The sequence below is a fragment of the Gobio gobio genome (assembly GCF_949357685.1).
Source record: "Gobio gobio genome assembly, chromosome: 14".
Classification (NCBI taxonomy): Eukaryota; Metazoa; Chordata; class Actinopteri; order Cypriniformes; family Gobionidae; genus Gobio; species Gobio gobio.
In genome coordinates this window covers 21,182,549-21,254,637 of record NC_137107.1, presented here as the reverse complement: position 1 = coordinate 21,254,637, position 72,089 = coordinate 21,182,549, and the positions used below count along the sequence as shown (strand labels likewise).

General features: G+C 45.4%; 4 protein-coding genes across 4 annotated transcripts; all 4 read right to left on the bottom strand.

The window, feature by feature from the left end:
- Window positions 1–35,789: 35,789 nt before the first annotated feature.
- LOC307137063 (olfactory receptor 52D1-like) lies at window positions 35,790–36,731 on the bottom strand (the record flags this gene model as incomplete). The annotated part of the gene is made up of 1 exon (XM_079834542.1): window positions 35,790–36,731. The coding sequence occupies one exon, from the start codon at window positions 36,729–36,731 to the stop codon at window positions 35,790–35,792; it is 942 nt and encodes a 313-aa protein (XP_079690668.1).
- Window positions 36,732–54,004: 17,273 nt separating this feature from the next.
- On the bottom strand, window positions 54,005–54,949 carry LOC307137722 (olfactory receptor 8U9-like; the record flags this gene model as incomplete). The annotated part of the gene is made up of 1 exon (XM_079835581.1): window positions 54,005–54,949. The coding sequence occupies one exon, from the start codon at window positions 54,947–54,949 to the stop codon at window positions 54,005–54,007; it is 945 nt and encodes a 314-aa protein (XP_079691707.1).
- Window positions 54,950–56,698: 1,749 nt separating this feature from the next.
- On the bottom strand, window positions 56,699–57,640 carry LOC307137723 (olfactory receptor 8G17-like; the record flags this gene model as incomplete). The annotated part of the gene is made up of 1 exon (XM_079835582.1): window positions 56,699–57,640. One exon carries the CDS (start codon window positions 57,638–57,640, stop codon window positions 56,699–56,701), a length of 942 nt encoding a protein of 313 aa, XP_079691708.1.
- A 12,609-nt stretch (window positions 57,641–70,249) lies between these two features.
- Window positions 70,250–71,191, bottom strand: LOC307137222 (olfactory receptor 52N5-like; the record flags this gene model as incomplete). The annotated part of the gene is made up of 1 exon (XM_079834737.1): window positions 70,250–71,191. One exon carries the CDS (start codon window positions 71,189–71,191, stop codon window positions 70,250–70,252), a length of 942 nt encoding a protein of 313 aa, XP_079690863.1.
- Between the last annotated feature and the right edge of the window lie 898 nt (window positions 71,192–72,089).

Here is a 72,089-nt window from a genome sequence, read left to right as displayed (position 1 = left end):
CGCTATCAGAATAGCGAGACAGATTTTTCCCTGGGCTCAGAACAAGTTCCTGTCACTCGAGCAGTGTACATTCAAGGGCGGTTGAATGTGGGAGCAGATTTACTGTCCAGACAGAGTTACAGATGGGGGGGTGGAAACTCCACCCAGAAGTCGTCAAGCAGATCTGGATCAGATTTTACAGAGCTGACCACAGGGATTGGACCTCTTCGCCTCTTCTCAGACAGCGCAATGTCCCTGCTTCTCTCTGTCACCCAGCCCCGCTGGGTCTGGATGTGATGGTTCATACATGGCCCAAAATGCGTCTGTATGCCCTCTTTCCAGTCGCTCTGCTCCTGGGAGTTCTAGCCGGGGTTCGCCAACAAGGGTCTTGCTTCTTATCGATAGCGCTGCGTTGGTCGAACAGGGTTTGGTTCTCGGAGATAGTGTCTCTCCTCAACGGCTCGCCTTTGGCGATTCCGGCGAAGAGAGGTACCTTCTGTCTCAGGCAGAGGGCATGATATTCCATTCCAGGCCCGACCTGTGGAACCTTCATGTTTGGCCCCTGAAGGGCACCAACTGAGGGACACGGAGCTTTCGCCTGCAGTTATTGAGACCATCCTAAGTGCTAGAGCTTCCTCCACTCGGAAAGTTTATGCTAATAAATGGGGTGTCTTTGAAAGGTGGTGTACGACACAATGTAGATTCAGTCAACTGCCAGGTTACTTCAGTTCTGGATTTTCTGCAAGAAAAGTTGTCATCAGGCACCTGCCCCTCCACTCTCAGGGTTCATGTGGCCGCTCTTTCGGCTTGCCACGGCTTGGTGGATGGGGTGCAGCTCGGGAGACATCCTCTACTCGCTCGCTTCATTCGTGGGGTAGGCGGTTGAGGCCACCTGTTAGAACCAAGATCCCTTCATGGGACTTAGCTTTAGTCCTCGAGGGTCTGGTTGAGACCCCCTTTGAAACATTAGCTTGCCCCTCCACTCAGGGTTTATGTGGCCGCTCTTTTGGCTTGCCATGCCCTGGTGGATGGGGTGCCGCTTGGGAGGCATCTTCTGCCTGCTCACTTTGTTGTGCCAGGCAGTTGGGCCTCCATTAAGAGCCAAGATCCCTTCATGGGACTTAGTTTTAGCCCTCGAGGGTCTGGTTGAGACCCCCTTTGAACCTCTAGAATCAGCGTCTGACAAACTTCTGACTCTAAAGATGGTTTTTCTTATGGCTATAACTTCTCTGTAAAGAATTGGGGACATGCAGGCTCTGTCAATATCACCATTCTGCTTAGATTTTGGCCCAGGTTTGGTGAAAGTGATTTTGCATCCCCACCCTGACTACCTGCCTATGGTTCCTTTGTCGACTGTACATTCTGTCACTCTTGAAACCTTCTGCCCTCTGCCGTTCACAACGCCGGATCAGGAGAAACTTCATAGACTGTGTCCAGTCCATGCTCTTCAGGCCTACGTCCACCGCACTAGCCAGTGGCGTAAGTCAGAGCAACTGTTTGTTTGCCATGGGGGCCGTAACAGAGGTTCTGCCTCCACCAAACAATGTCACATTGGGTCAGGGATGCTACTGCTCTTGCCTATGAGGCGCGCGGTCAAGCTTCGCCTATAGGATTAAGGGCTCACTCCACCAGGGGAGTCGCCTCTTCTACTGTGTTAGCAAGGGGTGCTCCCTTACAAAGTGTTTGTGATGCGGCAGGTTGGTCCTCTCCGCACACATTCATAAGACTTTATAGCTTGGATGCTCATGCCACTCCGGGCTCTCATGTCCTTGAGTCGATATCACAGGCTAATGCCGAGGCTTCTTGCGTTCTTGTGCACATCTACACAACCGTAAGGGGTCCAGGCACCATCAAGCACGGCGGCGTGGGTATTCTCGTTCCCATTTGCATAAGCTTATGCAGCATTGAGTGTAGCTTTTGAAAGGGAACACTTGGGGTTACTTGACTGTAACCCTGTTCCCTGATAAAGCGGAACGAGATGCTGCATTGCTAGGCCGTGCTGATGATGCTTCAGGACTGGTCTTCAAACAAAGAAGATCTGGTTTGCTCCAGCTGAAGCTCATCTATTTATAGCCTCGTGCAGCAGGTGCGCCTATGACGTCACCAGCCGAGGCTATAAATACCTCCCGGGTCAATTTCATTGACGTGTTTTCACACTATTTTCACAGCTGGTTATGTCAAAGACATCCCCATTTGCATAAGCTTATGCAGCATCTCGTTCCGCTTTATCAGGGAACAGGGTTACAGTCAAGTAACCCCAAGTGTTTTAAGTTCACTTAAATTAAAAGTTGTTTTTTTTAAAGCCTAATAAATGTTGAAATTGGGAGCTTTCAGTTATACTGTAATGTAACGTCATTAATGTTTCATAGACACTTTAGTATCAGTGATAGCTACTGGCCTTCATTCATAAAAATATGACAATACAACACATATTTAAAATATGCTGTCTTTAAATTGTTTATACATTAATTTGGAGAGTAACTGAAATTATTACAATATCAAAATATTAAAAACGTAAAATATTAAAAACTTATTATTATTAATTACAGAAAAAAGTGTGATTAATTAGTTAATTTTTTTTAATCGATGCCCACCACTAATATATATATATATATATATATGCCTATAGTTGCGGAACGAATATAGTTAATGTGGGCGTGTACGCATTAATTTATACCAGGGTGGTCCAATGCGACTCCATAATGCTATAATGACGCCGCAAAATTCAAAGCACCTTCTCTTAAGTGTTGAGCATCCCCGTAGCACCTGCAACAGAAAATCTCTGGAGCCGCTACTGGTTAACTATTTAGGTAAAAAGGTAGGTCAGGGTTAAGTAAAGCCTGTGGAGGCAAAGGTAGAAGCTATCTTGGAGTTTCCTATACCCCGTAATAAACGAGAGCTTTTCCTTGGAATGGTGGGGTATTATAAGAGCTTCAGTAGAAATTTTTCTACAGTTGTCACCCCTTTGACTGACTTGCTCAGTACTGCCCGAAAGTTTGTATGGTCCTCTGAGTGTGACTCTGCCTTTAATGCTGCCATGGATCTCTTAAGTAGTGCTCCTGTACTCTCTGCTCCTTCTTTCACTCTCCCGTTCAAACTGCAGGTTGATGCCAGTTCCTCAGGTGCCAGAGCGGTGTTGCTGCAGGAAGATGCCAGTGGCGTAGAACATCCTGTATGCTACTTTTCTAAGAAGTTTACCAACGCTCAGCAAAAGTATAGTACTATTGAGAAAGAGACCCTAGCCTTGGTGTTAGCTTTACAGCACTTTGAAGTTTACCTTGGAGGTAGTAGTTGTCATCACTGTCTATACAGACCATAATCCCCACGTTTTTTTTTACATAGAATGCGAAATTCAAATCAATGTCTGATGAGATGGTCCCTCATTATTCGAGAATACAACTTGAATATGCAGTACTGTAAAGGGTCTGAAAATACTGTGGCTGATGCCCTTTCGAGAGTACATTGTGCTGTAGAATGAAAGAAAAGTGAGTATTTGGTTTGTATAGTTTGTATTTTGGACATTGGATGATGCTTGAAAACTTATGGGTGGGGGTGTTACGTTCTGCTTTATTTTCATGGCATTGTTGGATGCTGTGGTGTGCTTCTCTCTCTTTCTGTGTGTGCTACCTGTTTCTCAACCAGGTGTGGTGGAGAGGGAGCTGATTGCTTGCACCTGCTGCTCATTACTGTGCCGGGGCAGCAAACTCAAAAGCGCTCAACATGCCTGCCACAGTGAAGCTCACCTTCCAGAGTGCTGTTCCTCTCTCCTGCCCCATGTTGCTGTGTTTATTGTACCACAGATATTGCACTGTTGTGAAACTTATCAGATACGGCTTATTGTAGCCAAGCTGGTTAATGAAGTGTCTAGTGTTGTTGTTGCGCTACGTATTAGGGATGTGGAAATGCAGCCTCATGAAGCAGTGAGGCTTTACCCTGACTGTTTCGGGAAAAGATTCAAAGCTTCGAGAGTGTCAAAAACAGCCCATCTGGTGCTTATTTAAAATAAAGCAGGCAGAAGTCTGTGGAAGAAGCTCTGTCAGATGAAGCAACCACAACACACTCCATCGTTTCAATGCTATGTGTACAAATAAAAGCTTTATATGTTTGTGTTTAATGTGTCCAGTAAATAAATTAATTTACCCATTAAAGTGTGTCAATAAAATATAATATGAGCTTATATGATTCAATAAGATGTAACGTAGGCCTACTCTCTCTCTCCACACACAAACACACACAAAATAAGGACATTGTGTGATAGGATCATCTGTAATTAAATGTGCTTATGACACTTGGCAGTGATAGCCTAGTGCTTGTGTAACAGTAGGAATGACAGTAAGGCAAATATTTTACCAAAATACAAAGACACAACTCCAACAAACAAAAAATAATAAATAGTGACAAATAAATGTTTATCTAAATGTAATATATTGTTTAACTTTCAAAGTACAGTACTCTCCTCACAAAACCATCAACCAGACTGAGGCAACAAGGACTTGTTAAGTAAGATCTGGGGGTTCGCAGCTTCTGCTTCTGACACGCAAAGCGAAACGCGCACGTGATTGGACAGAAAGTGAGGCTTCATTTGTCATCGATCACGTGACTCTAGGAAACCAATACACACCCCGATATGGAGCTTAACTACAAAATGTGTCGCATGCGCGATACGCACATCGACGCTTCAGTGTCATACGTAACATCACTACTACGTATCCCTGTGAGTTGGAAGCTGTAGGGAGGTGGGTGCCATTTTGTTTCTGTAAATCCTTTTTTCCTGTTTTTGCTTAGTTAGGGAGTTAGTGTACATTTCTGTTGTTAATTTGTATTTATTTTGTGAAGTTTAGACAGTTGTACTCCCTAAATATATAGAGGGTCCTTTTGTTTGTTGTTTTGGCCTTTCCCCCTCCTGAAGTCTATTTTTGCATCCCATTTTTACTTTTTTCATTTGTACATTTGTCAATAAAACACTTCTAAATTTGGAAAATTACATGTCTGTCGTGCGGGGCAGGGGACTGGTACGCACTCACCCCAACCAATCTTATTCAAACTTTTCTCTGTTACTCCCTTGCCCTAGACTTTTTACATCTGGGACATAACACCACACACACAAACAACTAATGGTAAGGATTGTAGGTTAAACCAATAATTTCATGAAAACACAAAGCATAAAATAAAAATAATAACCTTTCCCTACAGATACTTGCATGTACTTCAATAAAGTCTTCAGAACACACAGGACAAGATACCTTACAAACAAATGCAGAAAAACACTTAAAACACAGAAGAACCTCACACAAAATTATACTAGGGGGATTACAATTACAGATGCCACAATACGTAAAAAAGGCGCAAATTACAACAATAATAACAACATGGTATGGTAACATTTTAAAATAAGGTTCATTAGTTAACTGTGTTAGTTAATATGAACTAAGCATGAACAATACTAGTAAAGCATTTATTAATTTTAGTTAATGTTAATTTCAGCATTTACTTATACATTAAAACAAATGTATTAAATGTATTGCTCATTGTTAGTTCATGTCAGTTAATACATTAACTAATGTGAACAAATGACACCTTATTGTAGCATTTTATCATATACATAAAGAAGAAACCAAACCAGTGTATAGTTGACGTTTGAAGCTTTTCAACAAGAATATGGCATGCTGTTGCTTTAAAGTTTAAACTATGGTATAAAGCTGTTCAAAACATAATTAAATGTAAATTGTAAAAATCATAAATAAAAATCTCCATTACAATTTCAAAGGAATAATCAACAATTATGATTTGGCATAATCGTGCAGCTCTATATTATACCATTAGCAAGTAAAATGAATTACATTTATTAAATTAATTATTTAATTAATCTGAAATGAATCTGTGTGAATAAATAAAATGCAATATAATTTTTTAAATTATAAAATTTCCTTCTATAAAATATACTAAGTAGTTCTGCATTGGTCTTACCATGGCATCCATAACTGCTGAAGGTGAATCCAACTCATTCCCTAACTGTGGATAAAAACAAATATAAAAAAAATCTAATTTGAGAAATCATTTCATAGTTTACATAATTATCTACTATTTAAATTACTACTTACATTGCCACTACCGATTCATTTCTGTTGAAGTAGATGCCTAGCCTGGCGTGGCCATGTCTGGTACCGCTCCATTGAGCTTTGATTATGGGGCGTGTTTCAACCGAGCCAGGAAAGACCTCAATTGGATAGACCCACAACCAATCAGAGAAACGGAGCGACGCGTAACGTTAGTTGTCAAATGTCAACAGAACTCAACTGCACTGTGTTGCCAAGTCCGTGTTTTTCTCCATGTCCGCGGGATGAAGCGACCCCAATTATGTGATTATATAAACCCAGGAATGCGAATTTTAGCAGGCAACCTTGCCAAAATAACATATTTTGCCAACCAAACGCCATTTTTTTCCGGAGAACCCCCCGGAAAGTTATTGTTTTGGGCTATAGTTTTGAGTAGCAATTGTGCGCGACATTGCAAAAACACTTGGAAACCCTGTCTGCACGCACGCTGGATTAAATAACGTTACAAGAAAAAGATGAGTGTAAACGATCTTTGCCAGTAATAAAATAATTTAAGGATACACAGAGTACTTACCAACACGATCATCGTTTCTGAGAGAAATAGTGAAGGTGAATGTATATACGAACAAGTTCTCCGTTTAGGATAAGAGCAAATTCAACCCAAGAGCCTTCGATGACGTGGATGATTACGTTACTGTTGATCATCTGTCCATCATCGTCTAAAGCCCGCCCTGACAATTTCATTGGTCCGAACAGTTTCTGTTCGGGCATAATTACTCCTCTATGGAGCGAGTCCAGACCGAATTGCCAGAGCAAAAACATTTGTGGGCGGGGCTAAATTTGGCTGGCATCCAGGCTAGTAGATGCCACTTCTTCATCTGTAGTAGGCATGTGCCGGTATCACATTTTCATGTTGCGATTAATTGCTGAAGCTTTTATCACAGTATACGGTATTATCACAATATTGAAATAAGTTGCAAAAAATATGTTGTTGTACTATAACAGGTTTAATAACTTTCTTATAACAAAAAGAACCGAACATTTAAATACAATAAAGCAATACACAATTAAATATTAAAACAGATTAAAGTGCAAAAGAATGATAAAGAACAATAGGAGACACTTTACAATAAGGTCTCACTAGTTAATGCATTAACATCAACAAAGAGCAAATAGCTAAATTTATACAGAAGTTATTCTTCTTTGATAACGTTAGTTAAAAAAAAATGCAACTGTTAGTGTTATCTCAGGTCCATTAAATAATACAGTTACAACTTTTGTTATTATTTTGCTGAAATTTACATTTAACTAAGATAAATATGCTTTAGAAGTATTTGTAATTGTCAGTTCCCCTTCGAGGGAACTCGAACTGCGTCATCGTGACGACACTTTGGGGAACGCCCCTCGCGTAAAGCGTCTGAAGAAACTGTAGAATCAGCCCAATCCGATTGGTGTTGCGTGATGACGTCGTATGTGACGGCATACCCGGAAGATACAAGAGACGTCTGAACGAAACAGAGATAGCTTTTTTGCTCTTCAGCGTGAGTGCTCTGTTTGTTAGAATAGAATAGAATAGAATAGAATAGAATAGAATAGAATAGAATAGAATAGAAAACTTTATTGTCATTGTACAGCTGTACAACGAAATTGTCTCATTTTGAAAGTGCATACACATAAGAAAACTATACAATTAAACAAAAGTAACCCGTGCAAATATGACAGATATGTGCAGTAAAGTGCAGATATGTGCAGACATTTGATTGCATACCTGTGTATACATTGGTAATGTAACATTTGTTAGGTGGAATTTAGAGCTTGCACTGCTATTGGATAAAAACTGTTTTTGAGGCGGTTCGTCCTGGTTCTAATTGATCTGTACCGTCTGCCTGATGGTAGCAGATTGAAAAGAGAGTGACCTGGATGAGATGTGTCCTTTATGATGCTGTAAGCTCTCTTGAGGCAGCGGGAGCTGTGTAGGTCCTCCAAGGTTGGGAGAGGGCACCCGATGATTTCCTCTGCAGTCCTGATGACCCTCTGGAGCTGTTTTTTATATGCTACAGTGCAGCTAGAAAACCACACGCAAAGGCAGTAAGTGAGAATGCTCTCTATGGTGGAGTGGTAGAACGATACCAGCAGACTCTGGGCGATGTTGTTCTTCCTAAGGACCCTCAGAAAGTAGAGTCTCTGCTGTGCCTTCTTCACCAATTCTGCGGTGTTCATGGCCCAGGTCAGGTCCTTCTCAATATGAACTCCCAGAAAACGGAAATCTGTGACCCTCTCCACACTGTCCTCGCCAATGAATATGGATTGAATGTCTGTTTTTTTCCTCCTGAAATCAATGACTAACTCCTTTGTCTTTGTCATTGATTTCAGGAGGAAAAAAACAGACATTCAATCCATATTCATTGGCGAGGACAGTGTGGAGAGGGTCACAGATTTCCGTTCATCCGTTTGTTCATTCTGAAGGTGTTGTTGCAACGTGAAAGCAAATATATATTATATACTATGGCGAGCGAGCGTTTCAGGCTGTGTGTGCACCCGTGTCCGCGCTACATTACGGGCACGGACACACATCTGCTTTGTGTGCAGTGTCTCGGCGTGCAGCACGCCCAAGCCGCTCTCGAGGGGGCGGCTTGCGGTGATTGTGAACTGCTGCCGCTGAGGGTGCTGCGCTCGCGGCTGGCCGTCTTTGAGGAGACCGGTCAGCCTCGTGAGCCCCGCGGTTCTGGGCCTGCGTCTGTTGAGGCAGCGCGGCGCCGTAGATCGTGGGGCTCACAGCGGGATCTGTCAAGAGGATATGGGACTGCTGAGGCATCCTCCCTATCCTCCTCTGACGATTCTGATATCCTCCCGCCCCGTGTGGAAGCCCGCGATGCGGCTTCTTCCCGCGGGGCGGAGGATCCGGTTCTCAGGCTGTCTGATTCTGAGGAATCAGACAATTTGAGGATCGAGGTGGATGATGTGGGGCTTTCGCCACCCCACACATCCGCTGTTGAGGAGCTGGTGGAGGTTTTAACCCGCGCTGTGGCCAAACTGAGTTTAGATTGGCCACAAGAAGTAGTGGACATCCAGCCACCATCTAAGCTGGATGAACGCTTTTTCAGGCGTCGGGTTCAACCTCCACGGCGGGGTCTTCCTTTTTTCCCCGATCTGCATAAGGAGTTGTGTAGATCGTGGGAAAAACCCTTCTCAGCCCGTTTAGCTAATCCCCCAGTACTCGATTTTGCTAATGTGCTGGGGTATGCAGCGTTGCCACAGGTGGAAGAGGCGCTTGCGGGCCACCTCTCACCCGGGGCCGCTGCATCATTGAAGGCTCCGTCGCTGCCCACTAAACCTTGCCGCGACACGTCCAGGTTAGTCGGCAGGGCTTTTAGTGCGGCAGGTCGAGCTGCTGGTTGTCTGCACACCATGGCGGTCCTGCAGGCATACCAAGCCGACCTCCTCAAAGAGCTGGATGAGGGCGAGGGACCATCTCCGGATGATTTCACCGAGCTCAGGAAGGCAACGGATTTGTCTCTCCGCATTACCAAAGAGACGGCTCGCGCTGTGGGCCGCTCTATGGCTGGAATGGTATGCGTTGAGAGGCATCTCTGGCTGACGCTGTCGGGAATCAAGGAGAGCGGAAAACATTTTCTCCTTGATGCTCCGATCTCGCCTTCTGGCCTCTTCGGCGGGGCAGTGGATACTGTCGTCGAGAGGTTTCAGGAGGCGAGGAAGCAGTCAGCCGCCTTCCAGAAGTTCTTCCCTCGCCGCTCGGGCTCTGCAGTTAGAGCAGGCTCGGGTGGGCAGCCCGGACCCTCATCCAGCTCATCGCACCGCGATGTGCAGAAGCAGAGTGTCGCCTCCCGCGCCCCTCCCGAGGGAGCTTGGCAAAGGAGGCGGCGCTCTCGCAGGAAGCCTTCTCAGCCTAAGAGCGACCTGAGGGACGTCATCAAGGCTAAGAAGGCTCCCAAGCGGTCCTAGCTTCGGCAGAACCGCTGAGAGTCGTCCCCCACAGGGTGGAGCGATCGAGGTCGTTTCCACTCTGGGACTCTCGGGGAATCGTTGCTGCGCTCCCGCCGTCCAAGACGTTTCGGGCCGCATCGGTTCCCTGCGCGCGCGCACTGAACCAGTCGCCTCCATTAGGACTTGCGACAGTTCAGCAGCCGCGTGCGCCTCACGGACCTCTTCCCCGACGACACCCTGCCGGTCAGCCGCTTCAGGGCGTTGGGGTAGAGGCTCGAATAACACCCGAGGCTGGCCTCGAGAGGCTAGTTCCCTTAGTAGATTATCTCGGCGCATGGTCATGCCTTCCGGGTATATCTGCGTGGGCCCTGCGTACTGTGGAACGGGGTTACAGACTGCAGTTCGGTTTCCCTCCCCCGAAATTCAACGGGGTGGTTCGAACTGTGGTCGGTCCCGAGCAGGTGCGGGTGATGGAGCAAGAAGTACGCTCTCTGCTGGTCAAGGAGGCTATAGAATATATTCCTCCACCAGACAGGGAGTCCGGGTTCTACAGCCGGTACTTCATAGTTCCCAAGAAGGATGGGGGGTTGCGTCCAATTTTAGATCTCAGGCACCTGAACCGGTCTCTGAGGAGATACAGGTTCAGGATGCTCACAATTCCAGCCATCGTGACTCAGATCCAGTTCGAGGACTGGTTCGTCACGATAGATCTGAAGGACGCATACTTCCATATCTCCATCCTTCCAGCTCACAGGAAGTTCCTGCGGTTCGCTTTCGGGGGCGAAGCGTTCCAGTATCGGGTTCTTCCGTTCGGCCTAGCTCTCTCCCCTCGCACCTTCACGAAGTGTATGGATGCAGCACTGGCTCCGTTGAGACTCCAGGGCATCCGTATACTCAATTATATCGACGACTGGCTGATTTTGGCTCAGTCGTACGATATGGCGGTTCGACATCGAGATGTCGTTCTAGCCCACATAAGGTGCTTGGGTCTCAGACTCAACACGAAGAAGAGCGTGTTGACGCCCTCCCAGAGGACTACGTTCCTGGGGGTTGTATGGGATTCGACGCTGATGCGGGCACAATTGTCCCCCGCACGCGTGGAGTCCATACTGGCGATGGTCTCGAGAGTGAAGCTGGGCCGCAGCCTCACTGTGAAGCAGTTTCAGAGACTGCTGGGTCTCATGGCAGCAGCAGCCAACGTGATTCCGTTCGGTCTGCTCTACATGAGACCCCTCCAGTGGTGGCTGAGAACCAAGGGGTTTTCCCCCAGGGGGAATCCTTTCCGCATGATCAGGGTAACGCGCAGATGCCTTCGTTCCCTCGTCATGTGGAAGAAACCTTGGTTCCTGTCCCAGGGGCCAGTGTTGGGAGCGTCGTGTTGCCGGAAGTCCGTTTCAACAGACGCTTCCCTCACTGGTTGGGGCGCGGTCATGGAAGCCGCTTTTCCAGGGGTCTGTGGGGGACCCGGCATTCTTCCTGGCATATCAATTGCCTGGAAATGCTGGCGGTCTACAAGGCTCTGAGGAGCTTTCTCCCGGACCTCCGCGGCCACCATGTCCTGATACGATCCGACAACATGTCGGCAGTATCGTATCTGAACCACCAGGGGGGCCTGAGGTCGCGCCCTCTTTGCAGACTGGCGCATCAGGTCCTTCTGTGGTCCCAGGGGAAGTTGTCATCCCTCAAGGCGATGTACATTCCCGGGGACCAAAATCAGGGAGCAGACATCCTGTCAAGGCAGGGGCTGAGGCCCGGGGAATGGCGGCTCCACCCCGAGGTGGTGGAGGCTATGTGCGAGCGGCTGGGCCCGGTGGAAGTGGATCTTTTTGCGTCTCGAGAGACGTCCCACTGCCCGCTGTGGTTCTCCCTCACTCATCCGGCCCCTCTGGGGCTGGATGCCATGGCACAGACGTGGCCGAGGCTGCGTCTGTACGCTTTTCCCCCGATTGCTCTGCTCCCGGGAGTTCTGGAACGTGTCCGCCGGGAGGGCGTCAGCCTTCTCTTAGTAGCACCCCGGTGGCCCACTCGGGTATGGTTCTCCGACATCATCGACCTGCTGGACGGTCCCCCATGGCAGGTCCCTCTGAGGAGGGATCTGCTGTCTCAGGCCGGGGGTACGATTTTCTACCCCCGGCCAGAGGTATGGGATCTCTGGGTCTGGCCCCTGAGGGGGCTCAGTTCCTAGCAGAAGGCCTGTCGGCAGGTGTCGTGGAGACCCTACTCAGTTCCAGAGCTCCATCCACCAGGAGGTTGTACAGCCTAAAGTGGAATGTATTTTCCACTTGGTGTAGAGAGCGGGAGGTGAACCCAGTTAACTGCCCAGTGGCTTCAGTGCTGGAGTTCCTTCAAGACCGCTTCTCCGCCGGTCTTTCCCCGTCCACACTTAAGGTGTATGTGGCTGCCATTGGGGCTTTCCATGCACCTTTAGGTGATGTGACGTTGGGAAGGCACCATCTGGTTGTACGTTTCCTCCGTGGGGCTCGGAGGATGAGGCCTGCGGCTCATTCCAGGGTCCCAACCTGGGACCTGGCAGTGGTGCTCGAGGGGTTGGCTGAGGCCCCCTTTGAGCCGCTGGAGTCGGCTGAGGCGAGAATACTGACCTTCAAGGTGGCTTTTCTCCTTGCCATCACTTCTCTGAGGAGAGTGGGGGACCTCCAGGCCTTGGCGGTCACGCCGACTTGCCTGGAGTTTGCCCCTGGCATGGTTAAAGCCATCTTGCATCCCAGCCAGGGCTACGTGCCCAAGGTGCCATCTAACAGGGCAAGGTCAGTGGTTCTTCAGGCATTCCATCCTCCACCTCACGTGACGGCGGAAGAGAGCAGACTTCACCTCCTCTGCCCCGTGCGGGCATTGAGGATTTATCTGGAGAAGTCTGCTCAGTGGAGAAAGTCAGACCAGCTGTTGGTGTGTTTTGGTTCACCCAAGAAAGGGCTGCCTGCGTCAAAGCAGATGATTAGTAACTGGATTGTCCAGGCTATAGCCATGGCTTATCGGGTGCGCAACCTGCCTTCACCCTTAGCCGTGAGGGCCCATTCTACCAGGAGCATGGCCTCCTCGGTAGCCCTCCTTTCTGGGGCCTCTATGCTAGACATCTGCGAGGCAGCTGGGTGGGCCACTCCTCACACCTTCATTCGTTTTTATAGTCTGCATCTCCCTGAGACGCCTGGCGCGAGAGTGCTCGCCCCCTAGTTGTGCCTGGTTCCAGCTTCACACTGGGGTGGGTATGATTGGTGCGGGATAGTTGGTACTCGTTCCCCAAAGTGTCGTCACGATGACGCAGTTCGAGTTCCCTCGAAGGGGAACGTCTCGGGTTATGACTATAACCCTTGTTCCCCGAGAAGGTGAACGAGACACTGCGTCTTGTGTCCACCCAATCATCAGAGCGCTAGCTTCATCGCAAAGAACGCTATCTCTGTTTCGTTCAGACGTCTCTTGTATCTTCCGGGTATGCCGTCACATACGACGTCATCACGCAACACCAATCGGATTGGGCTGATTCTACAGTTTCTTCAGACGCTTTACGCGAGGGGCGTTCCCCAAAGTGTCGTCACGATGACGCAGTGTCTCGTTCCCCTTCTCGGGGAACAAGGGTTATAGTCATAACCCGAGACGTTTGTTAATGAATGAACTAATGTTAAATAATGGATCCTTATTGTAAAGTGTGTGACTGAAAAACAAAGAATCAGAACATATTCAAACAATATCTTTTGTATACGTATTTTGTGATGTGATGAGCACCGAATACAGAACTCTGACTCTGGCTGTGTGTTTAGTAGCGAATGTTTGTTTGTTTTGTAGTGTTACCGGGGAAACGGCTGCGTTTCTGCTGTTCCGTCAGCGCCCTCTGCTGTCAGTAGGCATTTCTCAATGTCAAGGAAGGAATTCCCAGAATTCAAGCCAGAATTCCTAGGATGCTACGTCATCGACATCTGTCGAAGGACTGTTCCAATGTCGAGGAAAATAAATTTGTTCGTAAAATATGGCATATACAGGAAAGGATGCATACGAGTAGCCTTCGCGCTCTCAAGTCACCCACAATCCTATGTGCGCAGCTTTGCTGTCTTGTTCAAAAAATACAAAATATCGGACGTTGGCGGAGTCGGAGCGTTAACGGGGCAATATGCTTTCAAATGTAAGCATTTACGTTACCAAACATTTGTTATAACCGTAGTAAATATAATTAAAGTTTAACGTTTAAATGCCAGTACAAATTACTACCGTATTGATATTATACAAATTACGTTATTGATGGCTAACGGACCTTTTCACTGACGTAATGATGCAATGACGTGCACTTGCTAGCCTGTTTCATTTACCTGTTCTCCGAATGCTAAAGAGGAGCCTCGCCTAGACTCTGAAGGAAGTGACTTGGAAGGACCAGTCCTGCAGAGGAAGTATCCTTGACATTGAGAAACACCTAGTGAGTGTGAATGTGCACTTTTCAGCGCATTTCCTTCACTCGTTCTACCATGTGCTGCTCATGCACGTTGGTTTTGATTACATCAGTGCGTGTTCCTCTTTGACGTGTTGTTCATTTTAAACGGTTGATGGGCAAAGTATTCTTAAAATGCATTCTAAAAATCGGAATAATTCGTAATAAATAATTATTCACAGTATTTTGAAGTGGCCATGATGATAATATTGTGCATATTCATTATTGCGGTATATCGTATTACCGTATACCGGCACATGTCTAATCTGTTGGGTCTCCAGGATCCTTTTACGTAAAAAAAAAAAAAAAAAAGAGTTGTCAGTTGTGGTTGTATTAGTAAGGGTAACACAAAATAATTGTCTTCTACCAATTAAAATAGTAGCAGATTTACAGTCACTGATGTGTTGACGTAAATAAATAATTAAATGGGAAGTACTTTTCAGAAGTTAAACTGGTATATGCATTATGACATTTAACAACCTATGTTGGCATTATCCTCATCCACTTTTGTAGAAATGGTATCAGATGACAGCAAGAAATCTTTAGGCTCGTGACAAATTAAAAGCTGATTGTCAATTCTGACAATTGTAAATTTTACTTATTATGAACACAATGAAACAATTAAATGGACTTTACTGATTCACTATCATTGCTGTTAATCCATATGTCTGTCTCACACTTCTGGACGTGCACAGCCAACAGTTGAACAGGCATGTCTGTGTGACATTTGACACATCGAGCTTTCGGCATTTTTACAAATTCTTTGGATGTGGAAAGCATTATTAGGCCTGACTGATAGACAGGCCTACTGTCTACTAAAAATCCTGGCAACAGGACATTTTATCATAGTTTATAAGCTTTAAAATAAAGAATATATGCACTAAATTAAAAAATATTTCACATATATTTATTTTTACGTATAGAAAGCATAGAAAAAGGTTATAGTTGTGGGGTTAGCTTCAAGCTAGTTAAACAGCTACAAAGAATGCTGAATAGAAAATCGTGTAGTATAATGTAAAGTAAGCATATAAAACCTAACATGTTAAAATTAAATAATAAAATTAGCAATCACAAACTAACTGACCTCTCTTTGATTGTCGATCTTGATAAATCTTTCTGCTTCAACTCTTGATTACTAATCGCAGGCGTCCAATCACAACTGACATCCGGAAAAACTGAATTATCCAATGACATTTCAGGTTACAATGAAAGAAGTAAAGTCCCGCCCGACGACTGACAAAAATAAAAAGTTTTCGTGCAAGCAAAATAGAAGCTTGAGCGCGAGTGTGGGGAATGATGACGCGCGTGGTGCGAGCCCTATTCTAGCAGGCAAGGGCTTGATTTGCGCGCAGAGGAGATGTCATGTGCGCGAGGGTTTGAAAGGTGCTCGCAGGCTGCCGTTTCCTCGTGTGTAGATCTGTTATTCTCTCGCGGGAGTGATTTACTGCGCGCGAATGCATAAGCTTTGCGCTCGGTTATTAATGGCATTATAATGCCGTCATAGTTTGCGGCATGTATATTTTGCACTCACGGCACGCAGTATGTGGCAATGTCCGCGTGACTTCTTATACCCCTTTTATGTTTTTCAAAAACGTTTATCGAAGCGGGTATGCTTACGATTTCAGCCAAAACACAGCACTTGGTATAATTATGTAACTTATCTTTTGTGCTCACGGCACGCAATATGTGGCAATGCCCGAGTGACTTCTTATACCCTTTATGTTTTTCAAAAACTGTTATCGAAGCGGGTACGCTCACGATTTCAGCCAAAACACAACACTTGGTATAATAATGTAACTCTTGCGCGCACGGCATGCAGTATGTGGCAATGCCCGAGTGACTTCTTATATCCCTTTATGTTTTTCAAAAACTGTTATCAAAGCGGGTACGCTTACAATTTCCGCCAAAACACAACACTTGGTATAATTATGTAATGTACCTGTACCCACTCCATACCCAATCTTTTCCAGTCAGACAGCCCTAACCAAATACATTTGTAAAGATAATTAAAAAGAATAAAATTATGATATATAGATGAAATAACAATAACCAAAGATAAAAACAAAGGTAAACTAAAATAGTTATAAAAAGAATAAAAAGATGATACATAGATAAGATAAGGTGCAATCAGCCAGACGTACAGTGGCACAGTGCTCATTCAGTAAATACACAGCTAAACAGAGGTTTTTTGAGTCTGGATTTGAATGTGGCTACTGTTGGAGCACATCTGATCTGTTCAGGAAGCTGGTTCCAGATGTGGCTGGCATAATAGTTAAACGCAGTGTAAACACCACAGTAAAGCATCAAAATATTTATAATTACATAGAATAAGTAACAAGTAATAAGATCCTGGTCGATGAGTGATGATTTTCCAGCGCTGTTTCAGCATGCTCACCTATTCTATGGCGCACAGTAAATCCAGACCTGTCAAATCAGGGCGATCAACCCAATCCAAGTGGGCTCCAGCTGTAAGAGAGTGTCTGATTGCTCTCTACACATTACCCACTTTACCGACCCATCTCTCCCGAGATCCAGTTTCCATTGGTTGAACTTTCAGATGACGTTGTGTCATGATTGCAATCGCGGAAGTAAGCATGTCTCACCAAATAAGCATGTCAAGGCTGGATTTCAAATGGCACTCTAAACCCTCACGATCTCCCTCTGAGTCCGCTCTCTTGTGACTTTCACACTTTTTCTTGACTGCCGGGTAAAGTCCTCTGTGTAGCTTGCAAACTTGCGGGCTCAGCTGAAGTGTGCAAGACCGAAAGTGCATAAAAGTGTACCATTTGGGATTTAGCGTTTTCTTTTTCTACTTTTTCTTGACTGCCAGGTAAAGTCCTCTGTGCAAAAAAACCCCTGCATAAAATTTTCGTGACTATCACACTTTTACTTGACTGCCGGGTAAAGTCCTCTACTTAGCTTGCAAACTTGCGGGCTCAGCTGAAGTGCATAACAGGTCGCTTAACAGCCGCACAGCTTGCGAGCACCCTTCTGAAACCTAAAATGATGAATGGGAAACTATTCATTTAACACAACATACCTGATACGGCACCTCAAAAACAAACACCCGACACAATACAGCGAGTTTACCCAGGCAACCCAGCCGAAGACGAGTCAGCTCACGCTGCAGGAGAGTTTGAAGAGGAGAGAAAAAATGCCCCGTGACAGCGCGAAGGCGCAGGACATCACAGCCAAGATAGAACAAATGATTGCAATGAGTGACTGCAATGATTGCAAATTATTATTTCCCATACACTTGATTTAGTAAGCCACTAATACATTACATGCTCTGCACCTAATTTGCACAAAAATAAAGTGAATCATGTTCTCTTATGTGCAGACACGATGGAACAGCAGCCTCTACATGCTGCAGAGCCTACTCCAACAAAAACTTAGTGTCTTTGCAGCTGAGCGCACTCTACCAGCAACACTGACAGCTCACCAGTGGGAGCTGATGAATAAGACTGCTGATGTGCTATCCCCCTTTGAAGAGCTGACCAGGGATGTGAGCAGGGAGACTGCAACTGCAGCTGATGTGATCCCTGCCATAACAGGTAATTTGTATTTTTATTTATTACTTTATACTTTTAACATTTATTGATGTTGTTTGAAACAAACTATAATCCCATGCATTCATTAAGTCATTCATTCACTCATTAGTCATCAGACGTGTTCTATCTCGGGAGGATGATGATGACCAGGGAATAAAAACAATGAAGAGGACTCTGCTGGAGGCAGTGGAGAAGCGCTTTGCTGATGTTGAAACTGAGCCACTCTTCTACATAGCCACTCTTCTAGATCCCAGATACAAAGATGGGCAAGTATAGTAAAATTAAAATGCACATTTTGTACTTCATGTTTATATAAAGCCATCCCCAGACACCAGTATTCAGCCAATTTAATTTTTACTTCCTTTTTAATTTAACTTTGGGTAATTTAGTTCTAAGATTAGATTTTTTTTTTATTGTTTATTAACTGAGTACACGTGTATGCAGTTGCTTAACTGAAGAGCTGTGCTATGTGGAGTCTCTTCTTGTCTTATTGTTTTGAATTGTGTGTTACTTTTATCTGTTTCTAGCTTTTTCACAAAGTCAGCCAACCTGTTGCTTGCAAAGGAACACCTTATCTAGGAGGTGGCAAAGACAGAGGGGAGGAGGGCTGTCAGTGCAGTGCCAGAGGAAAATGAGGCTGCAGCAGAGCCTGTGAGCAAGGCACCACATCATGAAGCATGTAGCAGCATGGACATCGCCTTTGAGGAAATCTTACAAGAGAGGCAGTCACAGGGATGGTCGGTGAGTACCACATCAGCAGAAACTCAAGTACAGACCTACCTCTCAGAAAAAAAACACCCCTAAGAAAAGCGACCAACTTCAGTACTGGAAAGAACATGCTAATCAGTTCCCTTTCAGTCGGTCACGTTCGACGTACGTCGGAACTGACCGACGAATTGGGATCTGATCTCAGAGACCAATCTACTTTGAGTGTATTAAAAACGAGCCAATGGAGATTGGCATGCGATCCACGCATTCCACGCACCGCCCCGCAGCGCGGGTATAAATAAGGAAGTGGAATGCTTGATCATTGCCTTTTTTTTCGGAGCCGAACAGTGTCATTGCTGTGTCTACGAAGAGTGTTATTCGAGTCTCGTGAGAAGGATTGCTGTTTCAGTGCGGGTGTGACGGCGCTTTTCAGTGGGTGGCCGCTTCAGAGGAGATAAAGAGCTGGTTTTGTTGGTTGGCTGGGCATTTCCATTTCTGAGTGCTCACGCAGGCTTGCACTATCTGAACTGCGTGAGCCGCGGTCATCTCCCTGAGTGCTTCAGCACTGAAAGAGCGGTTTTCCTTTTCTAAAAGAGCAACACGGTTTGACCCTGTGTCTTTTTCAAGATGTCATTCAAACCGTGTATTTCTGGATGCGGTTGTTTCCTGTCCTCATTTGACGCCCACAATCTCTCTCACATATGAACATGTGAGATTGCGTTCGTGGGTGATCCATGCTCTCTCAGGAGAGCATGATCACGTCGGTGCGTTGTTCATCTCACCTTTCTCGCAAGGGCTTGAGCGTTCAGCGCGCCGTGTGCCGTCGAGCGCCGGCTGACAGCGGGGGTTGCCACGGCAACCCAGCGCGTCACTCGGCACTCTCTAGATGCGCGGCCCAGACTATGAAACCTCAAATGGGGTTGAGTCCCTTTCCTTATTCCCTGATCTAGTTTCTTTTCTGGTGCATCAGAAAAAGACTACTTTAGCTAATAAGCCTTGGTGGACCTGAGGATTACAGTGGGGCATCCCCGCCGGGTACATCTCTTCGGGCCCCCACTCCTCTATCGCATCATGAGCATGCCGAGACTTTGTTCGTGGGTGGTTCATGTTCTCTCATGAGAACATGACCACGTCGGTGTGGTGTTCGTCTTGCCTTTTCATAGGGCTTGAGCGTTCAGCGCACCATGTGCCGTCGAGTTTGACGGCCACGTTCACTGTTTCACATGCCTGCTGGTAGCTTACAGATGGGATTGCTGGTCCTTTTAAAACAAGGAGTCCTAGTGTTTCATTTGGGGCTCTGGCAGAGGACAGATGTCAATTGCTGCATCGGAGAGAGGGCTGTTATGCACTGGAAATGATGATGCTGAGTTTCCCACTATAATGGTGTGTGATCTTGCTGAATCAGATTCAGAGTTGACAGCCATGCTTTCCCGGGTGGCTGAGGCGTAGTGCAACGCTTAAATCGCCTTGCCTACCCCCGTGCCTTTTTTCCCGGATGGGCATTGGAAAAATTAGCAGTATGGAACTATTTGGTGTCAAAATATGGAACACCAAAAGGGCCGAAACCTGTATAAATGTTTCCCTCTCTCACTACCCTCTGTCCTGCATGTACGAGGGTAGTCCCGACCCAGGGGTTATGCAGGAACTGCGTGCGGCGGTGGACCTCGCTCCCTGGGCGACGGAAGTCACTGCACGCTCCCTGGGTCAGGCGATGTCCACACTAGTGGTCCAGGAACCTGGGGTTAAACCTGGCAGATATGCGTGAGTCCGACTAAGTTCGGTTCCTTAACGCCCCTGTCTGTCAGGCTGACCTCTTCGGCGACGCCGTCGAGTACTTTGCCCAGCAGTTCTTGATGGCCTAGAAGCAGGCAGAGGTGGTTTAAAAAAATAAAAATAAAAAATCCTAATTCGCAGCGCCTCCGCCTGCTTGTCGCCAAGGGCGCCCCCCCCCTGCATTCGCCTCCGCCCCTGCGAAACCCAGGCAGCAGCCTCCATCTGGGAAGCAGGGTGCCGGACGTAAGGGAGGCGCCCAACCCACTCAGGGCTTGCTAGTCTACAAGCAAGTGTAAGGGCAAGCGGCCCTGAGATGGGCAGCCCAGGGAGAACAGGAGCTGCTCCGAGGGTGTTGGTGTCCGCACCCCTCCCTCACCCCCCCGGAGGAGGACCGGGGGCCCTGACTGGTGTCAATACTCTGCCGCTGGCTCTCCGGAGTCCAGCGGTACCCACATTTTCAGAGCAGTTTCCTCTCTCCCTGGGCCCCAAGAGGTCACTTCTTTCCTCCCCTCCGTTCGCCAGGGGGCAGCAGTGTGGGCACCGAGAACGCCCCCGGGCCTTCTCACCCACACTCTGCCCCACCCTGGAATACTCAGACAACATTCCGGGGCCGCCTCTGGGCCTCCCGAGTCGGGTCTGTCTATTCTGCCTCGCTGCCCCACCCCGGGTACGTCTGTGGTGCCGTTGGTCCCGCTTGTGCGGTCTCTGGGCTTCAGCCCCCAGGCCATCTCGCTGGCTCATCCATACCATCAGACTCGGCTACGCGATTCAGTTTGCTCACCGGCCTCCCAAGTACAAGGGCATCCTCTTCACCTCCGTGCGAAGCAGCGATGCTCAGGTCTTGCGGTCAGAGATCGATGTCCTACTGGCGAAGGACGTGGTCGAGCCGGTTCCTCCAGCCGATATGAAGGCGGGGTTCTACAGCCCCTACTTCATTGTACCCAAAAAAGGGGGTGGGTTACAGCCAATCTTGGACCTGCGTATCCTGAATCGGGCCCTGCACAAGCTCCCGTTCCGGATGCTAACGCAGAAACGCATCTTCGAATGCATCCGTCCCCAAGATTGGTTCACAGCGATCGACCTGAAGGATGCGTACTTTCATGTCTCTATCCTTCCTCGACACAGACCGTTCCTACGTTTTGCGTTCGAGGGGAAGGCATATCAGTACAAAGTCCTGCCCTTCGGGCTGTCCCTGTCGCCTCGCGTCTACACGAAAGTCGCAGAGGCAGCTATTGTTCCGCTCAGAGAACGCGGCGTTCGTATCCTCAACTACCTCGACGACTGGCTCATACTCGCCCAGTCTCGGGAGCAGTTGTACGAGTACAGGGACATGGTGCTCAGTCACCTCAGCCTGTTGGGCCTTCGGGTCAACCGAGAGAAGAGCAAACTGTCCCACACAGAGGATCTCTTATCTCGGTATGGAGCTGGATTCGGTCAGCCAGACTGCGCGCCTCACGGAAGAGCGGGTCCGGTCGGTGTTGAACTGCTTGAATTCGTTCAAGAGCAGGACAGCGGTCCCACTGAATTTTTTTCAGAGGCTCCTGGGGCATATGGCATCTGCAGCCACGGTAACGCAGCTCGGATTACTTCATATGAGACCGCTTCAACACTGGCTCCATGGCCGAGTCCCGAGGTGGGCGTGGCCGAGCGGCCAGTACCGGGTCCCAGTGACTCCTTACTGCCGCCAAACTTTCAGCCCATGGTCCGACGCTTCGTTTCTCCGGGCCGGGGTGCCCTTAGAACAAGTGTCCAGGCATGCTGTGATCTTCACGGATGCCTCCTCCATGGGCTGGGGGGCCACGTACAACGGGGATGCAGTTTCAGATCTGTTGACGGGACCTCAATTGCATTGGCATATCAATTGCCTCGAGTTGTTAGCGGTACACTTGGCACTGCGCCGCCTCAAGGGGCCGCTACGTGGCAAGCATGTACTGGTCCGTACGGACAGCACTGCGGCTGTTGCGTACATCAACCGTCAGGGTGGTCTACGCTCCCGTTGCATGTTCCAACTCGCCCGCCACCTCCTCCTTTGGAGTCAGAAGCATCTGAGGTCGCTTCGTGCCATTCACATCCCAGGCGCGCTGAACCAGACAGCCGACGAACTCTCTCGCCAGTCGACACCTCCGGGGGAGTGGCGACTCCATCCCCAGGCGGTCCAGCTGATATGGGACCTCTTCGGAGCCGCACAGGTAGACCTTTTTGCCTCTCCGGAATCGACCCATTGCCAGTGGTACTATTCCCTGACCGGGGGCACCCTCGGCACGGATGCACTGGCGCACAGCTGGCCCCGGGACCTGCGCAAATATGCGTTTCCCCCAGTGAGCCTTCTTGCACAGACCCTGTGAAAGGTCAGGGAAGACGAGGAGCAGGTCTTGTTAGTTGCGCCCTACTGGCCCAACCGGACCTGGTTCCCAGAACTAACTCTCCTCGCGACAGCCCCTCCTTGGCCGATTCCCCTGAGGAGGGACCTTCTTTCTCAGGGACGGGGCACTCTATGGCACCCGCGTCCAGACCTCTGGAAACTCCATGTCTGGTCCCTGGACGGGACGCGGAGGTTCTAGGTGGTCTACCACAGGCAGTGGTGGACACCATCTCTTCTGCTAGAGCCCCCTCTACGAGGCGCCTCTACGCTTTGAAGTGGAACCTGTTCGTTGAATGGTGCTCTTCCCACCGGGAAGACCCCCGAAGGTGTTCGGTTAGTGTCGTGCTTTCTTTCCTGCAAGACGGGCTGGAGCGAAGGCTGTCTCCCTCCACCCTCAATGTGTACGTCGCAGCAATAGGGGCGTATCACGACGCAGTCGAAGGTAACTCCTTGGGAAAGCACGACCTAATCGTCAGGTTCCTCAGAGGTGCGAGGAGGCTAAATCCTCCTCGTCCAAACTCGTTACCCTCTTGGGACTTGGCTCTAGTGCTCAGAGCACTTCAGAGCCCTCCCTTTGAGCCTTTGCAGTCTGTGTAGCTTAAAATCCTGTCAATGAAGACAGTGCTTCTGACGGCATTGGCCTCCATCAAGAGGGTGGGGGACCTGCATGCACTTTCGGTCAATGAATCGTGCCTAGAATTCGGGCCGGCCAACTCTCACGTTGTCCTGAGACCCCGGCCTGGATACGTGCCCAAGGTTCCTACCACTCCCTTCCGGGACCAGGTAGTGAACCTGCAAGCGCTGCCTTCGGAGGAGGCAGACCCAGCCCAGGCTTTGTTATGTCCCGTCCGCGCTCTTCGCGCTTACGTCGACCGGACTCAAAGCTTTCGGACCTCAGAGCAACTCTTCGTCTGTTACGGAGTCCAGCAGAAGGGAAAGACTGTCTCCAAGCAGAGGTTAGCCCACTGGATAGTGGATGCTATCGTCTTGGCTTACCAGTCCCAAGACGTGCCTTGCCCGTTCGGGTTGCGAGCACACTCAACAAGGAGTGTTGCTTCTTCCTGGGTGCTGGCTCAAGGCGCCTCGCTGACAGATATGTGTAAAGCTGCGGGCTGGGTGACACCTAACACGTTCGCTAGATTCTTTAGCCTCCGTGTAGAGCCGGTATCTTCCCGCATCCTCGCCCCCAGTGGCCAGTAGCGCTAAGTGCCTGTTCTAAGTGTCGGCTTGCAACGCCACTCCCGCCCTCTGGGCCGGATACGTGCGTCTATTTCTCCAGTTGTGTTCCCCGGAAACAGCTAACCCTGTTGAGCTCCTCCGTCACCCCTGCGGTGCCAGACGTTGCGGCCGTCTGACGCCAGGCCTGCACCCGTATGCTTGTGAAACGTGTGTGTAGGCTGGGTTCCATATGTAGCGGTCCCCTCACGGCTACCCCATATGTGTATTCTTCCACGGTACCAGCTACCCTACTCGGCTAGCCCCGTGTCTTTCCCTTGACAGAGCCCGCTCTGTCGTCTCTGGGCGTGTTCTTTCCCCCCTGGAACCAGGTTGGAACCACCCCAGAGACTGCCATATGTTGCACTACTCTGCCAGGTTAGTCCTTATGCGTATTCTCCCACCAATCCTTCCACTGAAGGACGTGGCTCCGCAGCGTACCATCTCCCGAGACGGGCACGCTTTCCCAGCGTTATCCAATAGTCACACTGGGTGGGTCTTGCAGAAACAGCAGTGACTGACCTCCCTGCTTGGAGCCCTGGCTTCCGTACCATCTAAGACGGTCCAGTGCGCTCAAGCAGGACGCTGGAAGGGCCAGCGCCCTAGCGTTTTGGTAGGGATCCCAATTCGTCGGTCAGTTCCGACGTACGTTGAACGTGACCGACTGAAAGGGAACGTCTCGGTTACATATGTAACCCTCGTTCCCTGAAGGAGGGAACGGAGACGTACGTCCCCTTGCCAGGTGCTGTGCTTCCGCTAGGGGGCCGAGTCACTAGTTCGGCTCCTCAGCAGAAAAAAGCAATGATCAAGCATTCCACTTCCTTATTTATACCCGCGCTGCGGGGCGGTGCATGGAATGCGTGGATCGCATGCCAATCTCCATTGGCTCGTTTTTAATACACTCGTAGTAGATTGGTCTCTGAGATCAGATCCCAATTCGTCGGTCAGTTCCGACATACGTCTCCGTTCCCTCCTTCAGGGAACGAGGGTTACATACGTAACCGAGACGTTTCCCTCTATGGCTGCTGTTGCAACCCAGTATCTCAGTGCCCCCTGCAGCTCTGTGGACAGTGAGATACTTTTTAGTGCCGTTGCAAACGCCCTTGATGAGAACAGAAACAGGTTCAAACCTGACAAGGTAGAGATGTTAGTTTTCATTAAGAAAAACATACATTTCCTTCTGTGAAACTTACTACTGTGATGACAGTAAGAGTTAGGAGTGCAGTTCCCAAAAGCACATTACTGGCTTTGCAAACACTGTGGCACTTTTATTTTTTTTATTTGTTTACATGTCTGCCGGGTATTTTAAGTTGAGGTGCTATTTGTTTTTTATATTAGACTTTTTTTATATTTACTGTTGCACTAAAGTCGAAAAGTGAAGAATTTATGTTATTTATTACTTGATTGTTCAAGCTACCTCACAGAAGTGCTCTGTTTGTTAACAGAGTTGTTGAATGTTAAAAAAAGGTGAATTAATGAATTTTTGTCAATGGGAGTTTTTTGTCAATCCATTGAAAGTCGTTTCACTCAAAACATTCATAATGGGATTGTAAAATAAATCCAAAGCGGTTTAAAGAGTCAAATAAAGAGATACGATAGCTTTATATGATGAACAGATTTTATTTAGGCTTTTATTCACACTCAAATATGGTAAGTGGAAACTCATGTATGCTTGCTTGACGTGCGAAAACAAACCTCATTGGTTCTTGTGGAAGCTCAATTGGGCTGGCGGTACACTCAAGAATGAACCTCATTGGTTTTTACGCATCAAGCAAGAAGTACTTTTTATGTTTTAAAATAGATATATCAAAATATCCATAAAAACAAAATTTTATAAAATACTTCTCAGATATTTTTTTTCGATAAAGTTTATTCATTCATTACCATGGGCCAAATGTTATTTTAATTCAAAATATTTTGTTAATTTTAAACCCTTCAACTGAAATTTTTGCTGATAATGTAAACATATAGGATATTTAGGCTATTTTAATTTAAACAGATAGGCTTACTTATTTATTGCAGCATAAATACATTCATCTGACTCAGAGCGTCACTGACAAAGTATTTTAAAAAAGGAAACGTGCAAATCTTAATTTTTTCATTTTTATTTTTAAAGTTGTATCCTTCAAATACAGTGGTATTTTTCATAATTTTGTGAAGATGTCTCTACACTCCGTGTCGGGCAGCTATAGTTGTACAGTAATCTGTTATCATTGGACCTATTCCAACCGGATAAAGGACCGTTCGACCACTGAATCCTGCAGTGTCTGTGATATCGAAGTAAGTGTGCATCACTGATCATCGTTCTCGCTAAAACATATTTTGTCATAACATGAGATCTGCAGTTTAGTTTAAAGAGGAATTATTGGAATTAGCCTATGTTTAATCCTTGCTGTCATTAAAACAGCGTGTCACAGGAAAAGTGATCAAAAGTCACACATCCACATGTCTATCTAAATTCATTTAATGATTTAGAGTAATGACAAAGTAATTTCAGTGAATATTGCCATTAATGAAACATTAATGTATATGTGTTTATCGAAATGAAAACAGAGTTTTAAATTGTTCTTACTTCATTACTTGTCTCACTCTAGTAAAAGAGTTTGTACGCATGGGTTACAGTTTGCGTGCAGGTGCGCAAATTTTTATAAATCACAACTCTTTCAGGGCCTGTTTTGTGCTTACGCACCGGTTATAAATGAGGCCCCTGGAACCTATACCATGAAGCCGGTTTAGGTGGCTAGCCAGGTATGTTTCGTTTAGTTTGTTTGTGCCAACCCTGGGTTTTAGGCACCATGAAAGTGGCACGGCATTTTGTGGTGTTCATCACCACAGTAACTTGCGCTCCACGGCTAACCTGCTATGTTATGTTCTGTGTAAGAGATCTCAAACTGAAATTGGACCAATCAGCTGTGAGCAAAGTGACACATGTCTGACACAATAAAATAAATCCCACCCAGTTTCTCTTGCTCTAAAATAAAGGTCAACTACATAGTAACAGATTTTAAAGACAAAATAGTCTGGCTATAGCGATTATTATTTATTATGTAAGAATGGATTTCTCCTAAGACTGAACTCAAGAAATCTAACCTGCAATAAAAGAGGAGCTACAGCACAGGACCCCACCTGGCCCAATCTTATCTCTTCTTGACTCAATCTTCCTGTTAAAAATTGCATTCAGAACCGTTCGGTACACACGCGCACCGTACCGAAAGCCCTGTACTGAAACGGTTCGGTACAAATACGTCTATCATTACACCCCTAATATTTGGCGTGCTGTCCAAGGAGAGGGCTCCGAGCTCGGTATTTGGCCCGAACCTAGAGTACTCCCCCTGTATCTCTGGTTAAGAAAGTAACCAGGTGAGTGTGTGGAGACATGCTGAAAAAACTGTCCAGGAACATTGGTGAGTTGACTGGGTATTTATGTGATCCTCCACTTGTGCCGAAGAATAAGAGCTATAGAGACTGGGAACGGGATGAGTAATAATGTGAGAATGTGAGGCCGTGACACCACCACCAGTATTTGCATGAGGATTACTTAAAATATGGACATTGAATATGCAATAGATATGGATATTGTCAGAGGTGTTAAATCTATAAACAGAAGGAATTGTTAGGCTACTGCAAAAGCCGCGTAGGCTGTATGGACTGCCATGTTCCTGCCAGAGTTCCCACAGTGTGACATCAGGATCATGTTTGCACAGACTGAAAAGCAACGAATCACAATGATTATAAAACGCACAATGTGTGCCAGCTTTAGTGAAGAGAAATAGCTCACTGTGGGAGAGCTCTTGTCCTTTGCAGTGTGGCCAGGAATCAATACGCGTGCAAGCTGTGTCAAATAGTCAACGCTATATGTGACCCGTCACAGAAACCAGTAACACAAGTCGGCAGCACAACTTTCGAGCAAAATGAGAAAGAAGCTTTTTTCTTTCAAAATTGGTAATTTTCGCTTTTTTGCAGTATCTGCTGAGCCATATCGCATTAATTATCATGGACGTATCGCCTGCGATAATTAATGCGATATGGCTCAGCTTGTCAGTGAACTACGGCTCTGTGTAGTAAATGCCACTCTATCTGAAAGCAGGTGATGGCGATTTACTACTAATCAAGGAACCGGCTTTACTGACGAGATGCGCCTAACAATGTCATGCGATATATCGCCCAGCCCTAACAAGTACACGTTATCTCATGTTTAGTCCTTGTTTAGACCTTCCCATACCTACCTATTGTTATTAGTGTGACGGAGCGGTACAGATTTCAGACACAAAGGAATTTTGACTACGCCACCCTGGGAATTTCACCCAGGGAAATATGAATGACACCTAACAAAGTGATCACCAAGCTAGTAATCCAAAAGCACACGTTTCACACACACACCACCGTGCACTCAGATCACACAATACTTCAAAAAGTGTCACACGGCACACATTGGAGGAGACCTTTCACCCGTGGGACCCCAGCTCCTGAAAGAAAATCAAAGATAAATAAAACAAACTTCAAAACAAATCAATTAAACCACAATTTGATGGTGGCACAGAACAGCAAATAACAACAACAACATAAAATCAACTCACAAAAAATATACAAAATAATTCAAACAATAGAAATAAAGAAGACACATCAACTCAATTCGAAGGACAGGGGAGACAGGCTCGAATGGAGCAAACATGTTTGTGCTCCTGTTCCAGAGACCAGTGAGCGTCAACCCCCAAATAAATATAAACATAAACTATAACAATGAAACCAGACAGCAACAATCCCCTCGATTAGTTGAAAGATACGATGTTCACTCTGTATGGGTGTGGAGAAACGACAGGGCTGTAACTACGGCGACAGCAGAGAAAAATGATCGTCACAGAATCCTGAACTAAATACAAACAGAAAACAAAACAATTACTAAAAACATATGCATCACTTGCTGGAAATTTCCAGCTCATAGCTACATGCACGACACTCACCGGGAAAGGACTATGTGCACTATTATCCCTTCACAGGCATGGGTACAGAGCATTCGTATAAATCGCCGTTCAACTGGTATACAGGGAACTGCACACACTCAAAACGTCAGCCAATCCCTAAGCCCCAGCAAAGCAGAACAATCTGCGTTACACCGAACAGTTCACACATACCTGAGAGGTGAGCAGTTTAGAATCCACTAATGTAGCAAGCCGAAGGAACCGGAGATAAAAAGACAGGCTAGGATGCAACAATGATTAATTAATACCACCGCACAGCAACTAACATGTAAACCAAGCAAAATGCTACCTGCTAACGGTACATACCTGCAGATACTGTTGACAACAGAAAGGGGAGGGGCCGGGCATGACGGGCATGAAGCATCACAAGCTACAGTCAACCAGCTCTTAAATAGGAGACACTCCTCACTGATAGCTGCTCACAGCTGTCAATCACCACCACTTCCCATTTATTCGGTTACATTAGCTAGCTCAGGACTGTCGGTTTAATTGTAATCGTTAGCATCGTATCACTTGCCAAAAAAAACGTCTCGGGTTATGACTATAACCCTTGTTCCCCGAGAAGGGAACGAGACACTGCGTCGTCGAGTGACAACACTCTGGGAACGCCCACAGCGTTGCGCGTCTGAAGTATGAATTAAATCAAGCCAATCTGATTGGTGGTGCGTCGTGACGCAGTAGATGACGGCATACCCGGAAGATACAAAAGGGAAGCTGATGCACACACATACCAGCACTTGCGATGAAGCGAGCGCTCTAGCCGTGATAGGTGTGGCGACGAGACGCAGTGTCTCGTTCCCTTCTCGGGGAACAAGGGTTATAGTCATAACCCGAGACGTTCCCCTTCGAGGGACCTCGCACTGCGTCGTCGAGTGACAACACTCTGGGAACGTTAATACCCACTAGGCCACACCGAAATCACCCCATGTCCCAGTGTGAAGCTGGAACCCCAGGCACACTCAGGACGCAAGCACTCGAGCACCAGGCGTCACCGGGAGGTGCAGACTGTAAAATCTTATGAAGGTGTGCAGGGTGGCCCATTCGGCCGCCTCGCATACCAACGATTGGTCTGACCTTCTCCACTGGGAAGACTTCTCCAAATAAAAACTTAAGGCTCTGACAGGGCAGAGCAGGTGAAGTCTCCCCTCTTCCGCCGTCAGGTGGGGAGGGGGATGGAAAGCCTGAAGAACCAGAGACCGTGCTCCCTGAGATGGAACCCTGGGTATATAGCCCGGTTTAGGGTGCAAGATGACCCTAACTCTGCCAGGGGCAAACTCCAGGCAAGTTGGCGTGACCGCCAAGGCCTGGAGATCTCCCACTCTCCTGAGAGAGGTAATGGCGAGGAGAAAGGCCACCTTCAGGGTCAGGTTCTTCGGCTCAGCCGACTCCAGTGGCTTGAAGGGGGCCTCAGCCAACCCTTCAAGTACCACCGGCAGGTCCCAGGTTGGGACTCTGGAGCGAGCCGCAGGCCTCATCCTCCTTCCCACACCCACACGAACCTGTTCACAGGCGTCAACACGCTCTTCTTCGTGTTGAGTCTCAGCCCCAAGCATCTGATGTGGGCCAGAACGACATCTCGATGCCGAACCGCCACTGTAATGTTAGCATCTGCTATTAAATTGAATAATGCTTCAATTGCTTGAATTGACTGGTGTGAATGACCTGCCTGTTAACATTCTTGAATTGAATGTGATGCTAATAATTTTAGCCAGTGGTGAAGGAAGTGCTACTTAATATTCTTAACAATGATTTACTAACGTAATAGTAAATGTATCAGATTAAATTCCTACTTAATTAAAAGTATAAAGTATCCGTAGCCGTAAAATGTGCCTTAAGTCAAAAGTAAAAGTATTTATGAAGAGCTTCACAGGGGGGAGCTTTACAGGGGGTATGGCTTATCTAAATGAGATGTAAATGAGTCCTAGTGTCACTCCCAGCAGGTGAGAACAGGTGAGAACTGCACAATCTTAAGAGGCCGATTCTCCCTTTTGACCTTTTTTGAGTTCCTACATTCAAATGGCCACAACTTCTCCAAATATTATCAGGTTTCCATGTGTTACACGTCGTTGAAAGCTTGGAGATTACACTTCCAGAATCTGTGAATAACTCAAAACGCCCCAGAACCGACTTGTGTCCCTACTTTCCGTGATTGGACACATATTTACTCCCCTGCATATTGTGTTGACAGACTGTCAAATGTTGACATTTACGATGCAAGTTGCAGTGTTGAGCATAGCCAATCACAGACATGTCTGTTGAGCGCTTGAATGCAATGACCAATTGGAGGAGTTAACAGAATACACACAATCAAGATTGAGTGGTTCAGCGCTTGTTCACTGGCTAATTCTGCCTGCTATTGAATACGTTCAACCAATGAAGAGTAGAACATGCAATAGATTCATGATTCGGTGTAGTCAGATTGACCACAACAGTTTCCGTTAGTGTAGGAGTGTACATTTTGCTCACTTACTGTATTCATAAAAGATTTGAATAATTATGTTCCCGTGCTGTGATTTACAGTAGTTGTTATACAGGATGCAATATTTATGTAAAACTGGTCGGATTGAGTATGTAATTAAATTAGTGCTGCTATGGAATATCAAGTCGAACCTTGTTTTGTATGTAAACCTTAACCGAAATATGGTGCTGTGAAAGCGAGAATACACATTTATGTTTTATTCATAATTGTAGCCATGGCGTCCTAGTACAGAAGGACCAAGTGAGACGTAACACTATATTCTAAAGTTCCTAAAAATGGACAGAGGCATCCAGATATCAGTAGCTGAATAAAACACAGATAGAGTCAAATTAACTGTAATGAAATGACAAAGAAGAATTCAATTGCAAGTAGAAGTCTTTATTAAAGACAGCAGATAGCAGGGAACACAACTGGATCAGGCGGGAACACACACGGAACATCCAACAACGTTCTGACAAAGACAAGGGAGAACACAGAGAGACTAAATAGGGTGTGCTGATAATATGCAGCTGGTGAACTGATCAGCTGTGGTAGGTGGGTCGATCAGCAGCAAATCAGACACACACAAAACCCCATCCACACACACGCGAGATATGAGACAGCAAATTCATGAACCCTGACATTAACTAGAGTAAAGCAAAGACAAAAGCACACAATTACTATGGCGTGTTTGTTTTTATTAATTAACTAATTTATTTATTTAATATTAATAGATAGTGCATATTTATAATGGAATATGCAACGACACCTTAATAGGAGCACAGAACGCTAGGGTTCTTCCTCATAAGAAAGGAAGCCATGTCAAATCACAAAAGGAAGTTATTTCGACACTGTGTGCCCCGTAAGTTTGAGCAAAACATGGATGACTGGATGACAGGCCAAAAACACTTCTAAGTTTGAAACTATGTTAAGTACTGTTAGTTTCAATTACATGTTGCATGTGACAAACGCTTGCAAAGATTAATCTAGCAGCATTTAATGAGAACAGATCAATGCACTGATGTCGGTTCTGTACTTTAAAAAGTACACTGAGCATATTAGGATATTTAATTCACTTTAGCGATCTCAAAACACAGAGCCACTTTGCGATTTCGGCTTAACTTCAGTTAATCATGAGGCCCTGATTAACTGGGTGCGTGTTGCTTTAAAACCCATGTTTAAGGTTTCCTTGCATTCGTGGGGAGAATGATAGAGGTTAATATGCTGTGCCATCTATTCTGTTCAGCTTTTCTAAAACAACATACTATCATTAACTGTAACCGGTGTCATGCGAATCATTTACGATGCACTAGGTTACAACACAAACAAGCAACAACATCGAGCGATCACATTGCACAAGCAGGTGCTACGTCTCATACAATGTCTCTCATACTGCGTCTCATTCTCATACAAATGCTTGCAACAAAATTGAGAGAGTAAAATACTACACCCAATTGCCATCAGAAATATAATCAAATATGTATCTCTGCGATGAATACTGATGTAGTGATGACGCCGGAATGGTGATAAAGATCGCAGCCGTGTCTTTGATAACATGCCCAGATAGTCCTCCATGAAAGTGATTTGAATCTGAACGCAAGATTTAGCTCTCGCTAGTGAAGGAACTCGCATCTGCTGCTGCGACAGCCCAATGAATGGAATGCTAGGCTGACATGGATTTAAAACACCATTGTAGCATTACATATTTTTAACTTTATAGTAAATAGATCCATCAATCAACCGCTAAGGAACATCAGGATCGTCAACTGTAAATGTTGGTGTCAGCATCTGAGAACTCAGACATGTGTAAGTACCAATCTTTTATACTCTGAGAATTAGAACATGATTGGTTAGGTCTGGATGTAATGAGTGACGTAACATTGAATCTTCCTGGCAGAACTTGCGCTAGAGCTTCATATCATACCGAGGACCCAATGAATGGAGCATGGAGCACATCATTCAGGGCAATCTGATTTCTGACTATCACTGTATTAGCAGGCCTTGACTATTACAAAATTACACTGTTTTTTTGTGTGACACAAATGACAAAATTCACCCTGCATCCTCTGTCTAATATCAGAACTGGCTACTCTGTGTCCGTGAGCTCACGATTCGCAACATGTAGTTTCTGTGCGATCCCTTGATGAACAAATATTTGAGAAGTATGAGATACTGAAAAAAAATCAATGATCTAAATTACTAATCTTATGATCAGCTGTTGGGTCAAAACACAACACATTTAACAAAGTCACATAAAATTGAAATCAGATTAAATTATTCATGGAGTCAGAGTTAAAATTAGATACCAACATTTTAATAAATTAAAGGGATTTTTCAAGAAGCGTCAGAAAAGACATACACGCAGAATACCTTCAACCACGCCATTGGATTCTGCCTTTGGGCCAGTGGATGGAGTTTACGATTATAATTATTTTATATGATATCATTATTATACCTCTAATCCTTTACATATGAGCAATTTTAGTTTAACAATTATTATTAAGCAGTTATGAATATAAATGTAATATAAATAAGATTTGGAATCAGTAGATCAAGCTTTAAAAATTACTAAGTGAGCTTACATGTGTGTGTTATAATCTATATAAACTAACTTCACAACTTTCACTTGCTCATATAGCAAGATATTTTCTGTGTAAATGCATTTATGTACTTCGTATTCTTTTAATCTCTTAAACTTCGGCAGAAGAGAAATATTAATATCACTTATTTGCTTGCGAGAAGTGAATTGTAGGCATGCGATTGGCTGTTTGCTACTGATATCACACTTTCCTGTGCACACGCTCCATGAACTCAGGATCAAAGCCTGAGTTGACAGAAAAAGTTGAAGATCAGTGTTATGGTACAAACAAAGCCTGATTGAATTGGTTTGGTTTTGTCAACTTAATCCCGTAACCCTGAGTTTTTTCAACTCCCACCATGATATAGGCCCCTTCTTCTGTCTGTTTGCAATCCTGTAGCTCTCAGTAACTGACTGACTGAAAAATGTCAAATTAAAGTATCACAGTTAAATTTGTAATACCTATTTTGTTAAAGGCTCGTGCTTTTGTTTTATTCACTATATTTACTTCTTTACATTGACTACATGTCCTGTGGTAAAAGGTCCTGATCAGATAGAAATAGTTAATAAAGGTAACTACTTCAGTTTCACTTCTCATCCCAACAGGGAAAACTAATTCCATAGCATTCTGTGCATTGCTTGGTGACACAACACAAAACAGAAGTCTTGGACTTCTTTTGAAACTATATTTGCATTGGTAGGGGAGAAATATACAAGCTAACTGTCTTTTTTTCCTGAAATGTACACTCTCAATACGAAACTATTGATTACATAATGGTTGTATAAAAGCAGTTTTACTCTCTCACATCTGCCTGCCACTGGTAATCATGCTACAGGTGTTGCACTCTTGCTTAAGAGATATAGCTTAATATTACAAAGTCCACAATGTTGTTAGATCAATGTGGTTACATGACATTTATAAGTTTGAACTAAATTTAATTAAAAATGATTATGGAAAGTAGAATTAAAAGCTGAGCATTGTTTTTTTTTTGCAGTATTAGTTTTGTCATAGGGAAATTATGATTATTAAATTATGATTTTGTGTGATTTTCTGAATGTTTTCTTTTTTTATTTGGCATGTTGTTCCTTAATTGCTAATTACTTCATATTTTATTTATGTTTTCTTCACCTCTGACCTGAAGAAGGGTGTGTTATTTTCACTTACGAAAAAAGAGTGGTGTAATTTACAGGTGACACATTGAATCTTTTGACACTACATTCTTTTATTATACAGACTGATTTTTTTCACTTTATATTATAGTTAAATGTATATTGTAGTCATATGCTATATGGTATATTTACGTGTATATAGTATATCATATTTACTTGCTGTTAGAATTACCTTCATCTTTCTAATGTGGAGATATGATTATATATAACAAAGCACTCTTGTACATTATTATGAACATTATCATAAAAAAACGTATAACATTATTTTGAATTCCACATTTTTGATTATTAGATTAAACTACAAAGTTTAGAAGTTGTGGTCAGTAGGTGTTTTAGGTACAGTGTTTACCTGGGACATAAAAGTTATTATTAGTACATATTTTATAGTTCCACTGTCCACATTTATCACAAGGTTGTTAGCTGATGTCTCCAATGCATATACTGTTATATAGGCTATTCACACAAAGTAATGTTTGGAATGAAACAGAAATGTAGGCCAATGCATATTTGCCATTTAAACTTTATGATTAGCACTCAAAGAAATATTGGAATATAACAACATTTTTGTAAAGTAACAAAACAATCACATTGAGTTAACTTTACTTTTAAAAATAAGTTTAAACAGTCTCTGTCTTATTTCCTTGGCTTGTAAACCATATATTATGGGATTCAAGCTTGGTGGAATAACATGGCGAATTATAGTAGATGCATTTTTACTTTCATAGTATACAGGGAAACGATGTATTAAAATGGTGGCGAATCCAGAAACCATCATGATCATATAAACAGCCAAGTGAGTGCTGCATGTTTTTATTGCTTTGCTATTGGTTGCTTTGTTTTTGCTTTGAAAGCATACCCTCGCTATTCTGAGATATGTCAATAACACCCACCCCAATGAAGATGTTAGTAAAACCACAGTAAAAGTTAATCCATATACATTATTAATAACTGTATTTTCACAGGACAGTTTAAATAGTGAAGCATTGTCACAAAACAGGTTTTGAATCACAGATCTGCAGTGAGACAGACGGACACTGAGGCCGATCAAAATTCCCACCAGCACTACTGCAGAACCCCAGGCTCCTGCCGACAGATTAACCATCATTTTATTGCTCATTATAGTCGGATATTGCAATGGATTGCATATGGCCACATATCTGTCAAAGGCCATGATCATTAGTATAGTGTGAGATGCTGCTCCATATAAATGTGCAAAAAAAGCTTGCATAGCACACTCCACATATGTGATGTAGCGCTCAGAGGGGTCTGTTAAGATATGACCCATCATGCGTGGCAAAATAACAGTTGTCCCTAATAAATCATTCAGTGGCAAGTTGCAGAAAAGAATGTGCATTGGCTGATGTAACCCTTTTTCCATTGAGATTAGAATCAAAATCCCAATGTTAGATACTGTAATAAATATGTAAGGAAGCAAAAAAAGGATGAATACAAGATGACTGGACAGATTTGTAACTTGTAGTCCCTCCACCAAGAGTATGTTGTATCTGAACGTCAGGTTGTCCATCTGTGACCTAAAGAATAGATAAAGGACCCATACAGTATAGGGCTCTGTTTTTCCAAAAGCATTGTATAAGCCTAAATAGATCATAGAGACAGTAGATTGTGGTTTCTACAAACAATTTAGGCTTATGATGCTTTTGTGAAACACAGAAGTAGAAAACATTGTCAGGAAGAAGCAAAAAAAATCTTCACATTGTAGTAAACAAGAACAATGTTTGCCCATGCCACTACTTCTCATACACTTTCATCCACAGCAGCAGGTATGAAATATTTGATAGTTGATCAGGAAAAATAAATTCTCCCCTGAACTGTTTACCCCAGTTGTTTTCAAACCTGGTCCTGGAGACCCACCACTCTGCACATTTTGGATTTCTCTCTTTTCTGACACATCAGCTGAGTTCATTAAGCGCTCACCTAATGAGCTGATTCTATGAATCAGGTGTGTTAAATAAGAGAGTGGTTAGAGCAGGGTTGTGAGTCCCAGGACTGAAAACCACCCCACTCATATATGTATACTTACATATGGTAGATGAGTAATAGATAAATAGTTGTCTCTTCAGTTTAATATATAGTGGCACACAGCTGTTGCATTCCTTTTAGCTTGGTAATCATGAGATTCAATAGCAAAAAGTGTTTCAGAAGAGTTGGCTTTACCATTATATATGAGTGTCACACAAAAAAGTTTTGTCGTCATTCCCCAAGAGTGTAAAACAATTATTTTGCTGTGATTGGTGGACTACTGATCATGTTTGCTTGTACTGTAATGTTCTGTAAAAATGTGGAGCGAATGGGTGGAGGCAGCAGCGGTCCGCTGGGGAAGGATGTGACGAATAGCCTCTGTCTGCTTCTGGAGAGCTGAGAACTGCTGCACTGTAAAAAATGTATAATCTTCCCAACTCAAAATTTTCTAGCGACTGGTCACATCTAAAATTTTCATTTGGCCCAAGTGAAATTCTGTAAATGTAATTTTATCAATTGTGGCAACAGCCTGTTAACATGGGCTCAATTAGAAATAATATGTTAAGCCAATGGAAAAATTTAATTTACCAACACTGTAAAAAATGTCAGGCCTCTCCAATTTAACATTTTCTAGTGACCGATCACATCTAAATTTTTCAATTTGGCCAACTAAAACATTTAGATGTGATCGCTCACTAGAAAATTTTGAATTGGAGAAATGTTTTACAGTGAAACTGTGAGGTTCGTCCAATTAAATATTTTAAATTGTTGTAACAATTGTTTATTTCTCACTGGTTTTTTTTCAAGCGCATTTTGCGCATGCGTATACCGTTTTTCGGACGTAGGACTTGTTCAGCCAACATGGATTTTTCAGTTCAACTTCATAGATTGACTGAGCACAATTAAATATGTTTGGTGAATATACAATTTTAATTTTGAGTTAAGACCTTAAGCTATGATTAGTACAATGCATGTTTTTGCATGGGGATAATTATTTGGAAGTCATTTATTGGGCCAATATGTAATGATCAATTGTCACAATTTTTCCAAAGATTTTTTTTTACAGTGTGGGCAAAGCTCTTCTCGGAATTGCCCAGTCTGGGAAATGGGGGAGTCCAGGAAACAATATTTATCGGTCTCCCTCATATCAGCCAGGTTGAGCCAGGTTGAGCTCCTGGACCACTATGGTGGACATCGCCTGACCAATGGAACGTGTGAGGATTTTTGTCGCCCGGAGGGGGAGGTCCGTCGCTGCACAGAGCTTTCTCAAGACCTCTGGGTTAGGTCTTCCCTCATACATGTCCATGCGCGACTGGGCAATGAACTACATTTATTGATACGTGCTTTATTAACATGTGTTCCTACTGTAATTCATGATTAATTCAGGTAGTTATAAAACATTTAGTAGTTGTCAGTAAACTATTTCTGTGAGCTAAAGTGAGGACTATTATGCCTCGTAAAATAGATTTAAAAGCTCAATTCTCTTCTGCACTGCTGTTCTCTAATGTTTTAAAGTTAGTACTGAGGTAGTTTTGACACTGCAAAATATTTTATTATATTATTATTTTTTTAGGTTAGCTGAACTGAAGCATTTGACAGTTTCAATGCTTCTATAAAGGGAGCGCAATCTGCTCGCTTACTGTATTCATAAAATATTTGAATAATTATGTTCCCATGCTGCGATTTCAGTTGCTATGCGGGATGCAATCTTTGTGTAAAAGGTCGGATTGAGTACAGAATTAAATTAGTGCCGCTGTTGAATAACAATTCGAACCTTGTTGTGTATACAAACCTTTGATATACCCGAAATATGGTGTTGTGAGCTTTAGCGAGAATACACATTTCTGTTTTATTCATAATTGTAACCAGGGGCGCCCTAGCACAGAAAATCCAAGTGAGACGAAACACTATTCTATAGTGTCAAATATAGAAAAAGGCATCTAGATATCACAGTAGCTGATAAAACGCACAAAAGGCCCTTACACTGACATGTATGCAGCTGTTTCTTGGATCCGTCCTATCTGATCTGAAAGACAGGAGATGAAAGATGAGTAATGCGTTTATTATGCTAATGTTTACATGGCCGGTCTTTTAGAATTTCATTCAACCCTTTCCTCTCTGGTGTATTTATTGCTAAAACACGTTCAGAACATGAACATGAGTTTGTGATAGTTGATTGAATATTTTATATAAAACAAAAGTAAATATAAGTAGAGACATGCCCACTTCGGTCAACCCCCCCCCGCCCGCGATCCGGTGCGGGTTAAGAAGTTAACAATGAGAAGTAAACAATGATGGGGACATCTCGGTTACTTATGTAACCCTCATTCCCTGAAGGAGGGAACGGAGATGCCACGTTGGAGACCGACGAATAGGAATCTCACTCAAGAGAGCCAATCTACTTTGAGTGTAACTAAACGAGCCAATGGACATTGGCATGCAATGATTGCAGTTGCTCATGCCACGCAGCATGGGTATAAATGAGGCACAGGTGCTTGCATCAAATTCGTTTTTTGCTGAGGAGCCAAGTAGTTGAACTGGCACTCAGGCAGGGCACAGAGGACATGGCGATGGGAAGTGGCGTCTCTGTTCCCTCCTTCAGGGAATGAGGGTTACATACATAACCAAGACGTTCCTATTCAGTCCGTCACTTCCGACGCCACATTGGAGACCAACGAACAGGAATCACTACCAAAGTGCTGTGGCCTCTGCCCCCTTCCAGTGCCATGTGTGAGCCTCCTGAGCTTTCTTACCTGATGAGACGGGGCTCACACAGAGAAGTCCATCACTGTTGTTCCGCATGACCCGCTCAGTGACTTATTGGATAACACTGGGAAAGCGTGCCCTAGTAGGAGGGAATGCTGTGGAACCCACATGGTACCCCAAAGGAGTTATGTGGAGTACAACCCTTGAGCCGTAGCCTGCAACCGAGAAGGGGCTCCAGCCCCACTGAAGGGGGGGGCTCTCCCAAGAGAAAGACACAGGCTTCCTTTTAGGAGCGACCGTGGACAGGGTCACTCATATAACCCCATAGCTAATTGCGAGGAGTCAAAAAAGTGTCTTGATCTGCCATAGCTGATTCGCAGGCATGCAGGGAAAAGCAAACAGAACTTGATGCCAGCTTCTCTTAGCTGGGTCTTGATCTGATTAAAGGCTGCCTTCCTCTTGACCACTTAAGCCTTAACGTCCGATTAGAAATGAAGCCGAGATCCTTTATATAATATCTGTCCTTTTTCTGTGCAAGTCAGAGAATTTGTTCTCTCGTCTGGTAATGGTGTATTCTGACAATGAATGGCTTCGGAACTTGATTAGGTTTCAGCAGGGGAGCAAATGAGAGATGCACCGGCTCTTTGATAAAAGTCTCCTTCTTGAAGACTTGGAGCAACGAACTTTAATAAATGAAGTTCAGAACATTCAGGGAATGCCGACCACTCAAATCATGTTTCTCCTGGAGCGTTTCTCTAGGTCATTAAGTTTGGCCCTCAGCTTTTCATTGTCTTTCGACAGCATCAAGCACGTAGATTCAAGTGCAGTAGCACAACCATCCACGTTGGTTAAGAGATTCTCCCACATCCCTCAGCTTTTGTTCTTGTCTCAGCTGCACAGAAGCAGACTGAGGCAATCAGTCACATCCTGCCATGGCGGTCAGGCTGTCCTGCCTGTTCATGGCCCCACCAAGATGGGCATCAAAGCCAAGGGTAAGCGGCCCTGAGATGGGCGGCCCGTAGATGGGGAGGACTGCTCTTCAGGAGATGGTGACCGCAGTTTCCTCCATCTCCGGGTCCTCAGGGGGCTCGGAGAGTTGTGGCCGGTCAAACGCTGGACCACATTCATCCTCCCCCTTCGCCAGCGGGCAGCAGTGGACGGCTCGAGGATGCAACCAAGCCTCCTCAAGTACCCTCTGCCCATTCGTGGAATCAGGTAAGTGTTGCACAGTACACTCACACCTTGCTGCGGGCCGCCTCAACGAGACAGCTGCCCCAGCCTGGTACCTGCATTCCACCTTGCTGCCCCATGGTGGGTACGCCGTTGGTTCCTTTGGTCCCGCTTGTACGGTCTCTGTGAGCCTGGCTAGCGCTCCCCAGTCCGTCTCGCTGACTCACTCGGACCATCAGGCTCTGCGATTCAGTTCAGATGTCCCCTGTACCCTGCTGGGGTGCCAGTTCACCTACTCGGTTCCTCAGTAAAAAACAAATTTGATGCCAGCACCTGTGCCTCATTTATACCCGTGCTGTGTGGCATGAGCAGCTGGTGCAATCATTGCTTGCCAGGTTCGTGGGCGTCTGCTTCACTTCGGTGAATGCGCAGATGCCCATGCGGAGATTGCAGTCCTACTGGTGAAGGACGCAATAGAGCCGGTCCTTCCAGCCGATATGAAGACAGGCTTCTACAGCCGGTACTTCATGCAAGCACCTTAAAACAGATAAGATGAATAAAATGGACTAAAATGACTAAGACAACATGTAAACCTATTAAAACTTGAATATACATAAACTCATGATAATATATTGAGTGGTTAAAACATGTGTCTTGTGTGACAGTGTCACATACAGGGCCTGAAATTAACACCCGACCACGCGCCAAATGCAGGTGAATTTTGCAATTGGCGGCCAACACTGTCAATCTACCTGCCACATTGGCATGTAGCCAATGAGAATTGAGTGATTCATTGGGCAGTTTGAGAGGATGCGACTACATTCATGCAATCGGAAAGAAGATGAGGCCTTTCTCTGACTACTTTGGATGTGCAAGTATTAAACTGTTGGTGATATGGGACGAGATAATAATGCAATGCTGACGTAGGCTACAGTACAATGACAGTTGCACAGATGTGTGTGCGTCGTGTGCGTGTGCATGTTGGTAAGCGGTGAGAAAATGTCCGGTGACCAGTAATAATAATATTCATTTAGTTCTTTTTAACCGTTCCTTAACGTGACTAAATCAGCCATCAACACAGCCGCGTGTGATGTGTTTACATACGAGCTGCGGTAGGGCTATATCTGTGGACTCAGATTAGCAGCAGTCAGTATGACTGTCTGTGACACAGGAAATCAATTAATAAAAAGATTTTAAAAAATTTATATTGTAAGAGTTATTATTACTTATATTGATTTCGTTAATAACTTGACAGCACTTAAATGTGAATTCTTACAAGTTAAAGAATAATATTTGTGGGACAAGTGGATTTTTGAAGGGGCAAGTGAAAGAGAATTTTACTAGACAGATTAAAACATCAATCACAAAAAACGTCTCGGTTACGGATGTAACCCTCGTTCCCTGAGGAGGGAACGGAGACGTAACGTTAGTGACTAACGAATGGGGGTTTCGCTTAGAAGCCTATCATCTTCGAGCTTAGAGAAAACGCCCAATGGCGTGCCAATGCCATGGGGCATGCGGAATTTGCATACGTAACTCCGCCTCACCGCGTGAGTATATAAGGAAGTACGTGGCAATATCGCATTATGTTACCTGCTTGAGGAGCCAAGACTGAACTCCTGCGTTCCAGGTAGCACAGCTGATGTGGCAACGGGACGTTACGTCTCCGTTCCCTCCTCAGGGAACGAGGGTTACATCCGTAACCGAGACGTTCCCTTTCATTCAGTCACTACGACGTAACGTTAGTGACTAACGAATGGGGGTCCCAATATAATCCCGCCACTCAGCTGTCTTCCAGTGCCCTGCGTAAGTGTGAGTACCCTGTCGTAAGACTAGTACGGACGAAGGACTCCCACTTATCACAGGATTACCAAGGTACACTGGGAAGCATATCCCAGTGAGGGAATGCCAAGGATGCCTACCCGTGGGGAGGACTTAAGAGACACATATGACCCGGCTAGGGGCTGCATATGGAGATCTTTAGGGTACCAGCCGAAGGTGGATTTTTAACCCTAGGGTTGGCGGGGGACACGCCAAGGGAAGAAACCCGCTCACTGCGGAGACTTACAGTGAAATACTCGTGTGGGGGTCGCCGGAGGGGAACCATGCACACAGGGCACCTGGCCGGAGACGAGGGTCTGGGCTCGCTAGAGGGCAGACACACAGGTATCGGCGTAAGCAGTGCTGGAGGAGCTCAGGGCTCTCGGGGAGCTCACCTGAGGAAATATCGCACGTATCCAGTCCGTGGAGTGGAGTGGCGAGCAAGCGAAGACACCAAAGCCTGGTCTATTACCGGCCCCTCGGGGGGGCGAGTACATAGTCGGACACTGTCTCCACTCGGAGATAGTAGAATCTGGCGAATGTGTTGGGTGTCGCCCAGCCTGCAGCTCTGCAGATGTCTGTCAGCGAGGCGCCATGCGCTAGAGCCCAAGAGGAGGCCACACTCCGAGTGGAGTGTGCCCTCACACCAAGGGTACATGGTCGACCTTGCTGCTGGTAAGCCAAAACAATGGTGTCCACTATCCAGTGAGACAACCTTTGCTTTGAGAGAGCACTTCCCTTCCGCTCTCCACCATAACAGACAAAGAGCTGGTCTGAGGTCCTGAAACACTGCATCATGTCTACGTAGGCGCGGAGGGCGCGTACTGGACAGAGCAATGCCAAGGCTGGGTCTGCCTCCTCCAAAGGCAGCGCTTGCAGGTTCACTACCTGATCTCTGAAGGGAGTGGTAGGAACCTTGGGCACATATCCAGGCCGGGGTCTCAGGATCACGTGAGAGTTAGCCGGCCCAAATTCCAGGCACGCTTCGTCAACCGAAAAAGCCTGCAGGTCCCGACCCTCTTAAGAGAGGCCAATGCGGTCAGCAGAGCCGTCTTCATCGACAGGAACTTAATATCAACCGACCACAAAGGCTCAAAGGGAGGCCTCTGCAGAGCACTTAGAACTACTGAGAGGTCCCAAGAGTGTACGAGAGGAGAGCGAGGAGGATTCAGTCTCCTCGCTCCCCTCAGGAACCTGATGATCAGGTCGTGCTGACTTACCTTTTTGTTCTCCAAGAGATCGTGGTGAGCAGATATAGCGGCCACATAAACTTTGAGGGTGGAGGGAGACAGCCTTCGCTCCAGCCCCTCTTGGAGAAACTCAAGCACGGACCCGATCGGGCATTTCCAGGGGTCTTCTTGGCGGGAAGAGCACCAGGTGACGAAGAGGTTCCACTTCAACGCATAGGCATGCCGAGTGGACTCTGCCCTAGCGGAAGTGATGGTGGCGACCACCGTAGGTGGCAGGCCACTCAAACCTGCCGCGTCCCGTCTAGGAGCCACACGTGGAGGTTCCAGAGGGACGCGGGTGCCATAGGGTGCCCCGTCTCTGAGTAAGGAGGTCCGGTCTCAGAGGAATAGGCCAGGGAGGGGCTGTCGCAAGGAGTATGAGTTCGGGGAACCAGGTCCGGCCGTGCCAGTACGGGGCGACCAAAAGGACCTGCTCCTTGTCGTCCCTGATCTTGCACAGGAGTTGTGCGAGTAGGCTCACTGGGGGGAACGCATATTTGCGTAAGCCCCGCGGCCAGCTGTGTGCCAGTGCATCCGAGCCGAGCGTGCCCTCGGTCAGGGAATAAAACAGGCTGCAGTGGGAAGAGTCGTGGGAGGCAAACAGATCTACCTGTGCGTCGCCGAACTGTTCCCAAATCAGCTGAACCGTCTGGGGATGGAGTCTCCATTCTCCTGGGAGAGGCTGAAACCGCGAGAGCTTGTCGGCTGCGTGGTTCAGGACTCCCGTAATATGGACAGCACGAAGGGACCTCAGGCGCTTCTGACTCCATAGGACGAGATGGCGAGCGAGTTGAGACATACGGCGGGAGCGTAGACCGCCCTGGTGGTTGATGTACGCTACTACGGCCGTGTTGTCTGTCCGGACAAGCACGTGTTGACCCTTCAGCAACGCTCGGAAGCGGTGCAGGGCGAACCGTACTGCCAGCAACTCGAGGCAATTGACATGCAGAAGGCGCTGGGGTCCTGTCCAGGAGCCCGCAGCTGCTTGTCCATTGCACATGGCACCCCAACCCGTGGCAGAGGCATCCGTCGATACGACAACATGCCTGGAAACTCGTTCTAAGGGAACACCTGCCTGTAGAAAGCTGAGGTTCGACCACGGGGTGAGCGTCTGTAGGCAGGGCCGGGTCACTTGAACCCGGAGCGTGCCAGACTGCCATGCCCATCTCGGGACTCGATCGCGAAGCCAGTGCTGAAGCGGTCTCATATGAAGCAATACGAGCGGCGTTACCGCGGCTGCAGATGCCATATGCCCCAGGAGCCTCTGAAACAGTTTCAGTGGAACCGCACTCTTGCTCTCGATTTGACGGAGGCAAGTCAGCAAAGACTGCGTGCGCTCGCTCGAAAGCTGCGCGCACATGGCGACCGAGTCGATGTCCATACCGAGAAAAGAGATCCTCTGCGCGGGGCAGAGTTTGCTCTTCTCCCAGTTGACCCGAAGGCCCAGATGGGCTAGGTGTTGGAGCACCCGATCTCTCTGTCTGCAAACCTGCTCCCGAGAGTGGCCCAGTATGAGCCAGTCGTCGAGATAGTTCAGGATGCGAACCCCGTGCTGCCGAAGGGGCGCATGGGCTGCCTCGGCAATCTTCGTAAAGACGCGAGGGGACAGAGATAGCCCGAATGGGAGGACTGCGCACTGATATGCCCGCCCCTCGAAAGCAAACCGTAGGAACGGTCTGTGTCGAGGAAGGATGGAGACATGAAAGTAGGCATCCTTCAGGTCGATCGCTGCAAACCAATCGTGACGACGAACGCATTCGAAAAGGCGTTTCGCAGTCAATATCTTGAACGGAAGCCGGTGAAGGGATCGGTTCAAGATGCGAAGGTCCAGGATTGGCCGTAACCCACCGGTTTTCTTGGGTACAATGAAGTAGGGGCTGTAGAACCCCGACTTCATTTCGGCTGGAGGGACAGGCTCGATCGCACCCTTCGCCAGCAGGGTGGCAATCTCCGCAAGCATGACGGGGGCATGGGCCCCGGTCACGGTATAGCGGACTCCCCTGTAGCGGGGAGGAGCCTGCGCGAACTGAATCGAGTAGCCGCGCCTGGCGGCCCGCGCGACCCAGCGGGACAGCCCCGGAAGCTGAAGCCATGCTTCCAGAGACTGCACCAACGGGGTCATACGGACGGCAGACGTACCCAGGGTGGGGCAGCGAGGCAGCGTTACCGGCCCGGACAGGGGAGGCTGTTGGGCGTCCCGGGGTCGGGGCACGGTTAACGGCTGCGTCCTGACAGAGGAGACCAGGGAAGGACGCACGTTCCACTGGGGTCTGCTCTGCCAGGAGGCTGGCGACAGAGAGGGATGCGAGTGGCGGGACCCATGGGTGGCGCACACCGTCATCACCGGTCTCTGGGTCCTCAGAGACAGGAACATGAGTTCTTCCCAAGCGCTGCTAGCCCGGGGGCCAGTGGGGGGGCATGTGCTAGCTTGGGATAGGAATCTGGTTCAAGAACATCTGATGTTCCATTAATGCTTCTTTTTAGTAATTTTGAGAAAGAAAAAATAGTCAATTCACATCTGCCCGTGAATACAAATGTTCTGGAACTGTTATTGGATCTAGTTATCATGCAGTTCCATTATCTAGTTCTGTCAGGTCCATTAAGTCAAGAACACACATGACAATAAAAATGATTTAGAAATTTGTATTGAATTGCAATCAGTTGATGAATTCTGAATTAAATTTGTTTTTGGCGGTATGGCTCTGTTTAGGGAGTCCTCTGACCTTTCATGAGCACCATGAAATTGCAGAGAGTCACAGCAGCAGCATTAGAGAACGCTCACACAGTTTAGGACTGGGAGAGCTTAACTATTCCCCCCAAACAAACCACACCTGGCAATCGTCTTGAGAATAAAACAAAAGGATGGAATTAGACAATTAAAATGCTTAGACATCTTATGAATGAATTACGAATTAGTGGCAATATGGTTCTGTTCAGATGAGTCTCCTGACCTTTTATGAGCACCATGAAATAGCATTGAGTCAGGGGACAGCAGCAGCATTAGTGGACGCTCACATGAATTAGGACTAGGAGAGCCTAATTGTAAAGATCCAATCGATCTACGTGAAGCTAGCATGATGAATGTAACCAGCTAATGATAGAAATATATATATTATATAGACAGCTACTGAAGCTATAATATTACATTTCTCATGCCACGATCAGAGAGCAGCACTCATAGCTTTTCTAATGGATGGCTCGAGCATTGGGCCAGATAAAACGTTCATAAGCAGCTGAAGACAATCGCATGAATGGCCTTCAAATGTAGAGACAGAAGTGGAGGAAGCTGCAGTTGTAGTAGCCATTATGCACAGAGAATGAGCTGTATAACACTCTGAGGGAAGCTTGCAGTATGCATAGCGGCGGAGACAGGAGACAAGCCAGGCTCTGGACACGAGCTTTCCCTTCTCCAAGGCAAATAATGGATCCTGCTGACCAGCTTGTGGATGACTCCTCAGGAAGGCTAACATAGATGACATAAAAGCAGAGTCAGATTCAGAGATAAAACGCCGTTCATCCCCTTTCCTATCAGTTTAGTGTGCTTAGAATTATGCTGAAGTGCTAGGAACAAATTGATACATAAGAATGTGAGGTCATGTGACCGCGAGTAAAACGTATCTTAGCAATATATCAGGATAAGACCCAAAACACCTCTATCAGCTTTAACTACCACTTTAATAATATCCAATTCCCATAGTGCCTATAGCTTTAAGAAAAGCTTATTCCCAATAGTGCCTATAGCTTTAAGAAAAGCATATTTCCAATAGTGCCTATAGCTTTAAGAAAAAGCATATTTCCAAATTCCAATAGCGACTATAGCTTGAAGAAAGCATTTCCAATTTTAATTTATTTATTTACTTTAATTTATTTCCTGAGTTTAAGGGTGAACGGGTAATCTGTGCAAGTTGATACACCGTAAAAATAGTGTCGTGGTAATCTTTATTCAAATCTGAAAAGTAACTTCTAACTCTAAAGTTCTACTCTAAAGTTAGTTATAACTTAATACAAGGGTGTTTCCAATAGCACCAACAGCTTTTAAAAACAAGCTTGTTTCCAAACTCTACTATAGCTTACGATATCACTTTGAGACAAGCACATTTCCAACATCTATAGCTTAAGAAAAAGTAGTTTTCCAGTAGCTATATCGCTTTAAGCCAAGCATGCATCAGACACTATATCTTTAACAACAAGCACATCCAATATTAATTATAGCTTTAAGAACGAGCGCTTCCAATATTAATTATAGATTTAAGAACAAGCATTTCCAATATTAACTATAGCTTTAAGAACAAGAACTTCCAATATTAGCTATAGCTTTAAGAACAAGCATTTCCAAATATTAGCTAAAGCTTTAAGAACAAGTATTTCCAATATTAGCTATAGCTTTAAGAACAAGAACTTCCAATATTAATTATAGATTTAAGAACAAGTATTTCCAATATTAGCTATAGCTTTAAGAACAAGCACTTCCAATATTAATTATAGATTTAAGAACAAGCATTTCCAATATTAGCTATAGCTTTAAGAACAAGCACTTCCAATATTAGCTATAGCTTTAAGAACAAGCATTTCCAAATATTAGCTAAAGCTTTAAGAACAAGTATTTCCAATGCCGGGTCTCCCACAGACCTCTCACAAAGCGGCCGCCCATGCCCGCGCCCCAGCCAGTGAGGGAAGCATCTGTTGAAGCGGCTCTCCGGCAACATGATGCTCCCAGCACTGGTCCTTGGGACAGGAACCAAGGTTTCCGCCATATGATGAGGGAACGTAGGCATTTGCGCGTTACCCTGATCATATGAAACGGATTTCCCCTCGGGGAAAACCCCTTGGCCCTCAGCCACCACTGTAGGGGTCTCATGTGCAGCAGGTCAAAAGGTATCACTTTGGACGCTGCTGCCCTGAGCTCCAGCAGTCTCTGAAACTGCTTCACAGTGAGGCTGCGGCCTGACTTCACTCAGGAGACCATCGCCAGTATGGACTCCACGAGTCCGGGGGACATTTGTGCCCGCATCGACGTGGAGTCCCATACAACCCCCACGAACGTAGTCCGCTGGGAGGGCGTCAACACGCTCTTCTTCGTGTTGAGTCTCAGCCCCAAGCACCTGATGTGGGCCAGAACGACATCTCGATGCCGAACCGCCATCTTTGCGAGGGGAGAGTGCCAGGCCGAAGGGAAGAACCTGATATTGGTACGCTTCGCCCCCGAAAGCGAACCTCAGGAACCTCCTGTGACATGGAAGGATGGAAATATGGAAGCATGCATCCTTTAGATCTATCGTGACGAACCAGTCCTCGGACTGAATCTGACTCACGATGGCTGGAATTATGAGTATCTTGAACCTGAATCTCCTCAGAGACCGATTCAAGAGCCTGAGATCTATTATCGGACGCAACCCACCATCCTTCTTGGGAACTATGAAGTACCGGTTGTAGAACCCGGACTCCCTGTCTGCCAGAGGGACCCGTTCTATGGCCTCCTTGGCTAACAGGGCTGTACTTCTTGTTCCATAACCTGAACCTGCTCTGGGCCGACCACAGTTCGGACCACCCCGTTGAACTTCGGGGTAGGAGAACCGAACTGAAGCCTGCAACCCAGCTCTACAGTCTGCAGGACCCACGTAGACACACTCGGAAGGCATGACCATGCGCCGAGATAATCTACTAAGGGAACCAGCCTCTCGAGGCTGGCCTCGGGTGTCAACCGAAACTCGTTCCCGACCCCCTGAAGCGGCTAACCGGACGGGAGCAGTGGAGAACGATTTTCGGTGGGCGCACACGTTCGCTGCCCAGTCGCAAGTCCTATTGGAGGTGACGAAGGCGCCGTGTGTCCGCGGGAAATCATTGACGCCCGAAGCGTCTTTGACGGCGGGAACACAGCACTGATTTCCCGAGAGCTCCTGGGGGAAAACTACCTCGGTCGCTCCTACCCGGGAGAGGGGGCTGGCCAGCAGGGGCCTCATCTAAGGGAGCAGCTCGACAGGGCCGCAACACTAGGGCGGACACTGCGCTTAGCAACCGCCTGAAACTGATGTGTCCCGCAGGCCACAAGGCGGCAAGAACGACATCAACTTCAGGAGGGCTCCCTCTTAGATGAATATCCAGACAAGTCAAACACGCTTGGGTGACAGACCCATTAAAGTATCTAACTTATCAAAGTCAGATAACATGACACTCAATTCCTCAGAATTAAATGCCATCATAATCACCCAACCCGTGCAACCTAGTCTGAATGATAGGCTGAGTAAAAAATACATCTAACTCCTCACGTTAGATAATACTTTAATTTAATTCCTCAGAATTAAATGCAGCCATAATATGGTCTGAATGATAGGCTGAATATCTAACTCCTCAAAGTCAGATCATATATTATTTAATTCCTCAGAATTAAATGCAGCCATAATCATCAGACGATACTGTTTTATTGTATTTATATGGCTCGTAACCACACGTTGCCTCAGCAACATGGCTCGAGCCATTATAATACAATTGGCTTTCATCCCTCGGGAAAAAAGTCAAACAGGCGCGAGGCTGAAACACCCGAAAGGCGCACGGTAGTACGCGTCGAGATATTTCTCAATGAAAACAGCCAGCACCCTCAGGCGCTGACCGCATGCCTCGCACCCAACAGTATCACACAATACAGTGAAACATGGTCCGAAATAACCGGCTGAATATCTAACTCCTCAAAGTCAGATCCCATTTCATTTAAATCCTCAGACTTAAATGCAGCCATAATCATCAGACGAATACTGCCTCAGCAACGTGGCTCGAGCCCTTATAATACAATTGGCTTTCATCCCTCGGGAAAAAAAGCCAAACAGGCGCGAGGCTGAAACACCCGAAAGGCGTCGAGATATTTCTCAATGAAAAACGGCCAGCACCCTCAGGCGCTGACCGCATGCCAAACGGTCGCGGGAAGCACGGGGACTTCTGGGACCGCGTCATCTCCTCATGCACCCCGGGAGCGAAAGGCATTGGGGGCGGGGCCCAACAGCTTTCGGGTGCCGCCCCCAAAAACCAATCGCGCAACCACGAGCACCCGCGACTGGGCGGAGTTCCACACCAGCGCGAGACTCGCGGCTGCCCAAGATAACATGGCTGTCAACTTTAGGTCGGATCAGGCAGTGCTGACACACCCGGAGGCGGAGCACAACCTAATCGTCATCCCCAAAGGACTCCAGCCCATCTTGGGATGCGGCGATCGACATCTCACTGCTATCCGGAGCGTGAACTGAACGAACGGGGAGTCAGAGACTGGCCGTTGATTCAATCCAACACTCGCGGGAAGCGATGTGTAAGTGGGGGGCGTGGCCCGAGGAATGAACGTCGGGGTTCTTAATACCACAGCACCGCCCTCAGGTCACCCTGGCCACCAGCCAAAGTACCATCTCACTCGGGGACGGTAGATTGGGGTGTGGCAGAGGGGACTCTCTCTCCTCACGGAGATCATTGAGTCTCGACCGCGACATCGCGATGGTCACGTTCCTGCAATGGAAACGTGACACATCCGCAAACACTGCCCGAACGTGCTGAAGCCCAAACACGCTCGAGCAGTGAATGCGCCCATAGACAGCAGCGGAAATCGATCGCACCCGGAAGTGCACGGGCGAGCCGTCTTGAAAAAGACGTGCCACGCGCAAGATCTTTTTGTGAGAGGAAAGCCTCGCAGTCGATGCCGAAGCGCCCAGGGAAACACACACCAGCTGTCAAACGGACCACTGCGCAGATCAGCAGGCAGGAAGTATGCGATCACTGGAACGCACCGTTACACCAACACCGACTGGAAAGCTGCTCGTCTCGAAGAAGCTGACAGAGTCTCAGAAGGCTGTAGGAGTGAAGAGGTAGGTTCTCTTGGCTCCGAAAGCAGAAACATAATGCGATATTGCCACGAACTTCCTTATATACTCACGCGGTGAGGCGCAGTTACGTATGCAAATTCCGCATGCCCCATGGCATTGGCACGCCATTGGGCGTTTTCTCTAAGCTCGAAGATGATAGGCTTCTAAGCGAAACCCCCATTCGTTAGTCACTAACGTTACGTCGTAGTGACTGAACGAAAGGGAACTAGGGAATCAACAAAATGCAAGAATGATTCTGCATTAATTTAGCGTAAGTGGCAATCGATAGTGGATAATAATAAATAGCCTAATGTAATGTATAATAAACTGACGGTAACAATGTTGCGCTGTTGACACTCGTGCAGCCTCTCGAGGAGAAATCAATGTTAAAGAATGATTCCGCGCTTTGAATGAATCGTTTGTATCAAAGATTCAATGACCTATTCATAAACGACTGTTTGAACGAATCGACTCAATGACTCACCAATTAAAATGGTCACCTGCTGCCACCTACTGGTGGTTTACTTTCATGTTTAAACATTCTTTCCAACTTGTCTTATTTGTATTTTCAACAATATTTAAAACAATGTCATACAATTTTTTAATGTAGTTGTAATTTTTCATTTTAAATTATTTAATTTGATTGGTACCAGCCCTACAGTGTCTTATTATTCTAATTTAATTTATAGATCAAATTTAAGAATAGAAACTGAAAGCTGAAGCATAGCCTATATTTAATAAGAAAAAATGCCCTTTTTAAAAGGTAAAAATATCAAAGATATGATTGAACAGTGGCTGGTGAACAGTGGCACAGTGGCACAGTGGCTGGTGGTCAAACAAAGTTAATTTCAGGCCCTGGTCACATAGTAACAAAAATCAAGTTATGAACAAAATAATGAAAACCACAGTGGACATTAAATAGGTATGGTAATATTTAATGTCCACCATTGACCAATCAGAATCCACAGAGCCGTGTAATAGTATCAATTAACAACCCCGTAGCTCATAATAGATCTGTCTTTAAAGGTTCATATTGATTTCCCTAAGAAAATGAATGAGTTTTTTTTTTCCGGAAACAAAACTGTTGCACTCTATACCTCAGTGCTGTTTCTTATCTGCTGTCAGCATGATAAATCACTCTTATTTCTTCTCTTTTAAAACACCATGACTACAACACCGGTTATGAAAAAATTCCCATCTGCACCTTAACCATGTATATTCTTAGGGCAAAATCTAAACTTTAACTAGCTGGTGTTATCAAAGTGTTTAAAATGACACCCCACACAATAGGGGATAAGACATCTGAAGTGTGAGTGGCTAAATATGTTGAACTATATTTCATGTTTTTGTCAAAGATTTAAACAAGAATGAGCCCATACCATAAATATCATTAGTTGTGTTTTGTACATGTGTGGGTTGCACTTTATATTACAGTACATGCACTTTCAATGTACTTACAGTGTAGTTTAAGGGAAATGCATGGGTTAAGCTGTGTTTATAGGTTGGTTCAGGGTTAGTACCTAGTTATTACCCAGTTAGTGTCATTACTACAATGAGTACATATATATGTTCATGCGAAACAGGATAGTAAAATAAAGTGCTACCCATGTGTGATTCGTTAAGTTTGATTCATGTGTGACTTTTTTTTTAGACATAAGTTTGAACAAGTTTACACATAATTTGGTAAATACATGTCACAATTATATATAGACATTTTATTGATCTCTTAGGGAAATCTGCATGTTTAGCATTTGTTAAAACTAAAGACTGACAAAGATGGCCAGAATAGATATAATCTTCTTGTTTTTGCAAATAAAATATTCTGAGACATCATTTGAAATAAAAAATGCTAAATATCTGTAAATGTGTAAAACAACTTTTTACATTTTCAGAATATTAGAGACAGAGTGAAAATAGATGGAAAAACATATTTTAAAGTTGACAAGTTAAATTAACCAGATGTCCTAGATTAATTATTATTAATTTAAATTTTCTTTTTTAAATGTTATGTTAATCAGTTAGAATATATATATATATTCACATAAGAAAAATAATCACTTTACATTAACTTGGTTTCTACAGCAAAGTTTTACAGTCTTTTGTCTTATCTCTTTGGTTTGTAAACCATATACTAAAGGATTTAGTCCTGGTGGAACAATATGGAACATTATACTAGCTAGTTTCCTGCTGTCAGAGTATGCAGGAAAACGATGGAGAAAAACCATGTTGGCACAAGAAACAAACATGATTATATATGCAGCTATGTGTGTGCCGCAGGTTTTTAAGGCTTTACTGTTGAGTGATTTGCTTTTCCTACTTCTGCTTACTGCCAAAATCTTTCCATATGTTAGGAATACAGACCCAAGTGAGAAACTAAAGGTAACCACAGTAGAAAATACTCCAAACAAATTATTAATAACCACACTGTCTTCACAGGACAGTTTAAACAATGAGGCATTGTCACAGAAAGGGTTTTCAATTTTAGATCTGCATCGAGACAGGCGTATAGTGAGACCTATCAGAATTGACACTCCAAGTACTGACAGCCCCCAAGCTGATGCGGATAGTTTAACTACCATTTTATTGGTCATTATCGCCGTGTATCGTAATGGATTACATATAGCCACATATCTGTCATAGGCCATGATCATTAGAGCAGTGTGGCTTACAGTTCCAAATATGTGCACAACATATGCTTGAAAAACACACTCCACATATGTCATGTAGCGCTCTGAGGGTTCCCTTAAAATGTCCTGCAGTAAGCGTGGCAAAATGACAGAGGTCCCAATTATATCATTGACTGGCAAGTTACAGAACAGAAAATGCATTGGGTGATTCAGATTCTTTTCAGTTGAGATCAGGATTATAAGTCCAATGTTACATCCCATTATAAAGACGTAAACCAAGAGAAGCAGGATGAAAACAGGATAAGAAGACTGAGGTGTAAATTTCAATCCCTCCACGAGGAGAATGCTGTTTGTGACTGTCAGGTTGTCCATTGGCTTCTCTACTCAAAACCTGCAAAAAAGAGTAATAAGTAACAGACAGTATCAGACCTGTCCCTGTTTCCTCACTGTTATGATGCATGTTTTATAGATAATAAACATTGTTTGCTTTTTACAGTCTGCACTAATTGTCATGTTTTTGAAACCACACAATCATTCAGAACTGTATTTAACACCACAAGTAATTTGAAAAATCAAAGATCTTGGTATGTGTTACTTTAAAGTTACAGTATGTAATACTTGTAATACAAAAATACTTGCACTTGATGTGTCCCACTATTTAACAAAATTGAAGTATTGCTTCACAGATGACAAGTTGTCAAACTGACTGATATCAAGTAGTAGGCTAGTCATATTCAGTATCAAATATATATATACTTTTTTTTTTTAAGAAACCTTGATCTGCCCTTGCCTTTTAATACTGTATGTGGCTTGAACATGTTTCTTTGATGCTGTCATCACCCAAGAGGGAAAAACTAGTATGCTTACAGCCACTGATAATTGTGATGGTTATCTTTGCTTAACTCGCCTGTAGGGATCATGTGACTTACGGTTGTAGGCCTATGCCTCAGGGAAAGAGTACCTAATCTTACTCTTGGAGATCTGCCTTCCTGCTTCCTGAATAACAATTTTAATACTTTATGATATTATATATTATTATAATCTACAGAATGCCAAACAGATTTTTGCTATTACCCTAGGCTTCTCACATGTTATCCCTTTAGTAGGCAGTGTAAAGTGTATATCTCTCAGTACTCCGTAAATAGTATGTTCATTTCCATCCTTATGTACATATGTCAAGCCATCTTAAATGTTCTTGTTTTCACATGCAAGCTGCTCATCACCCAGTGTTTGCAGAGTCTCAAAGCAGCTCAGTTCACAGTAAATGCAGTGAACTTTATACTTTATACTTTTGCACTGTGAGTTTAATATGCATTCAGGAAAACAACATGCGACAGTTTTGCATTTTCACTTTAGCATATTTTTCAATATTTTTGTGAACAGATTATTATATCCCCTTATTATTTCGCATTTTCACTAATTTCACACATATTTGTAATAAGAATAATTTGTAAATCTGTTGTCAGATGCTTAAAACTATTCCTGTAGTTTTCCTTCAAAATAAAATCTTGAAGGTTTATAAAGTCAAAAGTATTGTAATTTTACTAATGTAAATTAATATATATTTTATTTGTATTACAATAGTAACCAATTTCTGTCTTAGAATGATTATTATTATTATTATTATTATTATTATTATTATTATTATTTATAATAATATTAATGTTTTTGTTATTTCTATTCCTATTATTATGTAATCCCACTCAGAGCAGTCTGGCCTGAGGAAACTGAGACAGCAGAGTTTTGCTAAACTCAAAGAGGGACTATTCCTTTAGCATTTTTGTGAGGTGCAATAATGATACATACTCAATTAAGAAACTTCCTTTTTTATTATTTATTAAATATATTTCTAAATGAAAAAGTGTACAAGAAATTCTGTTCAGTACAATTTGGGGTATAAACATAGATCCTTTACTGTAATAAATATATTGTTACACCTTACCATGTAAGGACACTGATAGCCTATACTTAGTACTAAAATAATAAGTTCTCAAGTTTCAAAGAAGTTACTAAAGCCCTATACTGATACCACTACTTTGTATGCATTCCTAAAGGGGAGTTACTGACTTGACACATTAACTGATACCAATGTACCGTTTAATAATTTAATGACATAATAAATTAAGACGTTCCTTTTTCTCTGCACCAAAATTTTACAAACTTCTGTCTAATTTCTTTGGTTTGTAAACCATATACTAAGGGATTTAATCCTGGTGGTACAATGTGAAACATTATACTAGCTAGTTTCCTGCTCTCAGAGTATTCAGGGAAACGATGAAGAAAAATAAAAGTGGAGCCAGAAACAAGCATGATTAAATAAACCGCTAAATGAGTGCTGCAGGTTTTTATGGCTTTGCTGTTGAGTGCTTTGTTTTTGCTGGTTATGCATACAGTAGCAATCTTACCATATGTAAAAAATACAGACAAAATGGAGAAGCTAAATAAAACCGCAGTATAAATGATTCCATTCACATTATTAACAACAACACCATCATCACAGGACAGTTTAAACAGTGAGGCATTGTCACAGAAGGGGTTTTCAATTTTAGATCTGCAGCGAGAAAGGCGTACAGTAAGTCCAATCAGAATTGATACCATAAGTACTGACAGCCCCCAGGCTGATGCTGATAGTTTAATAACCATTTTATTTGTCATTATCGCTGTGTATCGCAATGGATTGCATATAGCCACATATCTGTCAAAGGCCATGATTATAAGAACAGGGTGGCATGCTGCTACAAAAATATGCACAAAATAGGCTTGAACTACACACTCCACATATGTGATATAGCGCTCTGAAGTTTCTTTTAAAATGTCCTGCAATAAGCGTGGCAAAATGACAGTGGTCCCTAATATATCGTTCAGTGGCAAGTTACAGAACAGGAAATGCATAGGATGATGAAGGTTCTTCTCTGTTGAGATCAGAATTACAAGTGCAATATTGGAAACCATAATAAAGACATAAACCAAAAGAAGCAAAATGAAAACAACATAGGTAGACTGAGGTGTAACTTGAAGTCCCTCCACTAGAAGAATGCTGTGTTTAAATGTCAGGTTGTCCATTGCTTGTTCTACACAAAACCTGCAAACAGAGTAACAGCCAGACACATAATGTAAATATAGTTTATGAGCTTTAGGTAGTAAAATGCATTAGCCAGATACTTTGCATTCTATGACATATTTTATGCTCATGTAAACATGTACAGGTATATGACATTTTACATAGAGTGCCTGTTGTCTGAACAAGTTTCACGGTCCACACTATTTTACATGCTAACAAGCACAATCAATCAGATTTTTAGCAACGCATGGAAACACTTTAATGTATCATAAATAGACATTTCAAGGAACTTAGAAACATGTTGTAAGGTTTTAAAATATATGATAGTGTCCTAGTATTATAGTTGAATATATAATAAAGCGACACATACTTACTGCAGATGGATTCTGTTATTACTAAGTTAATTTATTGCTTTAAATATCTGATTCATATGTTGCTTGATAAAGTCACAGTCAATTCAGTTTTCAGTCTTACCTGAATACAAACTTTCACTTCTCTGAAGAAATGTTTACCGGCCCTAACCTTTTAATATGTGGCTCAAAGGTGTTTCCATGATATTATCACCCCAGAGGGTAAAACTTCCATACCACATGTTATCATGATCACAGCCACTGATAAAATTGTATGCATATATTCCTAACCTTATATTCTTTAACACATTTTTAATTTCTGTTTCAGAATGTAAGTCCTCAATAGCCAATACTAATCAATAGCTGCACATGGAATGTACTGTATAACTACTGTATAAGTATGCAATACCAATCAAAAATATATGAAATATCAAAAATATTGACACATTTTGTGAAAATAGTTCCCTTTCAGTCGGTACTGACGAATTGGGATCACTTCTGGGAGCCCCTATCAGCTTCGAGCTATATAGAACCGGCCAATGACAATTGGCGTGCGAGATTTGCATCTCACGCTCCACCCCGCACTGCGGGTATAAACAGGAAGCGAGAGCGAATGCACGTTATCATTCACTTTGGAGCCAAACGGCGAATGAAGAGGACTCTCAAAAACCTTGAGTGAAAGCTGCTATCAGCGAAAAGAGCAAGACCGGAGAGAACGGGAGAAACGCGTGTTGGAGAGACGGCACATCTCAGCGGGACCGCGGTGGTTTGCTGCTCAGTTGAACAGAGAAAACTGCTGTTTTCACAGCAACAGATACTGTTGGTCTGGTGGGGGAACATGACTATCTCGGAACTAAGATCGAGACTCTCCTACCTTTGGGCAGGTGGAGTCCCCTTACCCATCCCACGATCTAGCGCTACCCCTAACCCGGGTAGACCTACTTCTTTGGATGGCCAGGGTGATCTGAGGATCACGTTTAGGGCAAACCCGCTGAGTGAAACTCCGCAGGCCCCTATTCCCTCGGTTCCGCAACCAGTAGAGCTCCCGAGAGAACCCGCTGGTCCCTCCCATGGGCGGCCAGTGGTGACTTTCGGAGCTCCGGCAGACGAGCAGATGTCGATCGCTGCATCGGAGGGGGAGTTTCAGTCCTCGGAGGATGAAGGTTCAGCTGTACTGCCTCCCTCTGGGAGAGTGGCAACGGCTGCACCGAACCCCGAGATGACTGCTATGCTTGCCCGGGCCGCCGAAAGGGTAGGGCTCGTGTGGAACCCTCCACCGTGTCCCGAACCCTCTAGGCTGGACGATTGGTTCCTCGGGGCGGCTCGCGCTGGTTCTCAGCGTCCCGCCCCGACACCATTCTTCCCGGAGGTGCATGAGGAACTCACGAGGTCGTGAACGACACCTTTTTCTGCCAGAAACCGACCGAGTGACTCCTCCCCCCTCACTACCCTCGACGGCGGACCAGTCAAGGGGTACGTGGGGATCCCGCCAGTGGAGCGCGCCGTCGCAATGCAACTGTGTCCGGCGACCGCCTCCAACTGCCGTGGTGGCCCGCGTCTCCCGTCCCGAGCCTGTAAGTTCTCCTCCAGTCTGACTGGGAAGGCTTCCGCCTTGCATGCCATGGCGTTGCTCCAGGTCCACCAGGCCCAGGCACTCCTTGACATGCACGAGGGTAGGCCTGACCCAGAGCTCCTCCGGGAGCTCCGGACGGCGACGGACCTCGCCCTCCGGGCAACAAAAGTCACCGCCCGTTCCATCGGTAAGGTGATGTCCACGCTTGTGGTCCAGGAGCGTCATCTCTGGCTCAACCTGGCCGACATGAGGGAGACCGATAAATATCGGTTCCTGGACTCCCCCATTTCGTCAGCTGGATTGTTCGGTGACGCGGTCAAGAGCTTTGCCCAGCAGTTCTCGGCCTCCCAGAAGCAGACGGAGGCCATCAAGCACATCCTGCCCCGGCGGCCCTTTGCTGCCTCCAACCCACCGCCGGTGGCACCACTCTGACTGCTCGTCGCCGAGGACGTCTGCCCGCCGCCGCCTCCGCCCCTGCCAAGGCACCGCAGCAGCCTAACACCAGCCGACGGTGTGGGGCCGGCCGTGGGAAGGATGTCCAGCCCGCTCAGGCCGCTGCCAAGCCAGGTGGCAAGCTGCGGAGCAAGCGACCCTGAGATGGGCCGTCCAGAGATCGAGGAAGCCCGTACTTCATTGTACCCAAGAAAGGCGGCGGGTTACGATCGATCTTGGACCTGCGATTCCTGAACCGGTCCCTTCACAGGCTACCGTTCAGAATGCTAACGCAGAAGCGCATCTTCAGGTGCATCCGTCCCCAAGATTGGTTTGCAGCGATCGACCTGAAGGATGCGTACTTTCATGTCTCGATTCTCCTGCGTCTTGCCCTTAGGCCTGTCCCTGTCGCCTTGCCCAGTCGCGAGAGCAGTTGTGCGAACACAGGGACAAGGTGCTCAGTCACCTCAGCCAGTTGGGACTTCGGGTCAACTGGGAGAAGAGCAAACTCTGTCCCACACAGAGGATCTCTTTTCTCGGTATGGAGATAGACTCGGTCACCATGACAGCGCGCCTCACAGAGGAGCGCGTCCAGTCAGTGTTGAACTGCTTGAATTCGTTCAGAGGCAGGACAGCGGCACCACTGAAACATTTTCAGAGGCTCCTGGGGCATATGGCATCCGCAGCCGCAGTAACGCCGTTGGGATTGCTTCATATGAGATCGCTTCAATGGTGGCTACACGACCGAGTCCCGAGATGGGCGTGGCACAGCGGATCCCTCCTCGTCCAAGTGACTCCGAGGTGCCGCCAAACCTTCAGCCCCTGGTCGGACCCTTTGTTTCTTCGGGCGGGAGTTCCCCTAGAACAAGTGTCCAGGCACTCCGTTGTCTCCACGGATGCCTCATCCACGGGCTTTGGTGCCACATACAACGGGCTTGCAGTTTCGGGTCTGTGGACGGGGCCTCAACTGCAATGGCATATCAATTGCCTCGAGTTGTTAGCAGTTCGTCTTGCGCCTCTATGCATTGAAGTGGAACCTGTTCGTCGATTGGTGCTCTTCTCGCCGAGAAGACCCCCGAAGATGTTCGATCGCATCTGTGCTTACCTTTCTACAAGATGGGTTGGAGCGAAGGCTGTCTCCCTCCACCCTCAAAGTCTATGTCGCCGCTATCGCCGCTAATCATGAGCTCGTGGATGGAAAATCTCTAGGTAAGCACGATCTGATCGTCAGGTTCCTTAGGGGAGCGAGGAGATTAAATCTGCCTCGTCCTCCCTCCATACCCTCTTGGGACTTAACTCTGGTGCTAACTGCACTACAGAGAGTACCTTTTGAGACTCTGCAGTCAGCTGAGTTGAAAGTTCTGTCGTTAAAGACATTACTCCTGACTGCGTTGGCCTCCATCAAGAGGGTAGGGGACCTGCAGGCATTTTCGGTCGACGAATCGTGCCTGGAATTCGGGCCCGGTAACTCTCATGTGATCATGAGACCCTGGCCTGGATATGTGCCCAAGGTTCCCACTACTCCCTTCTGGGACCAAGTGGTGAGCCTGCAAAAGCTGCCTTCGGAGGAGGCAGACCCAGCCCTAGCTTTTCTCTGTCCCGTCCGTGCTCTCCGGACTTACGTGGACAGAACGCAAAGCTTCAGGACCTCAGAGCAGCTCTTCGTCTGTTACGGAGGACAGCAGAAGGGAAAGGCTGTCTCCAAGCAGAGGATGGCCCACTGGATAGTGGATGCCATCGTCTTGGCTTATCAGTCCCAAGACGTGCCCTGCCCGCTCGGGTTAAGAGCCCACTCCACTAGGGGTGTTGCCTCTTCCTGGGCGCTGGCTCGTGGCGCCTCGCTGACAGATATTTGTAGAGCTGCGGGCTGGGCGACACCTAACACGTTCGCTAGATTCTATAGCCTCCGTGTAGAGCCGGTATCTTCCTGTGTGCTCACTTCCCATAGTCAGTAACACCGAAGTGCCCGTTCTAGTGTCGGCTTGCTGCGCCATTCCCTCCGTACGTCCCGTCGCCACAGTTGCTGTACCATCACTGCAGGGTCGAGCCACTAAGTTTGGCTCCTCAGTGAAAAACAGCGTGCATTCGCTCTCGCTTCCTGTTTATACCCGCAGTGCTGAAAATAAATTCTGAAGATAAATATTTAAGCATAAATAAAAAAATTACACTATTGCACACAGTAGCACCAAGCAAGCAACATAATAAAGTGCACACTGACTGTACTAAACTAAAAGTAAAAGTAAAAGTAACCAACTATTTACAACCTAGTCATTTAATGCTTAGGTGCACTTAACTTAATCTCTTGTAGACAGTGTTGGGCACGTTACTTAAAAAAAGTAATTAGTTATAGTTACTAGTTACTTCTTACAAATAGTAACTGAGTTAGTAACTGAGTTACATCATTATAAAAGTAACTAATTACCAAGGAAAGTAATTTTTTTTTCAAATGTTCAAATATGTCAAATAACTTGGATGCCCCCAATATTAAACATGTTAAATTAATGAATTGGACACTAAATAGAATAAATTATTATTATAAAACATTGTACATTAATGTAGGCTACACTATTGCTGTGGGACAATGTGAGAGACACATATCAAATTCAATACATTATTGTAAATATTATCAGTAGACCTACTATAGTGTAAATATTGTGTAAATATTATCAGTACTATACTACTCCTTTGGTAGTGGAGCTCATGTTATCACCTGGGCTTTTAGCCACTCATTTTGTGGCGGCATGTGATGATGTGAGGCGCTTCATTAGATTAGAATTACTTGCCACCGACGTGGAGAGACTCTTTCTTCCTGGGCATAAGTTGCACGTTACATAAACATTCTTACCTTTCACCTCAACAAGGGAAAAGTAGCGCTTATACTTCCAGTTTGCGAAAGCTACCTTTGAAGTCGTTGGACTTGCCATTGCTCTGACTCCTCCTGGTCGTGTGTGACTTTGCATATGTGTGTGTGTGTGTGAACTCAACCTATCAACCTCAACCTTGTCTCCCACCCACCAATCCTCATCAGTTATGTGTACCACAAACACGCATGGCATGCACGCCCGCACACACACACACACACACACACACACACACACACACACACACACACACACACACACACACACACATGTTGGGTTTTCATGTTTTATGGGGACTTTCCATAGGCGTAATGGTTTTTATACCGTACAAACCGTATTTTCTATCCCCCTACACTGCCCCTGCCCCTAAACATGCCCATCACAGGAAACATTCTGCATTTTTACATTTTCAAAAAACATCACTTAGTCTGATTTATAAGATGTTTTCCTCATGGGGACCAAAAAATGTCCCCACAAGGACGAGGATTTCGGATATTGCCATGTTTGTGGGGACATTTTATGTGTCCCCATAACGTAGGGATTACCACACACACACACACACACACACACGTTGCAGGTCCGACTGACAGAGAGCCTGTTCGGATGAAAACCGCTTCAGTGAGCTCAATTATAGTAACGCCGCATTTTATTCTCAGTAACGCTAACGGCGTTGTAACGGGAGAAACAGTAATTCGTTTGATTACTCGTTACTGAAAAAAATAATTCCGTTAGTAACGCCGTTTATCTATAACGCCGTTATTCCCATCACTGCTTGTAGAGTAACACCAGCGGTAATCCAGGAAAAAATCTCCATATGCTTCACGTGACACTTCGGTCTTCCGAAGATTTTGATTAATATGCGCAAGGGAGGCAGGGTTGCCAGGTTTTCACAACAAAATCCACCCAATTGCTACTCAAAACTAGCCCAAAACAAGCCCAATCGTGTTTCTCCGGTAAAAATCGCATTTGGGGGGTAAAATATGTGTCTTTTTAGCAGGCTGCCTACTAAAATTCGCATTCCCGGGGCAAAATATTACATAATTGGGGTCGCTTCAACCCGGTTTCTCTCGCCCAGGGGGCGGCCTCGGTGCTGCAGTTGTCATCCTCCGAGGAGGTTGATGTCTGCAGTATCGAGCCGGGGGTTGAAGATTCACCACTTCAATCCCCCGCGAGTGAGGAGCTTGTAGAGGTTCTGAGCAGAGCGGTGGCCAGATTAAACATCGACTGGCCAGCGCAGGATATTAATCAGGAGCGCGCCGCTGTTAAAAGTAGGCTCGATGAGCGCTTCCTGCCTGCCCGCTCTGCTCAGCCTCCGCAGCGGAGCCTTCCGTTCTTCACGGATCTCCACACCGAGGTGTCGAGATCGTGGAGGCGGCCCATGTCAGCAAGAGTTTTCAGTGAAACTTTCACTGAAAAGATATGGGTATGGTTCGGTGCAGAGACGCTTGCGAGCCATCTCTTTCCCGAATCGGCATCGACTATTAAGGCTCCGTTGATGCCCACTAAACCGCTCAGAGTGACATCAGCTTTAGTGGCCTTTTGTTTCCTGCCGGTTCGCCGTTTCAGGGCGCTGCGCTCGTGGTGCAGAGTACATCAGAGGCCAGCCTCGAGAGGCTGGTGCCCTTAGTAGATTTTGTGTCAGAGTGGGAAAATCTGCCAAATATATCTTGTTGGGTCCTGCGGTTCATAAAAATTGGGTACGCCATTACAGTTTTTCTGGTGGTCAAGGTGGTCGAGGTGGTCAAGGTGGTCAGCAAAGACAAAGAACAGTAATATCTGATGAAATCAGAGCTACTGTGATTGACCATGTTCTTGTCCATGGTATGAGCATGAGGGAGGCTGGACAAAGGGTACAACCAAACCTTAGTAGATTCACTGTGTCCACCATAATCCGAAGATTTAGAGAAGAGAACAGGTAATAACTTTTTTTTTTAAATTATAGCCTAGTATGTAAATGCTGACAGCAATTACTGTAAGACATACTATATACTGTATCACAGTATACTGTAAGTAAATATATGTTCCAGTACACCACTGTACCAATGTACTGTAGTATTGTAATGGAGGGTTGGTCTAACTGTTTGTAGGCCTAGTATTCCATGTATATTTTTTGTAACTCCATGTTCTCTTTTTGTAGAATTGAAAGACTGCCACATGGGGGTGGCAGGACAGGTATGTTCTCCCCACACCAAGAGACCCTAATTGTTGATATGGTCCGTGAGAACAATGCCATTAAACTGCGTGAAATTCAGCAGAAGATCATTGAGGACCATGTAAATTTTGAGGGTATAAACAGTGTCAGCCTCTCTACTGTTGATCGTGTCCTCAAGCGCAACAGACTGCGCATGAAACAGCTATACAGAGTGCCTTTTGACCGCAACTCAGACAGAGTAAAGGAGCAAAGATTCCAGTATGTACAGGTTGGCATACATCCAGACACATTCAATGTTGATTACTGTAGTGATTTACTGTAGTGGCCTAAATCACTTTCCGTATCACTTACAGAACTATATCTATTTCTACAGAGGGTTTTTGAACTGGATGCAATGGAAAGACCCCATGAATACATCTATATGGATGAAGCTGGGTTTAATCTCACCAAAAGGAGAAGGAGAGGCCGTAATGTGATTGGCCATCGGGCCATTGTTGGTATTCCTGGGCAGCGTGGTGGCAATGTCACATTATGTGCTGCCATCAGCAATCATAGGGTTGTCCACCATCATGCCAACCTGGGGCCCTACAACACTCACCAGCTCTTCATTTTCCTCAATAACATGCGAGATGCTCTGTTGGGGCAGCAGGATGAGCATCCCATCTATGTGGTTGTTTGGGATAATGTGAGTTTTCACAGAGCCCTCCAGGTCAGAGAGTGGTTCAATATGAACCAAGATTTTATCAATCTTTGCCTTCCACCGTACTCCCCTTTCCTAAACCCCATTGAGGAATTCTTCTCCTCATGGCGGTGGAAGGTATATGAACGCCAACCTTACACCAGGGTAAATCTCCTGCAAGCCATGGGACTTGCCTGTGGTGACATAGGTGTGGAGGCATGCCAAGCCTGGATACGGCATGCCAGGGGTTTTTTTCCCCGTTGCCTGGCCAGACAAAATGTGGCCTGTGATGTGGATGAAGTCCTGTGGCCTGACCCAGTACGGAGACATCATGCTGTGGCTGAATAATTCACTTATTTGTATTTTTTGTACTTTATATTTACAGTATACATAGGCTTACTGTACACAAGTGGTAAGCACATATGATTTCTGTTTGTTTTTAAAAGTGATACAGTACATGTAAATGCACAAGATTTCTGTTTTGTCTTTTTGTACAAGTGCTAAATGCACTTTTTTTTTTTTTTTTGCAACTTGCATTTAGCCTACAGTGAACAATAAACATTTATTTCACCAGCTTCATGTCCTGAGTATTGTGTTTTCTATTTTTCTACGTAGTGTTTAGTGACTGTTCAGTAGTTTTTTTTTAATTTTGACTCGGGGCACGATTTGACAACATAGTTCAGTTTTGAGCACAGATTGAACTGTTTTGAGGTGAAAGTTTGGTTTTGCAAGAAGTGTCTGAGGTTTTGTAAATGTAGCTTGAAAATTTTGTTGTGTGTTCACAGTTTAAGAGAAAAGGTGAGCTGCTTTCAAGAAATGTGTTTTAGCAATCGAGAAAAACTGTACATTCAGATGTCATCCTCCCAGTTTCAATGGGGTTCTACCCACAGGGGAGGGCCCCGAGCAGGCTCTGGTTATGTCTCAAGAAGTACAGACTCTGCTGCAAAAGGGGGCGATAGAGAGGGCCCCCCCCCCAGACAGGGAGTCAGGCTTTTACAGCCGGTACTTCATTGTGCCAAAGAAGGATGAAGGGCTGCGCCCTATCTTGGATCTTCGCGTCTTGAACCGGGCCGTAGCGAAGCTCAAGTTCAAGATGCTCACACTCAAACAGATCGTGTCTCAGATCAGGTCCGAGGACTGGTTTGTCACGATAGATCTCAAAGATGCGTATTTCCACGTCTCCATCCTTCCGCAGCACAGGAAGTTTCTGAGATTCGCTTTCAAGGGAGAAGCGTATCAATATCGGGTGCTTCCCTTCGGTCTAGCTCTTTCACCCCGCACGTTCACGAAGTGTGTGGACGCTGCGTTAGTCCCCTTGCATATGCAGAGGATTTGCATTCTCGACTACATCGACGACTGGCTGATCCTAGCACAGTCAGCTCGTCTCGCGGTTCAACATCGAGATGTTGTGCTCGCGCACATGAGGAGGTTGGGGCTGAGGCTCAACTCCAAGAAGAGCGTTCTTTCTCCAGTCCAGAGAATAACGTATCTAGGCGTGAGTTGGGATTCGGTCTCTATGCGGGCCCGCTTATTAGAGCCTCGCATGGAGTCGATCCGCTCAGCCGTGAGAGGGGTGAAGCTAGACCTGTCACTTACTGTAAAGCAGTTTCAGAGACTGCTGGGTCTTATGGCAGCAGCGTCCAATATCATTCCGTGCGGCCTGTTTTACATGAGACCGTTACAGTGGTGGCTCAAAACCAGAGGTTTTTCCCCGAGGGGAAATCCCTTTCGGGTGATCAAGGTTTTGCGGCGATGTCTCCGCTCCTTGGTCATGTGGAAGGATCCTCGGTTCCCGGCCCTGGGCCCGTTACTGGGGGCACTGTGCCAGCGGGTATCTCTGGGCACGGATGCCTCCCTTATGGGCTGGGGGGCGACCATGAGGGGTCGCTCGGCCCAGGGCTTATGGCAGGAACACCATCATTCGTGGCACATAAATTGTCTAGAAATGTTGGCAGTGTTTCAGGCTCTGAAGCACTTCCTGCCGTGTCTCAGGGGCCATCATGTGCTTGTTCACACAGAAGGCACATCGGTGGTCTCCTATATCAACCATCAAGGTGGTCTGAGGTCTCGTCAGTTGTACAAACTGGCGCGCCTTATTCTCCTTTGGTCCCAGGGGAAGCTTCTCTTAGTGAGAGCTATGTACATTCCTGGGCGGTTGAATGTGGAAGCAGACATCCTGTCGAGACAGGGGTTGAGGCCCGGGGAATGGAGACCTCACACCGAGGTGGTGGAGCTCCTTTGGGAGAAGTTCGGCAGGGCCCAAGTGGACCTTTTTTTGCAACACACAAAAAACACATTGTCAACTGTGGTTCTCCCTAATGCCTCCAGCTCCTCTCGGACTGGACGCAATAGTGCAGGAGTGGCCGAGGCTGCCCCTGTACGCATTTCCCCCGATCGCTCTGCTTCCGGGAGTTCTAGAGAGAGTGCGCCGGGATGGGGCCCGTCTTCTGCTAGTAGCCCCGTTCTGGCCGGGCAGAGTATGGTTCTCGGACATTGTGTCTCTCCTCGACGGCTCTCACCTGGAGATTCTGCTCAGGGAGGACCTTCTCTCTCAGGCGGGCGGTGTCTTCGTACACCCTCAGCCAGAGTTGTGGAAGCTGTGGGCTTGGCCTCTGAGGGGGCCCAGCTCATAAGCTCTGGTCTCTCAGCTGAAGTTGTGGAGACCATTCTACACTCTAGAGCTCCCTCCACGAGGAAACTGTACGCTCTGAAGTGGAGACTCTTCACTGTATGGTGTAGAGAGCGCCTGTGGGATTCAGTTAACTGCCCAGCGAGTGCGGTGCTGGAGTTCCTGCAGGAGAGGTTCTCCACTGGGTTAGCTCCCTCCACACTGAAGGTGTATGTGATGGCCTTAGCTGCTTACCACACTCCTTTGGGTGGTGTTTCTTTGGGGCGACACCCTTTAGTAACTTGTTTCCTCCGTGGAACCTTGAGGTTAAGACCTGTTGTGCGCACCAGGGTGCAGCCTGGGACTTGGCCATTGTGCTTCAAGGCCTTTCCGAGGCTCCCTTTGAGCAGCTTGAGGAAGTTTCAGAGAAGTTTCTTACTCTTAAGACTATCTTTCTGCTTGCTTTTTCTTCTTTGAAAAGAATTGGAGATTTACAAGCCCTTTCGGTGGCACCCTTGTGCTTGGAATTTGCTCCCGGTATGGCCAGGGCCTTCCTGTCTCCTAGGTCGGGTTATGTTCCTAAGGTTCTCACTAATCCTGTGAGACCTATTTTACTTCAGGCTTTCTGTCCTCCGCCCTTTGTGACGTCAGACCAGGAAAGACTTAATCTGCTTTGCCCTGTTCGTGCACTAGATGCTTATGTCCACAGAGCTGCCCTGTGGAGGAGATCTGAACAGTTGTTTGTGTGTTACGGTTTCTAAGCAGAGGATGAAGTGGGTGGTCGAGGCCATTTCACTTGCTCATGTGGCGGCTGGGCAGCCTTCTCCTTTGGCTGTCCGGGCCCACTCAACTAGGAGTATGGCGGCCTCTCAGGCTCTTTTGGCAGGGGCTTTCCTGCAGGATGTTTGTGATGCGGCAGGATGGTCCTCGCCGCTCACTTTCGTCAGGTTCTACGAACTAGATATTAACACTACTCCGGGGGCTCGGGTGCTCGCTTCCTGAGTACACAGGTGGGCATCCAGCTACTATGGGGGCGTGGTTAGTCTTGTTCCCAAAGCGGTGACGCAGCTCGAGTTCCCATGAAGGGGAACATCTCAGTTACGTCTGTAACCTTAGTTCCATGAGTAGGGAACAAGACGCTGCGTCACCCTGCCATACTCCCTGCATGCCCGCGAGCGCCTTGCTTCATCCTTTTTACAGAAGCTGTGGGCGTGTGTTTCCGGGGATGCTTTATACTTTCCGGTCGATGACGTCACCCATCTATGACGTTCCGTCTCTCTATTGGACTGATGACATACGTGCTTCACGACACAATCACGCAGAGGCGTTCCCAAAGCGGTGACGCAGCATCTCGTTCCCTACTCAGGGAACTAAGGTTACAGACGTAACCGAGATGTTTTACTAATGTAAATTAATATATATTTTATTTGTATTACAATAGTAACCAATTTCTGTCTTAGAAATATTATTATTATTATTATTTCTAATAATATTAATGTTTTTGTTATTTCTATTCCTATTATTATGTAATCCCACTCAGAGCAGTCTGGCCTGAGGAAACTGAGACAGCAGAGTTTGCTAAACTCAAAGAGGGACTATTCCTTTAGCATTTTTGTGAAGTGCAATAATGATAAATACTCAATTAAGAAACTTCCTTTTAATTATTTATTAAATATATTTTCTAAATGAAAAAGTGTACAAGAAAATCTGTCCAGTACAATTTGGGGTATAAACATAGATCCTTTACTGTAATAATTATATTGTTACACTTTACCATGTAAGGACACTGATAGCCTATACTTAGTACTAAAATAATAAGTTCTCAAGTTACAAAGAAGTTACTAAAGACCTATACTGATACCACTGCTTTGTATGCATTCCTAAAGGGGAGTTACTGACTTGACACATTAAGTGCTGATACCAATGTGCCTTAAAATAATTTAATGACATAATAAATTAAGACGTTCCTTTTTCTCTGCACCAAAATTTTACAAACTTCTGTCTAATTTCTTTAGTTTGTAAACCATATACTAAGGGATTTAATCCTGGTGGTACAATGTGAAACATTATACTAGCTAGTTTCCTGCTCTCAGAGAAGAGAGGGAAACGATGAAGAAAAATAAAAGTGGAGCCAGAAACAAGCATGATTAAATAAACCGCTAAATGAGTGCTGCAGGTTTTTATGGCTTTGCTGTTGAGTGCTTTGTTTTTGCTGGTTATGCATACAGTAGCAATCTTACCATATGTAATAAATACAGACAAAATGGAGAAGCTAAATAAAACCACAGTATAAATTATTCCATACACATTATTAACAACAACACCGTCCTCACAGGACAGTTTAAACAGTGAGGCATTGTCACAGAAGGGGTTTTCAATTTTAGATCTGCAGTGAGAAAGGCGTACAGTGAGTCCAATCAGAACTGATACCATAAGTACTGACAGCCCCCAGGCTGATGCTGATAGTTTAATAACCATTTTATTTGTCATTATCGCCGTGTATCGCAATGGATTGCATATAGCCACATATCTGTCAAAGGCCATGATTATAAGAACGTAGTGGCATGCTGCTACAAAAATATGCACAAAATAGGCTTGAACTACACACTCCACAAATGTGATATAGCGCTCTGAAGTTTCTTTTAAAATGTCCTGCAGTAAGCGTGGCAAAATGACAGTGGTCCCTAATATATCGTTCAGTGGCAAGTTACAGAACAGGAAATGCATAGGATGATGAAGGTTCTTCTCTGTTGAGATCAGAATTACAAGTGCAATATTGGAAACCATTATAAAGACATAAACCAAAAGAAGCAAAATGAAAACAACATAGGTAGACTGAGGTGTAACTTGAAGTCCCTCCACTAGAAGAATGCTGTGTCTAAATGTCAGGTTGTCCATTGCTTGTTCTACACAAAACCTGCAAACAGAGTAACAGCCAGACACATAATGTAAATACAGTTTATGAGCTTTAGGTAGTAAAATGCATTAGCCAGATACTTTGCATTCTATGACATATTTTATGCTCATGTAAACATGTACAGGTATATGACATTTTACATAGAGTGCCTGTTGTCTGAACAAGTTTCACGGTCCACACTATTTTACATGCTAACAAGCACAATCAATTGGATTTTTAGCAACACGGAAACACTTTAATGTATCATAAATAGTCATTTCAAGGAACTTAGAAACATGTTGTAAGGTTTTAAAATATATGATAGTGTCCTAGTATTATAGTGGAATATATAATAAAGCGACACATACTTACTGCAGATGGATTCTGTTATTACTAAGTTAATTTATTGCTTTAAATATCTGATTCATATGTTGCTTGATAAAGTCACAGTCAATTCAGTTTTCAGTCTTACCTGAATACAAACTTTCACTTCTCTGAAGAAATGTTTACCGGCCCTAACCTTTTAATATGTGGCTCAAAGGTGTTTCCATGATACTATCACCCCAGAGGGGAAAACTTCCATACCACATGTTATCATGATCACAGCCACTGATAAAATTGTATGCATATATTCCTAACCTTATATTCTTTAACATATTTTTAATTTCTGTTTCAGAATGTAAGTCCTCAATAGCTAATACTAATCAATAGCTGCACATGGAATGGACTTTATAACTACTGTATAAGTATGCAATACCAATCAAAAATATGATATGAAATATCAAAAATATTGACACATTTTTTGAATTTTTTATGCCTGTCTGTTAACCCACATTCAGTGTTACACTGTTACTTTTTTTTAAAACAAATAATATTGTAGGGTGTTTTACAAGAACAGTT